A 67,172-nucleotide genomic window follows, 5' to 3' on the forward strand; every position below is an offset into this window, starting at 1 on the left:
CTGAGCGTGAGGGGGGTGTATTGAGTCCCACATCGGTTACATATAGTATCCTTGGGCAGTATATATGTGATTGGGCAATCTTCCACTCTTGAGCTAGTTTTTGGGTGTGAATTAGGCCCATCACTAATAGGAGAAGTCCCCATTCCCGGAGAGAAGAAAATGATATAAAGTCCGAATCCAAGAAGAGCAAACCAACCAAAGTTACTAGGACATCCTTTGGTGTAGCAAAACCTGTTTTGGTTGTGCCATAAATCCTTAAAGAATCATTAGATACCCAACAAGCCCCAGAATATTCCTGAAATCATCATATAAAAATGGCTAATGTTTTTGAGTAAAAACGTTTACATTATTTCCTTCAGTACCTTTCCATTGGAAGATGAGCAAAACCCGCAAGATGGAGAAGAAGATTTCAACAAGTCCACTAGTAGAAAAAAACGCCACAGCCACGTTTTTTTCCGTAGCTATGAACCAAATTTTGTAGCTATATGAAGAGTTAGCCACGAAATGCTACGAATAAAAAATGTGGCTATAGGAGCGTAGCAAATTTGGACCGTGTCAAAATCGTAGCAAACAAGCCACGATTTGGTACGAAACGTTTCGTAGTGCTACGAATCAAACACGTTCACATTCGTATCTATTTGCTACGAAATGAAACATGGCAAATTTGTGGGTATTTAAAAAAAAATTAGAAGAAATAACAGTATAAATTTTTTATTTTAAAATTATTATTTAATATATTATACAAAATACACATATATACATAAATATAAAGATAAATGCATATATACACACAAATACATCGTATCTATACGGGTATAGGGTTCTTCCGGAGACGTCACCGTCGGCTTCAGCACCTCCACAGCCGCAGCTTCCGCGCTTCACCATCAACTCCGTTGTGTTTCCTTCTTCGCACCACCAGCTCCGGCGTGTCTGCTCCGTCCCAATACCACCTCCGGCGCGTCTTCTCTTTCACACCATCACCTCCGGCGCTCTTTCAGTCACACCATCACCTCCGACGCGTTTCCTCCGTCGCACTACGACCTCCGGCGTATCTTCTCCTTCTCCTTCCCGTTTCATCTCTTTTCCTTCTCAGATCTGTAAACAAAACAAAAAAAAATTTAGAAATAGCTTAAGGAGATGCAGAGAAAGAGATTAGGAAGAGGATGAAACACTTGCTTCTTCACAAAAGATGAAGAAAGATGATGAAACACAGAGTCATGGGATCGTCTTGGTCTCCACCTCCACGACAATGGCGACTGATGCTAACGACGGCAGGCTTGGATAGAGGCTGAGCAGGGATAGGCATGAAGATAAATGGAGATTGAGCAAGGCAGGGAGATGGCCGGAGGAGATAAATTGAGATTGAGAATAAGAAAAAAGAGAGAAGTTTGGCTTTCAAGATCTGTTTCTCGGTTTCTCCGAGGAAAGAAGAAGACGAAAGAGAGAAGTTGAGATTGATTTCCCACCATTAGATTTAACTTTAATCAATGGCTGTAATTGATCTGACCAAATCCTTGCCATTAGCTATCACCCAATGAAAAAACAGTTTTATTCTTTTTAAAATTTGCTTGTTATTTGGTATTGTATTTTGCTTTTGATTCTTATGTTTGAACGTAAAGTTTAAGGATAAAACTTTATAGTATATAGTTTTGAATTATGAAGTATTTTGACATATAGTTGAATAAAGTTTGTGGTTAAGTTTGTTTTGTAAAATAATTATTTTAATTGTATATGTAAAATTTTAGTGTTTGGATTTTTGTCTTTGAAGTTAAGGGATTAAATTTTAAGATTATAATTAATGTTTGAGATTTAAGCTTAACTAGATCTTGACCCGCGCTTTGGAAGCGCGGAATATTTTACGATGAAAAATTTCACTAATAACTTAACAAATATTTTGGTAATTTTTAAAAATGTATATTTAAAATATTTTTGCATTTAAATCAGTGTTTTTAAATTCAACCCGATTGTGATTATATCGGTTAATTCGGAGATCTGACAATTCAATTTAGGTTTTTAAAATATTCATATTAAAAAAATTACTAAAACCCAAGATTAACCGATTGAAGTGTTGGATGACCGATATGTAATCTAATTTGATTTAAATTGTAACAATTTCATAATTTGTAATCTTATACTCCAAATTTTAAAGTTTATTATTTTAAAATTTATGAAATTATGATGTTTCTACAAAATTTTAAAAAGAAAATGATAGATATAACATAACTAAGATTAATTATTGTATTGTTTGGAAACATTGATAGTAGTATAAAAAATATATTGTTTGGAAACATTGATAGTAGTATATAGAAATAAATATATTGTTTGAAAACATAGATAGTAATATAAAGAAAGAAACATTAATGATTTAATGTAAGTTTAACTATAAAGTATAAAGGTGTATTTAATTTAAAAACTTACAAAATAAATATTAGGTCCAATAGAATGTTTCTATTTTAATAAGATAGATAAGTATAGATTTATGATTTATGTTTAGATTTAAGCTTAATAAGCTAGAATTTAGGTATAGTGTTGAGTTATGTTTAGATTTATGATTTGAGGTTGATGTTTAGAGTGTAGGGTTTGGAGTATATAGTGTTGAGTTTAATTAAAAGTTAAATTTGAAGATTAGGTTTAAGATTGATGGTTAAGTGATAAAAATAGATATAGAGTTTATAAGAGTTTTGAATGTATAGTTGTGTTTGATGTTAGGGTATAGTGTAGAGTTTGATTGAAGTTTAAAGTTAGTGTTGTGGGAGTTATATTTTAAAAGATAAAAAATTAATAAAAATTGAAAATACAAGGTTATAATATGAAGATATTGTAATTTTAAAGGTTGTATTTAAAGTTTAGGGTTTAAAAATATGTTTAGGGTTTAGGGTTTCACATAGCCACGAAAAAATCGTGGCAAAATTGTGGATATTTTGCATTAGCTACGTTTATAACTACGTTTTATTTCGTAGCAAGCCTGCCACGAGATATTCGTAGCAAAATCCTAGTTTTTTTTGCTACGCTTTATTTCGTGACAATTTCGTAGCATGTTTTGCTACGATTTAGTCACAAAAAGCTACGTTTTGTATTTCGTGGCTTTTTGTAGCATTTTCGTGGCATTTTAAAAATTGCCACGAAATTTTCGTAGCAATTTCGTGACTATGAGCAAAATTTCTACTAGTGGTCGTACAATCCGAGCTTTGGTTCCTATAGCTGAGTTATAGGAACCAAAATACCATACTCGATACAGTAATAAAAGTATATGCTGATTGTTATATATGTCATGCTTACGGTCTAGTTATGGAAGAAACCGGGTGAAGTTGAAAAATAGGCCGATGGCTAGATTACAAGGTTTGCAGTTTTTACACATTTAATGTTATTTCATTTTCAGAATTATAAATTATGGGCAAGAGACCCTCCAAATTTATTTATGTTTAAGTAGTTTGGTGGTTTCTGCAAAACCTTTGTCTTGATAACTGGATTAGGAAACAAATTAACGGGGAAAAACTTTTAAAACTTTATTTTCTTTTGGCGGTGGATTGTGCCGTGCCTCTGACGGCAAACATGAGAAAGGTCTGTCAGTAGCAGTGATGGATTTTGGCCTTCATTGCCGTATTGAGTACGTATCCAACTACATATATACTAATTAGGGTGAAGCATGGATTACCAAGATCAAGTTAAGCTCAGGCTCAAGCATTTATCAGATAAATATGGCGTGGTCCTTAGATATTCATGGTGTTACACATGGCATATAAGTGACCACCCTATTGGATTTCCTATTTGTACCTCTTCCAGGATCTAAGTCGATTTTGTACTTAAAACGTAGATATGTGGATCCGTATATATGTTGACAAAAAGGAAAACAAAAAAAAAAGCATATGGATCTATAATGTGTATATGTAAATCAGATTTTGTATGAATCTGGTAATAATATGCATCACACGATTGGCTTAGTCGTAAGGGGGCAACGTGGTCCCAAATTAATACTCTCTCTGTTTTATAATAAGTGTCATTCTGACCTCATTTTCTTGTTATACAAAGAGTGTCACTTTACAATTCCAATGTAAATTATACTAACTTTCAGCTGAAAATTAATTGCAAACTGCATTGATTTTATAAATAATTTTATTTATCTAAAATACTATTGGTCAAAAAGATATAATTAATTACAACTTACATTTATTTCAACAACTTTCTTAATCTGTGTGAAAAATGTCATAACGATACTCTTTAAGAAACGGAGGGAGTACGAAATTGCTTTGACTTCAGGCACTGATTCTTAAATGTCATCCCAACTTAACTGGTTATACATTGTCAGTGTCCATGCATTAGGATTTCACAAAGTTTTTTTAAAAGGTTCATTTTCTGTTTACTTACTTTGTAATTTTTTATATCTTTTACCTTTTGCTAGTTCGATCGATCATATTGTTCACGTAGTTTTTCACTCCCTTTCCCTTGCAAGGATATAAAAATAAGAGACAGTGGGGTACGATTTTGTGGAAAATGAGCATCTATTCTATTAATTTTGCAGTGTGACCCATTGATATCAGTTGTGTCCAACAATTATTTTTCCACGATACCCAACTTTTTATATGATAACTACCTAATAATCACCCCCATCAGTTGTAGCCTAATAAGCATCCATAACTGCATCAATATAACTTATCACAATTCTTATGAATACATATTCGAAAAACATTCGAACACGGGTGTGAAGGGCGATTACTAGGCGGAGCGCTGGGCAGAGGCCAAGCATGGCGACGGGTGAAGAAATCGGTTTTGCCAACTATCCATTTTTGGAGTTTAAATGGTTGGAATCGAGTATTAGATGTGAGATTTACAGATTTAATATAAAACCTATAAGAAAACACACAAGATTTTGTCGAATCATGACATATCTCTGATAACTGTAATGGTGAAAATTGCAGAAACCCTTATCTACACCTAATTGAAGAAGATGGTATATTTACGGTTTTGCCATTTATTAAAAATATTAAAAAAGAAAAGAAAATGTTGCACGTGCTGGAACGATATGTGAAAATAGGTGATCTACCGGTGGGATACATTTGATATTTTTACATAAAATAACTAATATAATTTTATAAATAAAAATGAAGAAAGAAACACACTAAAATTATTTCGAGATTTTTTTTTGAGCAACAACTATTTCCAGATTAATCCTAGACTAATCTTCATTTTTTTGTTCACCAGGCCAACATATCGACTAAATGGAATAATATTATTATTGTTGATCTAAATGGATAGTCCTATTAAATCTTAAAAAGAAATGAATTTATATATACTTTGATCGGCTATATAGATGGGTTTAGATACCTAACATCTTTAAGAATATAATAACCTATATGTGGTATTATTTATTCAAATTAAAAAATATATTGGTTGACAAATAATTACAGTTTTTAGCAATTATTACGTAGTGAATTAATTGAGATGGAGCATGAGTATTTGGATATCCGTTTGAATAATGGTTAGTTCTTTCAAATACCACTTTTTATAAAAAAAAGAACATATTAATGTATTATAAAATATATTTGTAGTATTATTTATTCAAATTAAAATATGTATTGGTTGACAAATAATTACAATTTCTATTAAGTAGTGAATTAATTGAGATTAAGCATGGGTGTTTGGATATCCACTCGAATAAAGGTTAATTCTTTCGAATATCACTTTTTTTTAAAGAACACACTAATGTATTATTAAAAAAATGGACGTGTTCGAGTTGGATCATCATACATATGAGTAGGTATGGTTCTCATATAAAATACATTACTTTTTATAGATATTCGTTATATCAGATTCTGGTTTGGCTATTTTTAAGCGAAACTATCTGTTTCAGTTATATATTTTATATCCAATTTTCTAAACTTATCCAAAATAATATCTAACACACACACACACACACACACATATATATATACACGAAATCTCTATATATACTCATTTGGTTTTTGGTGTTGAATTGATCGGAGTTTATTTTCGGTTTTTCGAATATAGCAATCATACATATATATACTGGGTCCAATCAAGGTTTGGGATAATGATTTTTGAACAGTGGAGGATTTAGAAATGTTAGTAACGCAAAAATTATATTCAAATTTGATTATACTTTTTAAATCTATTGCCTATTTGCATATAGGTATTCTAAAACCTGATTATGTATTCTATAATCAAAATTATTTCGATTAGAACATTAAACATATAGTAATTTTCACACTTATAATGTTATTTTTAACACTTAAATGTAGATATGCAGTTAAAAATACAAATTTATATCAAAGAAATTTAATATTTTTCAGAAATAAAATAAATAATATACCCGCCCTCTTGAGGGCGGGTCAATCTCTAGTCTATTCTATTAATTCTGCAGTTTGTCATATTGATAAAGGTTGTGTCCATCTTTTAAATTTTATAATTCTCTTTTAATACACTTTATTTAATTGCTTATAAGTTATAACCGTCCGTTCCATTAATCAAAACAATAACTGCCCTTACACCTCGAATATTAAGGGCCTGACTGGTGTAACCGCAGCGGTTGCGGTTGCGGTTGCGGGAGTTTGCGGGTGCGGGTGGTTGCGGTTTTAAGCGTTTTTTAGAGATTTGTACGACTGGTATAGCTGTTAGAAATTGTTGCGTTTGCGGGACTCTTATGACTGGTAAACTACAAAACGCAACATCTGTTAAATAATAATTTAACAATATTTATATTTTATGTAATTATAAAAATATTAAAAATCATAATAATATGATAAATATAAAATTTATATTTATAAAATCATATTATTCAATTTTAAAAATTTATAGAAAATATTTTAGTTTTGAATTTTATAATATAAATTGAAATATAATATGAATACATTTTACAATTTCTATTATTTCAATTGAAAAATTTTATTGGATATTTTTAGTATTATTTTTATTTATTCTGTTTTTAAAGAAAAAAAATTTACCCTCCCGCAACCGCCCGCAACCGCAAACGCTAGCTGGAACCAGCTTTTGATTTTAAGAGGTTCGGAGCGGTTTGAAGCGATTTGTAGTGTTTTCTGTGATTGTTTCGAAACGCCAACAACCGCTATAAATCGCAAAAGCTGCGTTTGCGGGTGGTAGCGGGAAAACCAGTCGGCACCTAACTCGAATATTAACTGACCTTACACTTTATATCTCGGCCCAATTGATATCTATTAAATCAGACCCATTACTAATCACCCTATCCAGTATCCACATATTCCCGCCCCACCCAATTTATTTCCCAATAATCAACCTTTTTGGCGGGCATATAAAAACAAAATTAAAAATATCAAAATAATCAAATAAAAAGAACTGCAACAAATAAGAATTTGAATTACCTACGATTTACTATAGTAACATGTCCTGGATATTATATTATTTGTCGGAGTAGTATACTATTTTGTACATATCTTAAAATTATCATTAAAATAACTTTTAATCTAAGATAAATCAAAATATAAACTTATAATCTATACTATTAAAAAGTATATAATATTGTTTATATGTCCATATAAATATAACTTTTTAACTTTTAATTTTATTTTTAAAAAAAACACGCCAACAACTAATTGGTCGAAAAACTACTATTTTTAAGAATACGCAAATAAGAAAAAACAGTTACACAACTTTTTTCAAAAGAATTCAAACTAACACATGCCAGTTTGTTGAATAGACGACAATTTGTTGTTTCTTGCTGGTTACAGCTTGAATTTTATAAATATTATATTTTTTAAAAATATTAAAATAAAAAAATATATCCGTCTTTTTAAGGACGGATCATAAGTTTGGTCCAATTATTTGAAAAATCGAATTGTGGGTGTGGGTTATGAGTATTTTATGCGGGTGAGTGTGGGTTGGTGGATTTTGGATTGCGGCTACCCGTCGATCTTTAAAGTATTTAAAAATAAATATTAAAAAGTAAACATTTTTAAAAATATAGGAATTTAAAAATAATAATTTAAAATTTAAATAATGTATAATTTTTTCATTATAAATAATTTTTTCATAATAATTAAATTAAAGAATGATTAAAAAATATATATATATAACCCGCAGATAACCACAAAATTAAACGGAGCGGGTGCGGGTACAAAATTATTTGTTTGTTGATTGTGCGGATCATATTATTTTAACCAAAACAAAATTGAAAACCCGCAGGTTGACGTGTCAGCGGGGTGAATTTGACCAGGATCAACTTTTAAATTGCTATTATTTAATAAAGATATTTTGATTAAAATTTATACACATGTATGATTACAAAAATAAAATAAAAATATAATCAGAAAGAAAAAAATAAATATCAAAAATCAAATTTAGAACAAAAAAATAAATCCGCCCTTTTAAGGGCGGGTCAAAATCTAGTTTAGTTTAATATATAAGCGATAACACCTCTTCGATAACTCTTTTTCCCCCTAGACAAACCATATATATATACGTTTCCTCCTAAACATTAACTTCTTGTTAATTTTTTCTATGACTTGCTAACACACTTGTAAATGTAAAAAAAAAAACCATCCAGCATGATTTCAGTTTAAAAGGTCAATATACAAAACTTCTAAAACAATTTATTACACACATAGATATTACTGGTAAAACGGATTTATCAACAAAAGTGAATTATGTAATCTTATCAATGATAAAAAATGGAACCAGATTTTAAATGATTTTTTGGTAATATTAAAAGAAAATGTCATTCCCACCTCAATACATTTTATAAATGGAGAGTAATATTTTACGGAGTTCAGAAAAAACAACAACCCCATTTTTGTTTGCATTTAGAAATGTTCAGCCATTATAGATTATTAATAGCTTAGTTGCTATGATATTTTCATCTTAAGAAAACAAAATAAACGAAGACATTTCTTATCTTAATATAATGTCTTAATGATTCGCCAGTTAAAGCCAATAATCGCAGATCACGTTATCCTTTTCTTATATACTCCCTAATACGTGTTAAAATCTCAAGTGAACACGTTATTGTTAATAGTTCTAAGTTCTAACTCCTTTTAAAAATTCGATGCGAATAAATAATAAAAGCATCTGGAATTATCTGTTGTCCGAAGAGTATCCACCATAGAAAATAATTGTGAAACCATCAATGAATTTTTCTTTTATTTTACAACGTCAGTACAACAATACGAGAGGACATATTGTCATCACTATAAAATCCATCTTAAACTCGGTCCATCTATATCCTCTCATCCTTATCCAAATCCCTGGACTTTCAAGATTATTATGGCGACCTCACGACTGGCGAGATTTATAACCGAGGTTGCGCCACCTCAAGTTGTCACGGTGATGCGGCGAAGAACGGCGAAAGTGCTCGACACGATCAAGGAGGAAGAAAGAGAGGTTGGGACTGATCATTCCATGTTTTCATCTTCTCTGACTTCCAAAGTCTCACCGTTTACTTCTCCTTGTTCTGCTTCTTCCTCCTCTGCTTCATTCAGTTCTGGTCGGACATATTTCCCGGTTACAGAGAACCGGAGCTCTTTTCCGGTTTTCAAAAACTGAAACCAACTTCACCGTCTCCTGCCGAAAATAATTGTTTTCAGATGTAGTTATGTACATGTTTGCGTTGTTACGGGTAGTATGTGTGTGCGTAAATCTTGATGTGCCGATGAGCTCCGGCGATTCGGTCGATCAAAACCGGATCAGCATCGGGAAGCCTAAACCGGGTTGACTCTAATGTATGTATATCAGTCAGTATTTGGAAGGGACTATGTTCGTTTTTAATGTATTTTTGAATGAAATGAGCCCAAAATCAATAATTTTTGTAATCTATCAATACTATTAAAACATTGGGATTTTTTCGAGGCCACCTTCAAATTTTGAAATATATATCATTCTCTGCCCGTCCGTGGATAATTCTAATCTATGTTTTTAACTAAATGTATTTTTTTTAGGAAATCTCAAATAATAATTTTTTAATTCTGTATAATATTTTTCACATTTTTACTTAATTTAACATGTGTAAATATATTTTAAATTTATATTTTTTGGCCATATGAGTTAATATATATCTTGGCAACATATAATACACTATATATCGAACAAATTATCTATTTACCATATATTGCAATATTTTTTACGCATTTTAATTATCTAATTAAAATTATATTTTAACATTTAAACTTTTCAATTCAGAACAAATGAACAAAATTATTTATACAGAATGAACAAATTATATCTATAATTTATTCTAAATTAAAATTTTGTATAGATAATTGATTATTGTTCTACTACTACAAGTTTCACAATTTTAAACATAACTGATTATTTATTTAAGTTTTGAAATCTCAAGATATTTTTAAAAATATATTGTTTGCTATATTATAATAATAAGTAAACAAATCTTTCAAAAGTTTTCAATACGCAACCCATAATATTACGTCAATACTATAAAAACACAAAGGATTTTTTTTGGGTCACCTTGAAATTTTTGAAGTATTTACTATTTTCTTCTACTGGATAATTTTAACCTATAATTAGATTTCTACCGCACGGTTGTACGGATGTTGATTTACCTTTTATATACATAGATATTTAAATTTATGGTAAAGTAAAAAAAAATCAAATGTTCAGAACTAAAATAATAGGATTACATTTAGTAAGGAATCAAATAACAATAAGGAATTAAATATCGGTTTGTTAACCAATCGATTTTTAAAGGAGTTGATGGTTATATTAGGAGTGATATATTATTAAGCCATATTATTAATAATAAGTGAGTGATAATTGATTTGTAGTGAGAGTACATTTTTTTTTTTACAGAGTTGAGGCCCATTAGTTTCTGCAATGTGGGCTATAAGATTATATCAAAAGTGTTATGTGAGAGGTTGAAAGTGTGCCTACCGAAATTGATATCGGAAACACAATCGACTTTTGTACCAGGGAGGTTAATTTCAGATAATATTCTGATTGCACAAGAGATGTTTCATGGTTTAAGGACGAATAAGTCTTGTCAAAACAAGTACATGGCGATAAAAACGAATATGAGTAAAGCATATGATAGGGTGGAGTGGGATTTTATCCAAGCATTACTAAACAAACTAGGATTTGACCCACATTGGACGAAACTAATGATGGGTTGTATATCCTCAGTTCAGTATCGAGTACTGCTTAATGGGCAACCAAAGGGACTTATAATACCACACAGGGGACTTAGGCATGGGGATCCACTATCTCCATATCTGTTTATTTTGTGTACGGAGGCGCTGATTGCAAATATTAAGAAAGCGGAACAAGAGAAACAACTGACAGGAATGAAAGTAGCGAGAGTTTGTCCATCAATATCTCATCTACTATTTGCGGGCGACAGTCTTTTCTTTTGTAAAGCACAAAAGGATGAATGTGAAACTATTCTCAGGATTTTAAAGGAATATGAAGCAGTATCGGGTCAATTAATAAATTTTCAAAAATCATCAATTCAATTTGGACATAAAATTGAGGAACCCAAGAGACAGGAAATGCTAGGAATACAAAATATTGGAGGTATGGGATCTTACTTGGAATTGTCGGAAAACATAAGGGGCTCTAAGGTTCAAGTATTTAGTTTTGTACAGGACCGGATAAATACTAGGATCAATGGGTGGACCTTTAGATATTTTACTAAAGGAGGCAAAGAAGTTGTTATTAAGTCAGTGGTCACAGCTCTACCAAATCATGTAATGTCATGTTATAGACTACCACAGACAACTATTAAAAAGCTAACGAGTGCGGTAGCAAAATTTTGGTGGAGTCATTGAGGAAGTACTAAAGGTATACATTGGAAATCATGGGACAAAGTGTGTCTTCCTAAAAAAGATGGTGGGTTGGGCTTCAAAGATATTATGAATTTTAATACGGCAATGCTTGGTAAGCAACTTTGGCGGCTAATAAATAAGCCGAATACTCTTTTTTCAAGAGTTTTTAAGGGTCGGTATTACAGGAACGCTTTACCTCTGGAACCGATCCGCTTTTACTCCCCTTCATATGGTTGGCGGAGTATAATATCAGCTAGATCTCTGGTTAGCAAAGGACTAATTAAACGGGTGGGAACAGGGTCATCCATTTCAGTATGGAATGATCCCTGACTCCCAACTACTCGTCCGAGACCAGCAAATAAAAATCAAAATAATCTGTTTCCGGAACTTACGGTGGATTCTCTTATCATTCCCGGTTCTAGGACTTGGAATTCACAAGCCATTCGAGCTTTGGTGGACCCGCAGGATGTGAAAATTATTGAAAGCATACCACTTAGCAAAAATAATATGGATGACAAGGATGGTTGGCATTTCACTAAAAATGGAAGATATACAGTTAAATCATGTTACGAGGTGGAAAGAGTCTACCCAGATAAAGGAAATCCACCAATTATATTTGGTCCGACAGTAAATGATTTGAAAGCTAGATGCTGGCAGGTGAAGTGCCCCCCAAAAATGAAGCACTTTCTCTGGCAGATTGTAACAGGGTGTATGTCGGTCAGAAAGAATCTTCAAGCAAGAGGGATGAAAGGGGATATTGGGTGTGATAGATGTGGACATGCTGAGGAATCTCTAAATCATGTTTTCTTTGAGTGCTCTCCAGCCCGCCAGGTATGGGCATTATCAAAGATACCAACAAATCCACATGTCTTCCCTTCAGAAGCACTGTTTACTAATATGGATCATTTATTCTGGCGAGTCCTATTAAAGATGGATGATCATCACTTTGCATGGATTCTATGGTATATTTGGAAGGCAAGGAACAACAAAGTGTTTAGTAACCTGGATGTGGATCCAATGGACACTTTAAAATTGGCAGAAACGGAATCTAGTATGTGGGCAGCGGCACAAGAACTGGATGTAAGAAGAACTCTACCGCCACAAGCTATTCGACAAAACACAATTCCAGGGAGATGGTGTTTTACAGATGGATCGTGGAAGGACAAAGACGTTTTCTCGGGACAAGGCTGGTATAGCACCTTGGAAGGTTTTGAGGGACTAATGGGCGCGCGAAATGTTCGAGCCAGTATATCACCCCTACACTCGGAGGTAGAGGTTTAATTTGGGCAATGGAGTGTATGAAAAACCTACGACAGCTTCAGGTTACGTTTGCAACGGATTGTTCTCAGTTGGTGAAGATGGTTTCGGAACCAGAGGAGTGGCCAGCGTTCGCAAGTTATCTGGAGGATATAAAGAGTCTACAAAGCAGTTTCCATAGCTCACAGCTCATTCATGTACCACGAACGGAGAATTTAAGGGCGGATCGTTTAGCACGCAGTGCGAGACAACAATCGTCTTTTGTCGTTCACATGGATGCAGAGCTACCAGTTTGGTATGCAGAGTCTATATGAGTCTGTGTATTTGATGACAAAAAAAAAGTGAGAGTACATTTTTAAAATAATCACACGTGAATAATTTATTAAGGATTAAAATATGTGTTTCTTAACCAAGCCTGATTTATAGAGTTAATTCATATATTAGAGTGATATATATTATTAAGGATCCATTTCTAGTAAGAGTCCACTTTTTAAAAAAATCATACATGAATTAAGGTTGTGACTTCTCTTTTAATATAATAGATGTATTTGTTTTTTAGGAAATCTCAAATAACCATCTTTTAATTTTGTGTAGTCTTTTTCTGCTTATTTAATTAATTTAACATTTTAAATATACTTTAAATTTATACTTCCTGGCTATATGAATTAATATATATCTTGGCAACATATAATAGGCAACATATCAAACAGATTATCTATTTGCCCCATATTGCAATCTATTTTTAAGCATTTCAACTATCTAGGTAAATTATATTTTAAAATTTTAATTTTTCAATTCAGAACAAATTTCATCTATAATTTATTCTAAATTAAAATTTTGTATAAATAATTGATTTTTGTTCTATTACAAGAAAAAGACGCTTAAAAGTACGCAAGAAACAGACGTTTAAAGGCATAAGCTGAACTGACTGTAGGCATGTATCTACTTAAACAATAGTACAATGATGATTGGCGAACCGGTTATGACAACTACGAAGTAGAGAAGAAAGATCGAAAAAAGTAAAAATAAGAGAACAGATGATACAAAAAAAAACAAAAAATATTAGAGAGAAAAAGCTATGACAACGAATTAGTCTTTACGATGACGAGCTTACATTTTATTAAACGAAACCTTTAACTTCTGAATCTCGTTTACTATCTAATTATTGTGTTCTAAACCTTAATTACCGGCTTTAAGATTCAACAAAAAGTAACTTCTACTTTTGACGGATTCAAAAAGAGATGTGAAGAACACATAACTGCCACATTCACAATTTACCAAAAAATATGTCACACGCTCACATTAACATCAAATTTATCAAAGAGGTATAGTACCTTTGGTAGGATATACCTAAAGTATGATTTAAGATGCTTATTTTGTGGTTTTCTTGGGTTAATAAATGATCTAAGAAAACAATCTATGTGCTAAGTCGTCATTGGTTCCAACATACACTCAAACATATTCCATTCGTTTTATGTTAAGTGATATTGTAGAAAACAAATTTCGTTGTAAAATAAATATCATTTTAGTATTTCTATGCAAAATTTATTAATTATATTCTCTACCGTATTTTTTTATTGGTTGATATATATATATGTCTGTGGATAATGATGTTTTTATATAGAAGATATATAAAATTAAATGATTTCTTAGTCTATGTATACAAAGTAATATAAAACTAGAGGAGTGTTGTTTATGATTGACTTATGAGTTTTCCGTTAATTTAGTTTTCTTATTGCAATCACTGTAATTCAAAAGATGGATTCGTGGGTCAGTATGTTTTTGATTTTGAAATCAAATTTATTAATTACTGGCAGGTAATCTACGTTTTCTTAATAACAAAGTCATTTTCCAAACACAAATTATGCTTTTCAATAAAGGAAAAAGTGTTTTATCATAGCAATTAGCAAGCTCCACTCGAATAATTTGTTCCTCTCATATAAATTCCTGTAGTAAAATAAAGATAATGTAAGATTATAAATTTTCAAAGCTAACACCCTTGAAAGCGTGGCAAATTCTTGGTTTTACATTTGCCTCTGGATGATTTTATGTTCTTTACATAACGAAAAATGGGAAGGGGCAGGAGTAAAGTACAGTTTTTTTTACATCAAAATATTTTTTCATTACTCAAATAAGAAGTGGTATAATGAATCAGACCAGAATATAACAACTAACATATAACAATTTTTATGATTTCTTTCTCAATTTTTTTTAAAAAAAAACTTTTTATGATTTTTTTTTGTAGAATGTAAATAAAAAGTTGGCAATCACATTTTAAGCTCAAGTTATATAGACTATTTTGAGCTATTAAAAAAAACTATTTTGAAGAATTTAATTTTCTTTGTAGAAATGCTATCTCGTTATGTTCTGTATAGAAATTTGGTCATGAAATTTTAAAGCATTGTGATTAAATCTTTACAATTCATTTCAAAAATTTGGCAGATAAAGAGACTAAACATTAAAACAATGCTTTTTTAAACATTTTGTATTGGGATCAAAAAGTTTTTTAATGGAAATAAACTTTTAGTTTTAGTGAGATCAATATAAACTTTTTAAAGTAAAAATAAATAATTTTTATAAAATAGGGTCAGCTGACACCACACCTTACTGTTTGCCTCGGCTGCTGGTAATAGTTATATGCTTTCGATGTCCATTTTATTTGTTGGAAACTGTAAAACTATTACTGTATTGTTTTGAAAATTTTTAATTAAGTGTTATTATACTTTACAAATGTTTTAGTATATTCAATTTTTGGTCTAAAGGCCGAACGAAGAACTATTTGTTTGCTTTTGAATTCATTTCTATTGATTGTGATGTGTGCTTTTTAACAATTTGTACTTCTTACTTCTTACACATTTATTCTGGTTAGTCAGATAATGTGATTTTGAGAAAAACCTACAAAATAATTAAATTAAATCAAGATTTAATTTAATTTAATCGGATAATTTTAGTTTTACAAATTAAATGGCCTTTTAATTTTTGATTGGTTTAATTATTTGATTTTAAGAATATCTCGGATAAACCAATTAGAAAGAATAAAATTAAAAAATATATATGTTTGGATGAATCGAACCAAATTGTAATTTATTTGATCATTATATTATATATACTCATCAACAACAAAAAGTTATTTGATTAGACTAGATTCTATTCATAAGCTTTGTTCTGGGTCCAAATTCCATGCCTAATAATTTTATTGACTAGTGTGAATTGCTTTCACCTTCTTCTTTGCTTTTGTGTAATTGACGTATTTGAGACAAAGTCTTTTGGATAGTTACACACCCAAGACTTCGTCGAATTTTGTCATTGTCAAAAGTCAAGAGAACGTATTAATTTATGGTTAACTTGGTCCGTGCTCCAAGCAAATTTAAAGACAAAAATAGACATAGCTACTATTGACCGTTTGCCGTTGGATGTTACTCTTAAAACGGACACTAAAAATGTATTGGGTATTGATCAAGGAGGAAAAGGATCTTATTTAGGTTTATCTGAATGTTTTAATGGTTCTAAGATCAAACTACTCAGCTTTATAAAGGAAAATCTTTAGGGGAGACTAAACGAATGGTTCACGAAGGCACTATCTCAAAGAGGCAAGGAGATTCTCTTAAAGTCAGTGACTTTGGCTTTGCTTATATATGCTATGTCATGCTTCAAGTTGCTGAAAGATGTTTGTTCCAAGTTCACTAGTGCCATGGTGGTGTTCTGGTGGAACTCGGGTACAAATAGGAAAAGAAATTCCTTGGATATCTTAGCAGGAGCTATGTAAAGATAAAGAGTTTGGAGAAATGGGATTTCGGGTGGTGGAAAAATTTAATCAGGTTTTGTTAGCAAAACAAGCATGGAGAATCTGGTCGAACCCCAACTCCTTCGTCTCTCGGATCCTATAACATTGCTACTTTAAGCGCTTTTCTTTCCTGAAATGCAGCATAGGCTCTCGCCCTTCGTATGCGTGGCGAAGCATAATGCATGACATAGACCTTCTCTCTCAAGGCTTGTTACAGAAGATTGGTAATGGTGCGTCTTCCAGGGTTTGGATCGATATCTGGATCCTTGATAACGTCTCTCGAACACCCCAATACCGTCAAGACACTATGGTAGACACTACGGTAGATCTTTTCAGACTTTAGCAATACATTAACGTTGCTAAAGTCCGAGAAGTAATAAGTTCAGAAGATGTTGAGCGTGTGCTGAGGACAAAAATAGACATAGCTACTATGGATCGTTTGGAATGGGGGTTTTCTAAGAATGGCACCTACAACGTTAAGAGAGGTTACGTCTTAACAGAAACAGTGCAAATGCTCAGTTCTTCTCCTAGTCCAGGATTACCTCCTATTTAAAGGAAGTTATGGAAAGACCTATGGAAAACAAAAACTACACCAAAGATCAGGCATTTCATGTGGAAGGCTCTGTCTGGAGCTCTGGCGGTGAAACAAGGGCTTCGTTCACGGGGTATTTTGCTTGATACAACCTGCTCGAGATGCAGCAGTGCAACAGAAACTATATGTCATGTCTTGTTTCACAGCGATATCGCGAAGGAGGTATGAGCTCTGTTTGGTATTCCGCTACCCCCTTAAGGTTTCTCTGTTAGCTCAGTGTGGCTTAATTTTTTAGCACCTCTTAGCTCTGAGCAAGAAACTTCATTCGGAAGGATCAGCACATATGTCATTTCCTTAGCTATTGTGGCACATTTGGCAAAGCCGTAATGCTTTCTGTTATAAAAATTTTCAGTATGATAGTTCTTCTACTTTCTCCAAAGCTATTGAGGAGGCTTCTACTTGGCTCGACCTACAGCTCCTCCCTCCAGAGGTCACTTTTCTGAGGGTCAATGCACCTCTCCAATGGCGCAAATCTCCGGTTGGTGTTATGAAGTGTAACTTGGCATCTTTTTGGATGGACTCTTCTCAGAAGCATGGCTCTTCTTGGATTGCGCGTGATTCTCTTGGCATCCCAATCTTCCACAGTAGAAGGCAGTAGAAGGGCCTTCGCTCCAATAAACTCCAAGTTGATGGAAGAGTTAAGTACATTCAAGTGGGCTGCAGAAGCGTTACATAATTTGAGACAGCGGCGGAGCCAAAAAAATTTTTACTAGGATGAATTTAAAAAAAAATAATAATACAAAATATATTTTATATTTATTCATATTTATATTTAGATATTTTAATTATAATTTTAATTTAATTAATTAAATAAATGATAAAGTTAAAATATTTTTCAGAAATTGAGGTATTATCATATAAAATTGAAAATTAAATTATAAATATAAACGATAACTTTATCTATGGATTTTTATTTTATTTTTATGTACTTTATTATATGATTTGTAGAGATTAAGGTATATTGGAGAAAAAAATTTAGTTTTATTAAACACTAAAACATGAGAGCAAGATAACACTAACAACAAGGAAAAAATTAATAATAATTAATGAAAATTCATAAATGAACTATTCTCTTATTTTTATGAATATATTGTATGGTCGAAGCCCATCTCGTCCAAGGTGTGATCCAGCCCATCAGACTGATCCAGCCCATATCCATTGGCGCTCCATTTTTTATTTATATTAGTAATAGTTATGGTACATTTATGTATTGGTTCAATCTTATGACGGTCTAACCTACTTGTATATATACAAGTCTCTGCATCAATAATAATAAGATTTACCTTTACAACACGTTATCAGCACGAGACTCTGAAATCCCGAGCTACCTCAAAAACCCTAATTGATGGCGCCACTTCAAACAGCTCGTTCTCTCCAACCGTAAGGATCCAGACGACGAGCCACATACCAAATTGAAGCGCTTGACGAGAAGAATCCAACTCCGTCGGGCTCGCCTCTATCTGACTTCGGACGCGCCTTCACGCTCTATTCTAAGACGCGCCGTCAAGTGACCTAAAACCCTGAAATTCTAAAACTCATCCGACGACTTCAAGCCGCCGTTTCTCTCAAACCGTACGGACTCAGACGATGATCAACATATCAATTTAAAGCTCTCGACGAGAAGAATCCAGCGCCGCAAACCTCACACCAATCCAATCTCAGACGCACCTCACCTTCCGTTCTAATCCGCCCCGTCAGCTGCCCTAAAACCAGTAGCAGTTCATCCGCAAGCTCTCTGTCCTTAGGTGGTCCGTTTCAGAACTCCAAAACTAAAGGTAAATAAATCTAAAACTCACATAGAACCCACTGAATCGAATTTGGTTTGTTGTTAAAGGATATGACATCTTAAAATTTGCAAACCCCCTTAACAACCATAGATTAATAAGTCATAAACCCCATCTATGAATAAATCAAAGCTCTTTCACCAAAGTTTGATTCAGAGATTGTCTTACAATTAAAATCACAGTCTCAATGGCTTGTTGAATATCTAAGACCTTGCTGAATCTCTAAAACCTTGCTGATCTAAAGATCAGAATCGAAACCAAAACCTGAAATCGATCATCCCCTCAAAATATTAATTATGATCGATCTTCTAAAAAAAAGAGGGAAATTATCCAAATTTATATTTATCTGATTAAATTAAATAAAGTTTCTTAATATATTAAATATATTTTCGAAAAAAGGATTTTGGAAAAATTATTTTATGTAAATCAGATATTTTTCTATTTCTAATTGGTTTTGGTTTTTGCGATTTTAATTAATTACTTGATTAAAATAAAAGTGGTATTTATCTATATATTATAAATATATAATCTAAATCCTAATTAGATTTTATCTAAACTTTAAAATCGGATTAAATCTAAAGTTAATATCCGACCCCTTTAAAATTGGACCTTAACCTTATCCGGGTTCGACCTTTACCCTTTTACATGGGTCGAACCTTAACCCGGGCCGCCCCTCACACGGGCTTACCCTTTCGATGGGCTTACCCTTGCCCGGGTTTATCTGTATCCCGTATCAACCCGAACCTGGTTCGACCTCGACCTTGGTTCGACCCCGAACCTGGTTCGACCTCGAACTTGGTTCGACCTCGACCCATGCGAACCTAAAAACCCGTATGTACCTAAATCACCCGGTTTTTGCAACCTTTTGTTATTTTGTGTTTCTTGTTCCCACCCTGGTCGTAGTAGTTGATTAATTTGCTTGATCTGAATCAATCTGAATTTGTGATTGATTTGTATTCTTGATTCAAGCACACTGGTCGTATAAAATATTCTATTATGCATTTATAGAAAGTTTCCATTTATAGAAAGTTTCCATTTCTAGAAAGTCTTGTTTTCTTGAATTTTCCATCTGGAAATTGTTGCATGATTTCATGATCTTGATGCATCATATAGATTGTTCATATGACTGAAATTGCATTATAACTCTGATCATATAGCGTGCATTATATACTTGTTAGAAATTTTTGTTAGTAGTCCGTGTGATATATATAGAGTATTAAAATTTCTAAAAGTATATATATATATACATACTAGATTTCGAAAAATATATATGATTTCTAAATGGTTTAATACATTATTTCAGATGTCAGACTTGGATTATAATACCCTAGATATCTATGGAGAGAATTATCTAGAATGGGCAATGAATATCTCGGTTATACTAATGAGACAAGGTCTCAGTGATTGTATCATCAAGAATGATCATGGAACCGAGAATGAAAAGTATATGGAATTATCAGTAATGCATCATCACCTCACTGATGAACTGAGAAATCAGTACCGAGAGATTAAAGATCCTCGATGCCTTTGGACAGAATTAAAGTCCAGATACACTAAAGTGTTATTACCAAAGGCAAGACATGAGTGGATGAGCCTCAGATTCCAGGATTTTGAGTCCGTGGAAGAATATAATTATGCTCTATCCAAAATAGCTCATACATTGATGCTATGTGGTGAAAAGTTAACAGAAGAGATGTTACTGGAAAAGACATTCTCCACAGCAGATCCAAGAGATCTATTTTTGCAATATACCTTAAGAGAAAAAGTTTTCACCACCTAAAGTGAGCTGCATTCATACCTATTAAACAATGAGATAGGGATGAAGGAGATGATTATGAATCCAAGGGAGCCACGTCCAAAGTGACAAAAGGAGTGGCCTTGACCATTGTCTAAAAGCGTTTGACATTCTGTTTTTCTGATTTTATGTGTTTCATGTTTTGATTTTGATTTGCTTGTCATTTATAAATTTCTACAGTAATAATAAAAGTTGGTTTTAACTTTATATTATATTGACTGAATTGCTTGATGTTTTTTATTGCTAAATGACAAATGAGAACTTGATAAAAGTATAGTCATACCACGGCCAAGGCATTTTGCCTAAAGGGGCACGATTATATAAACCCAAAATTTATGACTCATTGACTTATAATGATCAATAAGAAAACATCACGTCCAATCAATCTGGCAATGGCCGTGGGAAGTGACATGGACGTGGCATGGCACCAGTAAGACATAAGGCCAATGACAGGCCATGGTCGACCCATTTTAGCCGCGGCACAGGCTGTGGTCGACCCAGTCATAGCCGCGGTACATGCCGTGGTCAATGTGTGTTTTCCAAACCACAATACAAACCTAATGCGTGCCATAGATGATCATCTTGACAATCTCTACAAAGAGAGTCAGAACATAAGAATGGTTTCCAAAATAGAAACAATGGGTAAAAGAAGGAAACAAAAGTTCCTACAGATTTTGAAAAAAAAATCGCCTAAGGCATAAGAGAAAGAGGTTATGGCTATATACTACTGATCTAGACTATGCCAAGGATCAGTATGAGTGATAAAGGCACAAGGCCTAGGTAACCAGCATGGTTGACCACGAAATTATATACTTAATGGCATGACCTGATTAGCCATCCTGATACAAAACATGATGCAGAATTGATATTTGAAAAGGCACAAAGAGTTATCCCATAAGAATCTCACGTGTGTAGTATGAACACAAAAGGAAAACTCCTTTCAGGCTATGATGTCCCAAGCATTTTCAAATATTATAGTATGTCCATGAGGGGGCAGTGAGGACAAATCCGCACATGTCCATACTATAGATCTACTCGGATTAAATTCTTAATGAATCTAGATGAGCCATTGGCCATAGATCCGAACCATTGGCCAAAGACCTGGGGACACAACGGATATCCGAAATATTTGTCCAAGACTTGGGGACACAAACGGATTGACATACATATTAAAGTATAAGCATCAGGCCATTAAAGTAAAGCATAGATATTTCCATCTCAATGTGATTACGGGTCATTAATCCAGACGCCATATTTGAGATATTTGGATAAATCCACCACAAATTTATGTGCCATATGAAATGGATCCTTAGAAGAGGATGAGGATGAGAATATATGTTGGATAGAAATGTTTTCTCCTACGATTTTAAAAGAATCTTGAGCCTAACATGGGTGATCTAATTAGTGGCCAAGAACACAGATTGCAAGAGATATGTAAATCTGATTTTTTTTCGAATTGATTATAGAACAGTTTAATATTTATGTGATCTGATTATCCAAAATTTAAAGGAGAAAGTTATAAGCTGGTTAAAGAATTAAAGTGTATAAGAGAAATGGAATGGTATTTACCACCATAGTCTTGGCAAGATCCTCGGACAAGTTAACATGATCTAAGACGTCCAAAGAAAGAAAGAGTTTATTCAAAGCTAGCTAATTGAATGCCAGACAGATTAGACTCGAAAAGAAAAGAAAAGAATGACTAAGTCATGAAACCAGCTTGCACCAACGATTTTGATGTCCTAGAGAGACACAATCAAGTTGCTACAGAGTCTATACAAGATAGACCAATAAGTTCCAAATGATATAGAATCATCGGATAAGAAAGGTGCATAGAATGATCCGAGTTTTGAGGAAACCATCCAAACATAAACAATGGCCGGCCAAGGTACCAGTAAATGGGTTTGGGACGCCAAACTCAGTACTAATGTTCATGAAAGCTATAAGGTTGCAACCGATTATGTTATGTCTGGAAGTGTATGGAACATATAAATGTCGACATATAAGATGATATAAGAAAGCGCGTAAAAGGTAGCACTTGCACTTGAACATATGAATATATGTGAGGATCATGAACCCACGATAATATAAGTGTGTACACTCGTAGGTTAGAATGGACCAAAGTGAAACGTGGGATATATATATATATATATATAAGTTAAGAAATGGAGGCGTGAATGGCCATAAGATAAAGAAGCTCCATTATTAAAGCCAGTGAATGGATCCTGTGAGGAATAGAAGTCGTGAGATATAATCATGTTATTGCACAAGGAACCTCACAGTGATCATGGATATATTATGAGAAATATAATCCAATGTGGTGAACACTACTGCAGATTTTCGGAATTTATAAGTCTGGATACAAAAGATGTAGTAAGCAGTAGAAGATTCACTGGATATAAAGAGATAGGAGTATCAGAGGTTATTGAGCTCAAAGGATCAAAGAATCAAAGATCGAAGATCAAAGATGAGATTAATTCTCGAGAACAAGAGTGTTCTAAGTTGATGATCTAGGAACCTCTGGATACATGTCCCAAACAGTTGAAAATCTTAAAGAAAGATTTGAGGCCAAGGCAAAGGATATAATTCTGTTTTGGGTTTACAGCTTGAGTACATTAATACTTGTGCATCAAATGGCATATACAGAAAGTACTCAAGAGATTTAATATAGATCAGTATCATCACATTGTCGTGAGAAATGTGGAACCAGAAAGAGATTTAGACAAATCTCGGATTTGATATAAGACTGTATGATCCAAGGAAAGAACATAGAAGTTCTCAGTCCCGAAATGCCATATCTCAGTGCCATCAAAGCCTTAATGTATTTGGCAACACATACGATCTATAATATATGTTTGACAGGAACATATTGTCCGGTTTTAGTTCTTGATCGACCAAAAGGGGCACTGGGACGGGATATGACATGTCCCAAGATATTTAAGGAACAAAAGGGATATGGAATTATTTTATACTAACCATAACAAAGTTGGTTTAGTTAATTTTGTTGATGCAGGTTATATGTATGATAAACATCATGTCCGACCTAAGACTGATCATGTCTTACCCATGGTGGTACAGTCATTACCTGGTGGTCCATGAAGCAGTCCACGACAGCCACCTCATCCAACCACGCAGGAGTTTTTAGACATGATCCAGCTTGTTCGTTTGGTTCGTGTGACAGCCAAAGATGAAGAATCCATCGACCATCCTGTTCGAGGAAGAACACAACTTGCATTACGGAAGCTCAAGGATAGCTACATCAAAGGAGACAGTACAAAGCACTTCCTTTACCAAGTTATTACCAGCCGCCATTCTCAAGGAGTTATACAGCAGATCAGAATGCATCATCTACAGGACATTCAGTGAGGCATTCATCAGGAGGAGTAATATGGTTGTACTATTTTTCCTTATCCATGGTTTTGTCCCACTGGGTTTTCCTGGAAAAGTTTTAACGAGGCAACATTAACATATTACGAACCTAGATGAGATGTCTCGACCAAGGGGGAGTGTTATGAATATATTGTATGGTCGAAGCCCATCTCGTCCAAGGTGTGATCCAGCCCATCAGACTGATCCAGCCCATATCCATTGGCGCCCCATCTTCTTATTTATATTAGTAATAATTATGGCTCATTTATATAGTGGCTCAATCTTATGAAGGTCTAATCTACTTGTATATATAGAAGTCTCTGCATATCAATAATAATAAGATTTACTCTTACAACACGTTATCAGCACGAGATTCTGAAATCCCGAGCTACCTCAAAAACCCTAATTGACGGCGCCACTTCAAACAGCTCGTTCTCTCCAACCGTAAGGATCCAGACGACGAGACACATACCAAATTAAATTATAAATATAAATGATAACTTTATCTATGGATTTTTATTTTGTTTTTATGTACTTTATTATATGATCTGTAGAGATTAAGGTATATTGGAGAAAAAAATTTAGTTTTATTAAACACTAAAACATGAAAGCAAGATAACACTGACAACAAGGAAAACAACGTTAGTTAATAATAATTAATGAAAATTCATAAATGAACTATTCTCTTATTTAATTAAGTTGGTTAAGTTAAAATTGAGCCCAATATTATTATTTAGGCTAAAACTGAACCCAAAATGATGATAATGTTTTAATTATGTTTGTGTTTACCTTTTTTTTTCTTTGTGGGGTCATTTGATTTTTTTAATGGGGTCACAGAAATTATTTAATAAGATAACACACATAATTTTTTAAAATAGGTCGGGTTAGCTGACTCCACTCTTTCTATACTGATTCCACTCCTGATCTGAGAGTCAAAAGTGTATGCTTTGAAATTTCTTCTCAAGATTTATGGAAGGTTCTCTCTTCACCTTGGCTCTTCCCCAGCTTATGGTTTGACATCTCTGTAATCTTAAGGGTGGTGCATAATTTTGAATACTCCCAATTACTGGTGGTTTCCGAAAAGACTAACCACATCTCTACTGAGATCGCTAGGAGCGTCACTAAGGATCACAGGTACCACTCCTATGTTGCTAATGGTGGCCCTCGTTGGCTTTCATCTAGGATTCATTCCGATGCTGCTGGCGCTTTGCAAGCATAATCTGTTATCCTACTCCCAAAACACGGGTGTGTTAGGAGTTCTTGAAGAACCTTCTCTATTCCTTTTTTTTGAGGGTTCTGTTGGTAGGCATCTACTGATGTCGTTTTACTTGTTTTTGATGTTCTTTCTTATTTTTAAACTCTGTTTTGTTCTCGTTTCAGACCTGTTGGTCTGATATTTTATAATGAATCATTTACCGATAAAAAAAGAAGAGAGTTGAAACTTTGAAAGATGTTTTATCAAAAAAAAACTTTGAAAGATGAATAATAATGACAAAAGATTAGTGTCGGAATTGACTTGAAATTGTATATTGATTTTGAAAAAAAAAGCCTTAAACATGTTCAATTTATATTTGTGACCAGAGACGAAAGTAGAGAGTAGCTTGTGGGGTCAGCTGACCTCACTAAAATTGGGAAATCATTTTTAGTATACTTTAAAAAAAGAGATATTATATTATTTTGTTAGAATTTAGCATTTGACCCCACTAATTTTAAGTATAAATCTTTAGATGTTTCCACTAGTTTTGTAAAAAAATATTTCTATAATAATAATAATATATACTTATATATTATGACCTTAGTAAAAAAATATTTATGGCTCCGCACTGCTTGTGACCGGTGTTTTTAAAACCGGACCGGCGACCGAATCGGAAATATTTTGGATCATGGGTCGACCTGGTTCGACCTGGTTCGATTTGGTTCGACCGGATTTAATGTATTAAACTGAATTTAATAATATTTTGTATATAATATGCATATTTTAGAAAATAGCAAACTGAAATGCAATAACAAAAATAAAAAATCTAATAGTTCAAATCTAAATCAATAGAAAAACACATTTAAAGTTTACTCTCTAGGTCACTATAAATTTTTATCATCTTTAAAAGAAATTATACACATTAGTGCAACGTTGCGACGGTTGTTGATTTTCATTGTGACAGTTGTTGATTTTCTGTGTTTGAATTTGGTGGAAATCAAATTTATTAATCATTTTCTTCTATTGCTTAGTACATCACAAAAGTTTTGCAAAGACATCAAAACACAAAAGTATAAAATACCTTGTGAATTGCATTCTTGCAGAAACGTCACAGACCAGTTGTTAAAACCGGACCGGCAAACGAACCGGATTTTTTTTGGGTCATGGGTCAATGTGGTTCGACCAGGTTCGATCCGGTTCGATCCGGGTTTTATTAGACTAAACTAAATTTAATGATATTTTAAATATGTATATTCTTACAAAGATAAAGATCATATCAAATAAAATATTTCAATAACCATAATGTTTAGAAATTTTTAAAAAGTAACAAACTAAAAATGTAATAAAAATAATAGAACAATGTAATAGTCAAAATCTCAAATCAATAGAAAAAACATATTTAATTTTTATTCTCCGTGTTTTTGTCACTCCAAATCTTCATCACCTTTACAAAATTTATAGACACATTAGTTAAAAATTTATACTATGAAATAAAATTAAAAATTATACCATGATTGAGTTCTTCAAATCTAAGTTTTCAATTCTTAAAATCTTCGAAACAAAAACAATACTTTGAGAAGTAGATACTTTGTGAGTTGCAGTCTTGCATAGACGTCAAAGACTCAAGAGAAAAATATGAGATGGCTTTACCTTATTAATCTGAATCCTATTTTTATTTTAAAAAGAAATTTTAATTGTTTTATTAATAAATTTTTGATTTAATATAAGAACCAGGGTTTAGCCGGTTCGTTGGGTCGCCGGTTCACGGGTTTTTAACGGTTCGATAGGGGTTTTTAACCGGTTCAATTATAGTTGGGTTTTGGCATTAACCCAACCCGCATTTGTGTCCGGTTCATGGTTGAACCTGGTCCGACCGTCGGTTCGGTCCGGGTTTAATAACACTGTCACGGACTCAGAAAGAAAAAAAACGTCAAAAATGACAATACTTTGTGAATTACAGTTTGTCACAAACTCCATTTTTATTTCACTTTTAAAACTAATTATTTTATTAATATTTTTTTTGTTTTCTGTACGAACCAGGGTTTTGCCGGTTCATTGGGTCGTCGGTTCCCGGTTTTTAACGGTTCAATATGGGTTTTTAACCGGTTCAATTTTAGTTGGGTTTTAGTATTAACCCAATCCGGCTTGGTGTCCGGTTCACGGTTGAACCCGGTCCAACCGCCGGTTCGGTCGGGGTTTAACAACACTGCTTGTGACCTAATAATAACTTGCATCGACACTGTCACGTTCACCTAGATTTAAATCTAATAAAATACATTTTAATAAATCAACAAGCATCAATTGAACATGTTTAAGGCCTTTTTTCTAACATCCTTATGAGTTTTAATGGACGTCTAGTAAACTAGTCATAATGATGTTAGAAAATATGCTTTACTAAATTTTTCCCGAAACAAATTATACAAGATTTAATATAAGATTTTCTGACATCATTATGAGTTTAAATATGCTGGGAATCTCCGAGTACAATAAAAGGATAAATTTTTTTTTTTTTAAATCTATCTTAAATTTTAAGGATTGGTACCTTGAGTATATTCTGATATCCATAATCAAAGATTAAGAATAAATTAAAAAAATAGAAAACAATATTTAATGACGAAAGGTTGAGGTTCAAATACCGGACTAAGGGTATCTCCAACTCAATTCCATTTTTTCTTTAATATAGAGTAAAAGTGAGTTTGGAATAGAAAATGCTTCAACCCCACTCTATTTCTCACTTCATAATAGAATTTATTCCATAAATGGAGTAATCTATTTTTTTTGTTCATCATTCCATTATAGAATGAGAATGGAATGAGATTAGAATATTTTTACTCCATAATCACTTTAACTCTATTTTGGAGGAAAAAATGGTGTTTTACGTTGGAGATGCTCTAATGCACAATAATACACACTAGGTGGTATCCGCGCCCTGCGCGGAGTGAATGACTAAATAAAAATTAAAGCTTTTAAACTATAGATATTAGAAAGATAAAAATTATAGTTACAAATATTACATGTTTATAATGAAATATCGAAGAACATTATCCATGTTTATATAAGGTAAGCTTTGATTTTTTAAAAAACTTGTGTGATTGCTTAGCCGTAATTGAAGTAAATTTTAAGGAAGTAAATCTATAAGAGTAATTTATAACTTGTGTAATTGGTTAGATTTTTTTTATTTTAAAAAAAACTTTTTTAATAATGAATTTTGTGTGTGATTTTTAATTAGTTATGAGAATTTAAATAAATTTATAGTAACTTTTCTATATTAAACAAAACCAAAATTCATTATGATGATTGCATATCTATCTTATTAAAACAGAAACATTCTATTGGACCTAACATTTATTATGTAAGTTTTTAAATTAAATACACCTTTATACTTTATAGTTAAACTTACATTAAATCATTAATGTTTCTTTCTTTATACTACTACTATCTATGTTTCCAAACAATATATTTATTTCTTTATACTACTATCAATGTTTCCAAACAATATATTTTTTATACTACTATCAATATTTCCAAACAATACAATAATTAATCTTAGTTATGTTATATCTATCATTTTCTTTTTAAAATTTTGTAAAAACGTCATAATTTCATAAATTGTAAAATAATGAACTTTAAAATTTGGAGTATAAGATTACAAATTATGAAATTATTACAATTTAAATCAAATTAGATTACATATCGGTCATCCAACAGTTCAATCGGTTAATCTCGGGTTTTAGTAATTTTTTTAATATGAATATTTTAAAAACCTAAATTGAATTGTCAGATCTCCGAATTAACCGGTATAATCACAATCGGGTTGAATTTAAAAATGCTGATTTAAATGCAAAAAAAAAATTAAATACACACTTTTAAAAATTACCAAAATATTTGTTAAGTTATTAGTGAAATTTTTCATCGTAAAATATTCCGCGCTTCCAAAGCGCGGGTCAAGATCTAGTTTGAATTAGTAAAAGGAATCAATTATCAAAATTCATTATGATGATTTTTAATTGGTATTGCATAAATTACGATCAAATTTGAATTAGTAAAAGGAATCAATTAAATTTACAGCGGTGATGACTATTATCATAATGACATGATTATGATTTGTAATATATTATAGGAAACAACAACCTTTTTTATTTTAGTCAAACATATCGAATTGCATACCAAATTTAGTTAGAAAGAGATTGAGATGAAGTAAAAATACGTAAAACACGTACTATAAAAGTCTTTAACTTTTGAATATAACATATAGATTAATATACACGTAACTAATGACTTTTATAAAGAACAAAATTTTACAAATATAACAAACGATATAAAACCAAATCTCTGTTGAATCAATTCATGGCCTCTTAAGATTCCTACTAAACTTCCTTTTTAATATGTTTTTTAACATATAGGTACTTACTGTGCCTTGAATTCCTCAACCTCTGCCATGTTGGGATTTATCTGCACATAGGACATGTCGAGTGTGTTCGACAAAGAACGATCTTCTACGAAAGGTTGACACAATAATATTAATGTTTATAAATTCGAATAAAAATAAAGTGTATAATCTACATATAGTCTGATGTATCTCCACTCATATTTTCATGTACCTTTAACCACTTTAATAGCCATTGACTTCATGACCAAGATAATAGGACGACCAAGACGTAGCTGGATAGCACTGTTGAGATCAGTGGCGACATTTCCCCACAGTACAACTGGAAGACGGACATCACTGAGAGACCATTGAAAATTAAAAAATTAATAATCTATAATAGAGCAAGTGTATCCAATTACTTTTTTGTAAAATATCAACTATGTGACAAAAATTTGAATATGGTTTTTAAACGGAACTTACTCTGCATCACGTATTAGCAATAAAATCTTCGGGATAACTTTTCCATTAACAGAAAACATCTGAATGCGACCCGCTTGCACAACATGTCCGATGACATCTATGATAACCAAAATGGATTAGTACGACAACTATATAAAAATACGCTGCTAGTAAAACAATATTTGATACTTCATGAACATAAAAAATTGAATTACCAATCAGAATATGAGGATTACGCGATCCATCTAGAATATTTTTGAAAGGCACAAAACAGAAGACAGCCATTTTTATTGGGTATGAACGAAATGTGAGAAAGAGTGTTTATAAGAAAACAGAAGACATAATTTACTCACCTGCTTTTCCTTTTATAACAAATTTGACAAAGAATTTTTTTAATTATGGTAACATCAAATAATTGTTAATGACGAAATGATGGATGTTCAATTTTTTTTTTATAAATATGGTAACCTCAAAAATTAAACATTAAAAGAAATATCGTTAATCATATCAATATGTTCTTTGCGAGATTTCATATTCAGGAAAATCAAGAAACATAAATCAATAATAATGTACGATCTGATTACGGACTTAACATAAACCAATCATAACCGAGATTTCATATCCAAAAATGACATTTATTGTATCATTTAATACCTCTAAATTATGCCTTCATTGTATTATAACAAAATACAAAAGTAAAAAAAATAATTTTCACGAAATGATGGATGAGTATGAAAATATGAGAATTATATTAACAATATATATATTCTAGGATCAAAAAAAAAATATATATATATATATATATATATATATATATGTATGTAATATAAATATATATGTTCTAGGATCAAATGTATATATATATATGTACATAAAAATGACGGATGTTACATTATTTTTATAAATATGGTAACCTCAAATTTGAAACATTAAAATTTAAATCCGTAATCATATCAATCATGCTTTATCATATCAATCAAGAAACATAAATCAATAATAATGTACGATCTGATTACGGACTTAACATAAATCAATCATAACCGAAACGTTCATATTCAATAATGACATTTATTGTGTCATTTAATCCCTCTACATTATGCCTTCATTGTATTATAACAATACAAAAGTATAAAAATTAGTTTTTTCACGAAATGATGGATGTGTAATAAAATATGAGCATTATATTATATATATATATATATATGTTCTTGGATCAAAAAATATAAATATATATGTTCTAGGATCAAATATATATATATATATATGTTATTGGATCAAATATTTTATAAACATACAAAAGTTTAATATATATATGTTCTTGGATAGAAGTTATAATGCTGATACTAACATAAAATTTATATATATACATAAAAAGCATTGGGTATAATATATATATACATAAAAAAGTATTGGGTATAATATAAAAGTTATAATACGTTGAACATTTCCTGCGAGGAAGAATTTATAAACATAAAAAGTTTAATAGAAGAGAAAATCTGTTCAACATTAACTATATATCATTGGACATTAACTATATGCACATCACGTATAACACATCAAAAGCATTGATTATAACATATGTGCACTACAATGGCATGAGATGTAAATGTTCTAGGTAAGGATGGACTTTTGAAAAATTGGTGTGAGATGAAATGTGGAGATGCCACATAAGAAATGGCACACATGTAATAAACACATGGGCAAAAGGTTATTTTCATAAGTGGTCTCCTCAAATAATAGTAAGGGGATTAAAGTGCAATTTGAACTTAAAATTTATACTTGAGAGTCTTTCTTTGAGCAAACATATATATTTGAGAGTTAGAATTATCATTTTGAAGTTTGAACGATGGTATTTAGAACAATTTACATTACATGATAAAAAAATATTCAAACCTAAATTTTAAAAATTTAATTGAATTTAGATTTATTGAACTTGTTATTTTTAATTTATTGTTATTGAACTATTTTAAGTATTCAATTTTAGAATATTTTTTGTGACTTTAAAATATTGTTGTGGATTTTACTACAATATATATATACTGAATTCTATAGTTTTAAATAAAACAATAGAAATTTTAGTTAAAATCATAACAAGTCATCATAATTCATAAAGAAATCATATTAATTAATTTATTAAAAATGGAGTTCTTTCAAAAACGATAAATGCTATTATAGTGAATAAATTACTTTAAACATCAGTTAAGTGTTTTAGATGGTATCGATCGGCTCATGAATGTTTAAAGAATCTTTGGACAACCACAAAGCTTAAACAAGAAAAAAAGTTAGAGAAAGAATTTTTGGACATTACCCACCCTCACCTAATTTTTGTATATACATGTTTTGAGTCAACTCAACTATCGTTATACTAATAAATACTAGTAATATTTCAAAATGGTAGCTATTGCCGACGTATAGGATGAGAGAGAGATACAACCTTCCTCGTATAACCCCTAAACAGAATTAAACTAAACATTTTTTTTGCTAAAACATTAATTAATCAAAAGCAATAAAAGATTGTGGAAGCCCCCTTAGTCCAATGGTTTAACTAAGGATTCATGTAATGTTTCTACACCCGGAGTTCTGGGGTTCAAACCCCAGAAAATAACAAATTATGCAGCTTTGGAGAAACGGATTACAGGAGATCTTCAGTTTGGTGCAGGGCGTACCATCGAACATGGATCTCATAGGACGGCTCGGAGATGTGCAGTCAGGCGTCGGCTGTATAATCGTTTTTGTAATATTCTCATCATTGTAATAGCATAATGTAATATTCTCATCATTGTAATAGCATAATTAATTCATAATAATCGATCCAGACGTTCAAAAAAAAAAAAATAAAAGATTCCTAGTAATTAGTTAACTTTAAATACCCACCACCTCCCTCGAATCAGGTAGTAAGTTCTCCCTGCCTCTCTCTCTCTCTCTATCGCGCTTGCTTTTTCATTACAATCGGCTTCGATTTTTCTTACAGCCGATCGAGTTTGTCAGAACTTTTTTTTTTCTATTTTCCTGATTTTTATTTTCGGTTAATTTTGAAAGTTGGCCTTGATGGGTCGTTCGAATTGAATAATCTCCGCCCACGTGAATTGAAATTTGGTGTCAGGGGAGTCTCACCGGTCTTAAGATATTTTTTCCTTGGAACAGATCTAAAAGGGATGAGCGTTGGGAAATCTCAGGTATGGCAGCCATGCAAGAAGAAGCGGTCCTTAAGCCAAACCCAATAGCGTTTTGTTGTACCTAGTAAAATAAATATTAGTGCCAGAGAGAGAGAGAGAGAGAGAGAGATGGCTTCTCGATCAACACCTTCTCGATCGACACCTTCTTCAGGTAGTAGTAGTAGTAGTAGTAGTAATACGATTAGTAGGATACGAGTGGGTAAGTACGAGCTTGGGAGAACACTTGGGGAAGGAACCTTCGCTAAGGTGAAGTTCGCTAGGAACGTTGACAAGGGAGAGAGTGTGGCCATTAAGGTTATTGATAAAGACAAGGTCTCCAAGAACAAGATGATCGCTCAGGTTATTTATTAATTATTATATATCATCATCTTCTTTTATTTTCATTAAAAAGTGTTTTTTTAACTTTCGATTTGGGTTTTGTTAGATCAAGCGTGAGATCTCCACAATGAAACTCATCAAGCACCCCAATGTCATCCGCATGATTGAGGTTTTGGTCTCAATCTCTTATCAAAGCTATGATGAGATATGTTTATGTATTAAAAGAAAAAAAAAGATCATTCTTTTATGTATCTCTCTTGCTTGCTTCAGGTTATGGCTAGTAAGACTAAGATCTACTTTGTGTTGGAACTTGTTACCGGTGGAGAGCTTTTTGATAAAATTGTAAGCTTTCTCGATTCATGGTCTTTTTTTTTTCCTTGTTGGGACTTGATTCTCTGAATATTTTATTAGTCAAGCAATGGGAGATTGAAGGAAGATGAGGCGAGGAAGTACTTTCAGCAGCTTATTAATGCAGTCGACTATTGCCATAGCAGAGGAGTTTATCATAGAGACCTTAAGGTTAGGCCTATTTATATTATATTATTTCTCTCTCAAAATGAATCTGGTCTCTGAGTTATGCATCTTCTCGGTTACAGCCAGAGAATTTGCTTTTGGATGCAAACGGCACTCTGAAAGTTTCTGATTTTGGATTGAGTGCACTTCCTCAGCAAGTCCGAGTAAGCCTTTCAATTTTTACTCTCATGTTTCTAAAGTTTCCCATGAGTCATCATCAAAAGCTGACTCTTCTTTGTTTAGGAGGATGGGTTACTTCACACAACATGTGGTACTCCCAATTATGTTGCTCCCGAGGTATTTTATCTACTTTAAAAAAAAAATGATTGTTTAAAAAAGCTTCAACTCCTATTCTCTTTTTCTAATCACAGTAATCTTCTTTTCTTTTGTTCTCTAAAAGGTAATCAACAACAAAGGTTACGATGGAGCTAAGGCTGATCTGTGGTCTTGTGGTGTGATTCTTTTCGTCTTAATGGCTGGTTACTTACCTTTCGAAGATTCTAATCTCACCTCACTGTATAAAAAGGTGTGTTTTGCTTTTATTCTTCTTCTTTTACTTTTGCATGCTATGTGAAAAGAGTTCAATTGCTTTTTTAGTACACATAAATGTTTCCCACCTGAGTCTTTTTATTTTTATGATAAACAGATATTTAAAGCTGAATTTACCTGCCCGCCTTGGTTCTCAGCAAGTGCTAAGAAGTTAATTAAAAGGATTCTCGATCCTAATCCTGCAACGGTATATTTTTTTTCTTAACCGTCTTCTTTGTACTATGGCATGAGAAGAGGCAAAAGCTTCTACTGTAATGTCTTGATCTGTAGTTTGACACACAGTTTTTTGTTTTTCTTGTTTTTAATGTTGATACATACAGAGGATAACATTTGCTGAGGTCATTGAAAATGAGTGGTTTAAGAAAGGGTATAAGGCACCTAAATATGAGAATGCTGATGTCAGCCTTGATGACGTTGATGCAATCTTTGATGAATCAGGGGTGAGTAGAGCCTGATGTTTTTTTTAGTTTATCACTTTCTCAAGAAGGTTGGTCTTGGATGATTGCTTATTTTATTTGGTTTATAGGAGTCTAAGAACCTTGTTGTGGAGAGGAAAGAAGAAGGACCTAAAAACCCAGTAACTATGAATGCTTTTGAGCTCATCTCTACCTCCCAGGGTCTCAATCTCGGCTCCCTTTTTGAAAAACAAATGGTACAAAGCTCTGATAATTAATGCTGGTCCTTAGATTACAAGGCTCTTGTTTTGATGACAAAGTTAATCTTCTTTCTTTTTTGGGTTTGGTCAGACCTAATGATAAGTATATGCATCTTTGTTCAGGGTCTTGTGAAACGAAAAACTCGGTTTACTTCGAAATGTTCAGCTAATGATATAGTCACAAAAATTGAGGCTGCAGCAGGGCCTTTGGGGTTTGATGTCAAGAAAAATAACTACAAGGTTGGAAGACTGTTTTCATATTCGCTTATTCTATAAAATTGCTACATATCCATCTGTTTTCTTCTGATTAGACCAGACCCTTTACCATTTTCATAAAAATCATGTAGATGAAGCTGCTAGGAGAGAAATCAGGGCGCAAGGGTCAGTTAGCCGTTGCAACTGAGGTTAGCTAATATCCCATTGACCAGTGATCACCATCCCTTTTCCGATGTCTCTTGATGCTGGATGAGCCGTGATTTTAAATATCATCTACTTTCAGGTTTTTCAAGTAGCTCCATCACTTTACATGGTTGAAATGCGAAAATCAGGGGGTGACACCTTGGAATTCCACAAGGTATGCTTTCACTTGTAACCTTACTGTTCTTGTCAAATGGGTGTTTCCGGTAAATTATCTTTGACCCTTTTTTTCTGCCTCCTTTCTTTGTATTCTTTTAGTTTTACAAAAACCTTACCACGGGTCTTAAGGACATTGTTTGGAAAACAATCGACGAAGAGAAAGAAGAGGAAGGAACTCAAGGTAAAGTTCTCTTCATTGAATAATAATCTGATAGATAAAACTATAAACGAGAGAAAAATAAACACACAAATCCTGTTTTGTTTTCTTCAAGTTTCAGGTGGTACTACTAATGGTACCGTGGCTGCTTCTTGATACAAAGGCGATAAACAGTCTACGTATGATGTATTTTTTTTTTTTAAATATAGATTTTGATCGTTTTATGTTACTTTAAGTACTGGGTGGTTTTGAAGTTATACAAAAGGAAGCGTTCAAGAAGTTGAGTAGTGGGGCGAGTCTTTTTTTAATACTAAATCTTGTTTGATTGATTGATCCATGGAATGTTGTTAATAGCATATGCGTGTGCATGTGTATATTAGCTTAAATCCGATAAACCAGAAAGTAAAGGTTGATACAGATTTGGTTGGTTTCTACAACATCGGTTTTCACTTTTGACAGTGAGATTCAATAGACATTGCAAAACAAAACAAAAAAGAATACAAATTTAACCAACAAATCGATAAGGAACTACGAAACAGACAGTGCCGGCTAATTAGGAGGACAAACGGTGTGACCGTTGGATCCAAGCGAGTCGCCTCATATATTAACAATTAAGGAGTCCAATTTTTTTATAAATACATGTTTTTACATAGATTTTTTTTTTTAAAAAGGCTTACAAATACAATTAAAAAGGGATCCAAAATATTTTTATCTGTATATATTTTTGTTTTCATCACAAAATAAACAAAATATTACAGCCTAAATTTTAAAAACAAAAAGAAATATTTAAAATATTAAATAAACACAAATTTTAGAGGGTGGATTTTTTTTTTTGCCCTAGCCTAACCATGTTAAGCCAGCCCTGGAAACAGAGACTGTGCGTAAACCAACCAGACACTAGATAGTCAATGTCAATGGACATATATAAGTGCAGAGTCCTTTAGTTAGGGTTGAGGAAAGAATTTCCATTTATAAAGGATCTATCTGTCATATGGGCTGTCTTCCTCCTTTTGTCGAGGTTCAAATGACATTTCTCCTATTTTGTAGTTTTGGCCAAAAAATTCTTATCATGAGAACATTTGATTCTGCAATTTTAGGAAGAATGAGTGCATTACCTAGGACACATTGTTCTTTTTTTTTTAACATAATCAGGCACTTGATACTGGTCAGACACATATTTGATGTGCTGTCTTTATTTGTGACATTAATGTCCTTCATTTGTGGATCATCAAAGGAGCATGAGTGTGTCGTGTGTAAAGGAGAGTGGGGGGACCAAATTTTATCTCAAGTTAGTCTATTAATGTCAAGTTTTAATTAACTTTTATCTCAAATTTTATAATACATAAAATAAAAATAATTATCACACTGGATTATATATAAAATTATCTATCTTTTAACATCCATATTGTTGGTTTGAGGTTTTTGATTACACATAGATCTATTTTGAGCATTTCTTGTGTATAGCTCATAGCTTATAGTTTATAGCTCCTTTTTCTGTAAATGTTTATTCTTTTACCATGATCAATAAATTTCACATTTCATCAAAAAAAAAATGTCAACTTTTACAAAAATAAATATTAAAACTTTTTAAACTAAACTCTATGTAATCTAGTCAAAAAATTAGAGTTGGCTCCATACATGTCTTAGAAATCTAGTAATCATAGACATTATTGTTATTTGAAAGTCATCCAAATATTTAAAAGAGGGTTATTGGTTCTTGGATTTTAATGAATTTAGAAATCTATTTTTATAGCATTATTAGTGATTTTTTTTTTCACAATCGTTTGCTATTTATTTAGTGACTTTTAAATACTAGTAGGACTATGATGTTATCGATCATATAAATTTTTAAATCTAAAAACTGTTATAGTGTTAGTGATTTTAAATTTTGGTCAAAATCATTTGTTACTTATTTAGTGATTTTTTACAAACTAGTGGACTATTATGTTAACAATCATATAAAATAAATTATGAAATAATTTTTTATTTTATTTTAGAAAGCTTTATATGTTAAAATATAAAGACATAAATCTAAAGAAAAGCGTACAAATTTTCAAATCTTTATTAAAATATATTTTCTTAAACACTAGATAATTAAATATACAAATATCAACTTGTTTTTGACAAAAAACTATCAACTGTTTTTAAAACTAAAGTCTATGAAATCTAGTGCAGCAATTAGAGATGTCTCCTTACATATCATAGAAACCTAGTCATAGATATATATTGTTATTTAAAAGTAATCCAAATATTTAAAAGAGGGTTATTGATTCTATTTTATTTTGTAAAAATCATTTTCTATTTATTTATTGATTTAAAAATAATATTTGGCATGATGTTATCAATCAGATAAATCAAATGAAAAAAATATTTAAGATTTTGGTACATGTAGAAAGATTTATATGTTAAAAATAAAAATACAGAAGTCCGAAGAAAAAACATACAAATTTGAAAACATTTCTTAATTTTGTTTTGGAACACTATATAATTAAACTCATTATAAGATAGAAATAACAATTTATTTTTTGACAAAAACTATCAACTATTTTCAAACTAATCTATGAAATCTAGTGCAACAACTAGAGATGTCTCCTTCTATATCTTAGCAATCTAGTAATGATAGATATTTACTGTATTTTGGAAGTCATCAAAATATTTAATCCAAACATTTAAAAGAGGGTTTTTGGTTCTTGGATTTTAATGAATTTGCAGATATAAATTGTTACAGTATTAGTGATTTTATTTTATTTTTAAAATAATTTGTTATTTATTTAGTGATTTTGAATAATGGTTGAATTACAAGATATCAATCATATGTTAGCCGGGAGCCTTGTAGTGCAATGGTCTTCATACCATGCAATTCTCCCTAGCACCTCGGGTTTGATCCCGCCTCGTACGGTGAGGCTAGTGAGGCAACTGGCAGTGCAACTGACGATCTTTTATGGTTTAGTAAGTCGATAAAAAAAAAGAAAAAGAAAGATTTATATGTTAAAAATACAAAGACATAAATCTAAAGAAAAGCGAGAAAATTTATAAATTATTTATTAAATTTCTTCTATTAGATTTGAAATCATTAAACTTTAGTGAACATTTGGAAACCCTATATACATTTGAAAATTAATAAAAATAAATAAATACATAACAACTTTTAAATGTAAGAACATAACATCTTTTAGGTATGGCTGCTTCAACTAAAATAAGCTATGTATGACATTAGGCTGGGAGAGTGATATAAAGATTACAACGTAACCTAACTAATGTTCTTTATAGCTTTCTACAGAAAAAAAATATATTGTGAATTCTATCCTGGCACTCTTACACGACATCAAACGACAGAGAGAAAAAAAAACAAGAAGAATCTAATGTATATTGAAGAAAGAAACACAAGTTTTTTATATATTTTATAATGTTCTTTAAATATAAATATTGATATATATGACAATGTATCTATTATTTTCTTATCCATGTTCTCCTCGTTTCAAGCATTAGTTTGTTTTAAAAAGTAGTTTTATAACATTGTGTTGATTTCTGTATACAAAAACATTCACAATGCAACACATGCAAATGTTCATATGCCTTTTACAATTCAAGAAAACAAAACTCTGCTGCTTTTCCCTTTTCTTATTCTTCTTACATCATAAACCGATTCTACAGACCTCCGTTTTAATTCAAACCAGAAAATGATTTGCAGGCTTTTGTTTAGCTTGAGAGTCCTTCACTTCTTACATACACAGCCCAAGCTTCCTAAAATTGCAAGAAGCCAGCTTAGAGTTAGTGAAAAGAACAAGAACCAAACCTTTTAGGCAAACCGATCTCGGTTATTATTTGGTTTATTATCAAAACCGGTTTACATACCTGAAGAATGGAGAATACTCTGCTGGCGACAGACTTCTGAAGCGGTGAAGTTCCTCCCCTCTGTTGGAGTTTATCCGGATGTAAACAAAGGCGAGCTTTTTGGTAAGCTTTCTTCACTTGTGACCCATCTCGAAGATTTGCCAAAGGAATCGCATGCCAATTACTATTTGACCATAGAACCTGAATTAAAATACCGGTTTGGTCATAATCAATAACCGGTTTACTTGATCTGAGACAAAATGAACATATTGGAGATTATTGACTTACGTGATGTAAAGTTGAGAGTAGTAGTCTAATGTTGGTCTCTTTTCCGGTTAACCAAATTTTTATTTCTTCATCTTTAATCTCCATCTCCGTCTGCAATTAGTTCAAGAGAAAAAAATGATAAGTTATCTAAACAATATTAATGTATGTCTATATATCTAACATGAGGACATGTATCAATTTAATGGAAACTAACCTCTTCTTCTGATTTGGCTTCTTCTTCCTCGCTTCTTCTTGAATCCATTAAATCCTGTTCTGTTGGCTTTGCTTCTGGTCGTTGAGATCTTTCTTTAGCCCAAGCTATTGCTTCATCCATGTCATTCGAGTCCGAGTTTCCTCCTCCTCCTCCTCCGTCTCTGTAACAACGATCAAACCGATTTGAGTTTATTTCGATCACGTAAGAGCTCATCTCTTCTTCTTCTTCTTCTTCCTCGATATCAAAATCTCCGGTCATTCTTTGTTTTGCATCACTTCCGCAGATGAAAGAAGAAACAGGGGAAGATGCAGGAGAGCTCGGTCCGAAATCATCCATTCTCCTGAAGGAAAATGGATCCAAGCTCATGGTTTCCGGCGAGGATCTTCTTGATCCGCCCAAGTTTGTTTTTCTGTAGTAAAAATCTGATTTTTCGGGTGTGTTGGCATGGCCGGGAAATGAATCATCGGATGTTGGAAACGCCGGGAAACTCTGTTTCTTCGATTCCCGCTTATGACGGACGTTTAACGGTCTACAGAAAAAAAAAAACAGAGCATACTAAATTACAGAATTGTCCTCAGGAAAACTGTATTAACACCTTTTAGCGAGGTTAAATTCGTAAATTTCACCTGAGCCTAGAAGTAAAAGAAGAAAACACGGCTTCATCCCCGGAAGTTGCCGCCGCCGCCGCCGACTGATAATGAGGACTGGCCTCCTCGGACGAGGATTTAGATTGTGCAACTGGGCTCTGCTTCTTGGAACCCTCTCCGAACACGCCGGCGTAAAACCCCTCTCCGCCGAACGGGATCCTGAACGCCGGCAAGTTTCTGCCGTGAGATTTAGAAGACGGAAGAGCACCGCCGGATGAAAACCCCGGTGGCCTGAAAATCTCGTCGTAGAAACAGTCGGAACGGGAGAAGTCGCCGGAGAATTTCCGAGTGAGGGCGCTTCGTGGCGGACCGCCGAACACGTCGGAGAAGTCTTCCGCGTCGGTGCGAGCGTCCATGGATTTTCGAGCGATGGAGAAGAAAGGATCGAGGTTCAAACCCATCTTCTTGCGCCACGATTCGTCCATTAAAATGGTTATAGAAGAATGAAGTAAAGGGAATGTACACTCACGTACACTTTATATAGTGGCCAACTAAAAAGAAAAAAATAGGATTATGCTTTTAATTATTATTTTCTAAATTTAATTTAGGGCTTATTTGCTGAATAACCTAAAACATGAATGAAATTAAGTGCAGAGCACTGATTTTGACATAATTCATTATCTAACATTTGTGACACAATCTATCCGGTTCTATCCTTCTTCTTTATAGGTAACAAGTCAATGAGAGAGAATAAGCAAGGTGGCAGATAAAACAAAAGATAAAAAATATTTGTAAAATATTGCACATAAAACAAAAAGCATCCACGTAAACATTTACTCTGCACACATATATATGCATTGGTTATTCAATTCCTTATTGTCGAAATAGTATAGGATTATAATCCCACATACAACCCCAAAATACTAAACATACCCTAGATCTTAATTACTAAACCCTAAACCCAAGTATAAACCATAAACCTAAATAGAATGGAACAAACTAAACCTAAATCTCAATTCCACCATCCAAATATTAAACCCTAAATCTTAATCACTAAACTATAAACTCAAATATAAACTTTAAACTCAAATAGAATGGAACAAACTAAACCCAAATCTCAACCCCCACCTTCCAAATACTAAACCCTAAATCTTAATCACTAAACCATAAACCCAAGTATAAACCCTAAACCCAAATAGAATGGAATAAACTAAACCCAAATTTCAACCCCACCTTCCAAATACTAAACCCTAAATCTTTATCACTAAATTTGATTATCATTAAACCCAAATTTTAAATACCAAACCATAAATGGTTATCACTAAACCCTAACTCGGAAATGTCAACCCACGTCCGAGATATAAACAGTTTCCCCCGTTTTCAAATAATGACATTCACGAGGTTCATAATACTATACTATATGGTGGATATAGTATAGCACTTTTAGAGTGTACAGAGAACTAAACCTTAGTTCTTGTTCAATAATTCAGGGGAGTTTAGTAGCTGTTATAAATATTGTAGTGATGTCCATATGGAAAGTCCTAGATATACTTGTTCCCCACTCCAAGTTAAGCTTTGTCTCCAAGCTATTGTATCCTATATAAGGAGATCATTATTCATGGAATAAGACACACCAATTCCTCTCTTCTCTTCTCTTCTCTACTTTATTTACAACACGTTATCAGCACGAGACTCTAAACCCTAGCTAAAATCCAGCGAGCACAAAATCCCTAATTTCAGCCGCAACTTTAAACCGTCATATCTCCCTAACCGTAAGGATCCAGACGGCGAGTAATATATCAAATTGAAGCTCTTGACGAGACGAATCCAGCGCCGCAGACCACGCATCAATCCGACTCCAGACGCGCCGTCACCTCCCAGTGCAAGCCGCGCCGTCAAAGATCATCCAAAACCCTAATAGCCGCCAACTCCTTATCTCTCTTAATTTCGATTTCTATTGTTCTTAGATCTCATACTAATCCAACTTTGAAACTTTCATTGTTGATTATTTAAGGTTTCTAAAAGAGGAACCAAGGAGAAAAGATCGGCAAAGATTAAGGTAAGATCTCAAGAACCCTAATCTTTACTTGTGGTTCAAGCAATTCGGATTTCAAACTTCTCTTCATCTTAAATCCGATTTAAAAATTTTGCGATTTGATTTGGTTGATTTTAGTTCTGTTTATTTTAAAATCAAAACCCTAAACCCTTAATAGTTTTACATGACTTTAGTTTTATATGGACAACAAGTGATACCCCTTTAAGGATGACACGCTATATGTCCAAACAAAATTTAAAGTCAATGTTTAACCTAATCCTAAAATCAGATTTGAATTTTAAACCCTAATCCTTAAAGTTTAAGTCCGATTTTAAGAAACCCTAAACCCTAAAATATAAAGCATGTGATTACATGACTTTCGTTTTGTATGGACAACAAGTGATACCCCTTTAAGGATGACACGCTATATGTCCAAACAAAACATAAGGTTAATGTTTTCCACATCTTTTGGTCGATGATGCACACCATAGTGTGGCTAGACCATGATTTTCTTTTAAGTCAATGATGCATACCAATAGGTATGACTAGACCATATGAAGTAAAGGTCGATGATACGTACTCTTAAGTACGATTAGACCATAAAATAAAATCAATGGTCGATGATGTTCACCCTCAGGTGCAACTAGATTTTTCACCCGTGATTCACGGTGATCATCCACGATGATCCGCGTTGATCTATGATTCATGATGATCCGCGATGATCTACGATGATCAGTGATCCAAGGTGATCCACGGTGATCCTCGATGATCCACGGTGATCCACAATCACCGGTGATGGATGATGCGCACCACAGTGCAGCTAAATCACGATCCGTTTTATTTGGTCGAGGATGTGTACCGAATGGTACTACTAGACCATTAAATCGCATGGGTCGATGTAGCATACCATATGGTATGGCTAAACCATGCACTCTTCCATCCCACTATTTTCAAGGGATTTATAAATCAAATAAGTTGATTAAGTGATGGATGAGTTATGAGAAAGTAAATTTCTAAAGAGAATGCAAACTGGCCGTATGGCCCTCTTATTTGTTTGCTGGCAATGTGATTTAATTGTGTAATAGCCGAATGACATTGGTCACACAAGCCATATGGCTTTATTGTTTACATACTGGCCGAGTGCCTTTTATTTCTTGGATAGCCAATGGCATCAGAAATTGTGTGTACTAACACAAATCATTTTGATATGATTCAGATGTCGAGACTCCATCACTCGGATTACCCAGCCCTTGATCTCAATGGAGACAATTACCTTGATTGGGCGATGAACACTTCAGCCGATTTAAAGTCTAAAGGACTTGGGAAGTGTACCAAATACGGCAATGATATCCTTGCATATGAAAGGCGTAGAGCTGTTTTGATAATGAGAAAGCATCTCGTGAAGGATCTGTATGATGAGTGCAGTTACATCAACGATCCTTACGATCTCTGGTCGAGATTGAACACCATGTTCTTCGAGCCATTACTAGATGAGTCCATGAAAGAATGGAAGGCTCTGAGGTTCCAGGATTATGAATCCGTGGATGACTATCACTTTGATCTTATGAGAATCACCTATAGTCTTAAACTATGTGGTGAAGTGATAACAAACTATGACTTGTTAAGCAAGACTCGTGACACGATCCATTCAAAGGAAGTGTTGTTATCACAGAAGGCTAAAGGTTTCACAACCTATTACGACCTTCTCTCATACCTTTCAGCTCTTGAGGAAAAGAAGCAGAAAAGGAAAGTCAACCTCGACAAACTCGACTATGTTATGGAGATAAGTGCCGAGTATCAATGTGAGATGATATACGGTGATGCTGAAGAAGCTAAGAAAAGAAAATTCGGGTGGACTCATATAGATGATGAGATTGGTTTATTCATTGAATAGAGAACCAAATGTGAGCCACGTCCAAGATGTTATTATGGACTGGCCAGCTATTGTTTAAGCCTTTTGACATTCTGATTTCATACTTATGATTTGGTGTTTTCTTTTAAATATAATTTGTCATTCAAATTTCATAGCATTAATAAAAGTTTTTCTTTTATCTTGATTGATTTGCTTGAAAAATATTTTTGATTGACAAATGAGAATGAAAACTCGAGAAGAGTATGTCTAGACCACCACGCCTAAGGCATGGCCTTAAGAGGCACGAAATTTATCACCTAAGACCCATTGAGAGAGACCAAAAAAAATCTCCACTGGCCGTGGACAAGGATACCACAATAACCGTGGTTGTAGATCCAATCATGGTCGAGGAGGGAGTAAAGGTCGAAATGGCATTACAAGCCACATCAAAATGGTTTCAATAATAAACCAATGGGCAAAGTAAAGCAAAAGGAAATGTCCCTTTAGCTTATGAAAATCGCCAAAGGCATATATATAAGAGAGGTCGAGACTACATTCTCCCTACTGATCTAATACTATGCTAAGGATCAGTGTGATAAGGCATAAAAGCCTAGGTAACCAGTAAGGTTCACCAACGAATTTATACACTTTATGGCATGACCGGATTAGCCATCCTGGTCCGAACTTGATGCAAAGTTTAAAATTACTAAGGCACAAAGAGTTATCCCATAAGATCTCACGTTGTGAAACATGTACACAAGGGAAACTCAGTAGGCTTCATTGTTCCAAGCAACACGAAAGTATAATCTGATCATAAGGGTAGTGAGAACAAAACCCGTGATCATGACCAGACCACAAATTCGTGTATCATGGTCTAAAACCATGCTGGCCATCCAAGCATTACGTTTAAGTGAGGACAAACAAACGTATTTTATAGCATGTTCATGAGGGGAAGAATAAACACTCGGTGTGGTCCATGACCATACTATAAAACCCGAACATGATAAGCCTGGCCGAAGGCCATAAGGCATTATAGCTTGGCCGTATAAGGCATAACCTATAAGATTGAGACTTCAAAAGTCTATAAGCTTGGGTAAACCACAAGAATACATGTATGAAAGATAAGATACATCAGGCCATATAAAGTGAGCATAGATATTCCCGTCTAAAGATGAAAAAGGGTCATAATCCAGATATAGACCATCCTAAGAGTTTATGAATAAACCACCACATACCCATGTGCCATCTAGGATGGAATACCTCATCTAAGAATGAGATGAAAATCGGGAATATATGTTGGATAAGAAAACATGATCTTTCTCCCACGAATTCAATGAGACCATGAGCCAAACAAAGGTAATCATATTGTGGCCAAGGTACACGGATTACATACAAGATGAATCCGACTATCCAACATCATGGAGAAAGCTATAAGCTGGTAAATAGAAAGTGAAAGTGGAATGGTTTTAACCATCCAAGTCTTGGCTAAGATCCTCGGACCAGATATACATGTACTGGACGTCCATAAACAAAGAAAGAATGATAGCCAGACAGACCCGAAAGAATGACTAAGTCATACCAGCTTAGCACCACTATATAAATGTCCTAGTAGAGACATAATCAAGTTGCTGTAAAAGTCTATACAAGATAGACCAGAATGTTCCATATATAATGAACCACGGATAGAAAAGTTAAGGTGCTCATAATGATAGATCCGGGTTCATGAAAGAGAAACCATACTAGACAATGAGATAAGACCGGCCGGTCCTAAGGTACAGGTATCATACAATGTAGCCTTGCAAACTACAAAGTATTCAATGATCCTGATAAGAATAAAATCTCAATCGATTGTATCATGTCTAGAACGCGATAGAACGCGATGGAACATTATATAAGGTGTCGACACATACACACACTCATAAATGATAAAGAGAAAGCACTTGAGCATAAGAGATATGCAAGGATCACTAACCCACGTAAGAGTACTCATAGAATGAGACGTGGAGTTAAACCCAAAGAATGTATGAGATGGGCGTATTGGCCAAATACATAAGTGAGACGCCATCTAACCAGTGAACAGATGAGTCTTGTGAGGAAAAGAAAATCGTGAGCAGTAGAACATGAAAGTACAGACAAGTGGTCGTACATGTTGCTACATAAAGCATTCAATGGAATGGCTTGATCACACAAGGATACTCACAGGGACTAAGGAACAAGGAAATAAATTCCTAATGTGGTGAATGCTACTACCCAATATCGAAATCTGGACATCTAAGAAAGATGTAGTAGATATTGGATATCTCACTGGATATAAGGGTAATATAAGATACCTTGAAAGATGAGAAAAAAGTTCTCATAGAACAACATCGTTCCTGCGTTGTTCATGGACTGAAATGCAGCTGCATACACACGATATGATAAGACTAAGTGATGCTTAGTAGAAAGTTCTATAAGAACGTTTCAAATCAGTCCATATAGTAGTCAATATACTCCTTGTGTTTATATTTAAAAAAAAAAGGATGATTAAGATGATTGATTCTTGGAAAGGCCATAGAGATCATTAGCCGTATATGAATGTTGGGATCTATGATCCAACATACCAAGAATAGATAGATCAAATGGTCCGAGAATCCATCAGATTCACGACCAAAGGGAACCATACCGACTAGGATCATGTCCGACCTAGTTCAACCTTAATCATCATTGGTCCCTACCAATCCATCCCGTCCAGCTTGTTCCGACCAGTTCCTCTAGGTCTTAAATCCGACCTAAACCATCCAAGTGAGAGGAACGTCCTATTGACCAAAAGGTGGTTTAGTTTTGATTAAGCTTCAAACTATAACACAATAGTCACTTCATGAACAGACCATGGACATATACTAAAAGTTCATAAAGAGTTTTGGTCAAAGGATATGAATAAGATATATAGTGGACAAGAACATAATCCGGATGGATTATGGATGATGTCATGATCCGGACAGATCATGGACATACAAAGACATTCATGGTCGAATTTATCTAAGAGAGATAAACCATATGATCCGAATGGACCATGAATATCATGAAAGCATTTTGTTGATGCAGGTTACCAGTCCGATCCACACAGTGCTAAGTCCCAAACCGGCTATGTTTTCACATATGGAGGCACGACCATTTCATGGAGATCAGTCAAGCAGATTATATCAGCCACATCATCCAATCACTCGGATATATTGGCGATCCATGAAGTAAGCAAAGAGTGTGTCTGGTTGAGACTCATGACACACCATATTCGGACATCATGTGGGATCACGGATGGTAAAGACGAGCCGACCGTTCTTTACGAAGACAATGCGGCCTGCATAGCTCAGCTCAAAGATGGTTACATCAAGGGTGACAAGACTAAGCATGTTCTCCCCAAGTTCTTCTTCACCCACGATCTTCAGAAAGAAGGAGAGGTCAAGGTACTCTAAGTCAGATCCAGCGAGAACTCAGCCGACCTCTTCACTTAGGCATTACCAACATGCACGCTCAGGAAGCTTATGCAGCAGATTGGTATGCGATCACTGAGAAGCCTTCAGTGATGTTCACTTCAGGGGAAGTAATGCGGCTGTACTCTTTTTCCTATCCATGGCTTCCCGTTTTTACCACATTGGGTTTTTGGGTTTACCATGGAAAGGTTTTAACGAGGCAGTATTCCAAACGCATTACAAACTCTAGACGGTTATGGCATTACAATCTCGGTTTTTAACGAGGCAGCATCTACGGCGTTTTGAAAGCACTTCGACATATTGGACATCAAGGGGAAGTGTTATAAATATTGTAGTGATGTCCATATGGAAAGTCCTAGATATACTTGTTCCCCACTCCAAGTTAAGCTTTGTCTCCAAGCTATTGTATCCTATATAAGGAGATCATTATTCATGGAATAAGACACACCAATTCCTCTCTTCTCTTCTCTTCTCTTCTTTATTTACAACAGTAGCAAAGTTATATGGATGTGTTGTACTACTATATTATTGAATATAATAGACTGGCATTACGACATAGATGAGGTCATATCACTAATACAAGTAACAGAGTAACCAGAATGAGTTAGTGAAACTCAACCCATATGACAAAAATATACCCTAACCCGGAAATGTAGAACCCACATCCGAGATATAAACAGTTTTCCCCTCTTCAAATATTGACAGTCACCAGATTATTACAATTTTAAGAAATAGTATAGAAATATGTCTCAAATAGTATGGTAACCTTAAATAAATAGCTTCACCAAAGAATAATGGAACAACAATAGTTTGATGATAACACTAAACCCTAACCCGGAAATGTCAATCCACATCCGAGATATAAATAGTTTCCCCCGTTTTCAAATAATGATATTCACCAGGTTCGTAATACTATACTACATGGTGGATATATTATAGTACTTTTAGTTCACCGATTATAGTATAGACGGCGAGTTCATCTTCTTCAATTCTTCTTTTTCAAACGTGCTGAAACACCTTCATTTCATTCAGAGTCGTTATTCTTCACCACCATATAAAGATCATCTTTATCTCCTTTTTTTCGACACAACGACGCCTCTATCAGTTCGCCGTTGTTATTTTTTACCATTGGATCACTAAAATAAAAGATGAACAGAGTATAAAAACAAAAACAGAAACAGAATATAAAAATAGAAACAATGTATGAAAACAAAAACAAAAACAACAACAGAGTATAAAAGCGTGATGTCACCTCATTTTTTACGGTGTCATCTTTTCTTCCAAACTCAATTTTGAAAGCCAATAATTTTTGTTTCTTCCTTGCTTTGAGATGTGGTGGTGTGTTTGACAAAAAAAAAACAGATGTGGTGGTTTATTTTTGTACGTAGGAAAAAAACAGAGATATGGTAAAAGAGGAAGAAGAAGAAGAGAAGATATGTGCAGCAATGGTAACCACAATTTACTTTTCAATATTATTATTATTAATCTTTTTTTTCCTTGCAGGTTTTACAGGTTGCATGTGAGGGTAATATGGCAATATTATGTATAAGAAGCAAGTTGTATAGGTGAGATTTTTTTTTAGATATTGAGTAAATTATCTTTTGTTTGATGGTTATACAGCCCAATTCCCCTTTAATTTAAGGATAACATTTGTACAGGACACTGGTGAATGGTGATTGTACACAATTGTGTTTTATTTACGTATGTTAGGAAATCACTGTCTTCTCTTTGTCGTTCGAGAATCTAATTTGTTTTTCGACGAATTTTTTTTTTTTTAAACTTTTCTCAGCTATAACACTGTTTTGAATCGTACATCGTAACACTGTTTTCCCAGTAACAAGGACGAATGTTTTGTCATGTTTTATATCTAAACGGATGAGTTAATGCATACATAGTATACACTTGCAAAACAAACGATTTTAAGCGTTACTTACTGGACCATTTTCAGAAATTTTGTTAATGATCGGAATAATTTGAATTTGTGAATCTCGTAGTTGTTAATATAATAAATGTAATACGATATTAATAGATTATAATTTATAAATAGGAGCACATATGAAAATCATTTTGATTTTTGTTTTGTTTTGTTTTGATTTGGCATAAATTAACATAGGCTTGCCACTTGGATGGAGTCCCTACTCTGAAAGACATGATTTAATTGTTTCCCTTTTGTGATAGCTGTATAAGCATTTCTCTCTATTTATCCTTCATAATATATAATCCATAAATTATTTTTTTAGTTATTTTTGGGTGATAGTGGTCCTAGTGGAGTGTAAAACCAAAAAAAAAAAAAATCTCAGCTGTTAAGCTTTTTTTTTAAAGTTCACATTATTCAATATTAGTTCAAAAAGGTTACATTATATATTCAATATTAATTTGGTCCCTACCTTCTATAATATTTAACTATGATATTTATAAATCCGATATCTTTTGTTTCGTATGTTGCATTGCCAAACTAGCTAGTCAGCAGTTTAGAGTTAGGTACATTGACGTTCAATGTTTATATATTGCTAATTAAAATATATTATGTACTATATTTTCATACAGTAATGATCTGGTGTCAAGGTAAAGCAATGATCTGCTGAAGTTTAATGGCTGCTCTTGGAGTCTTATTGGAGCCAAGCTTTAATTATAGTCAATAGATTGCGATCAAACTTTTTTTGTATTAGAGAGCCTTTTTAGCTTTTTTTTTGGGGGGAGGGAGGGGGGAGAGCTCTCTGACTCTGAGACACCACTGCTTTGATTAGCTAATTAGATTGCATAGGATTTGATTTCATCAAAACACATTGTATCTCCTCGTGTCATTACATGGTTAATGAAAATTCACATTCTTATCAAAAAATTTTTTTTTTCATACAGATGTACAATAACGAAAGGACATATTTCTACGTTTCTCATTTACATATGTTATACAATACAGGTTTCTTTTAAAACCCTAGAATATCATGTTTCTAACTTTCTATTTAGATAATCATTATATATATATATATATATGTCAACATACAATTTAACACAATAATTTCTTTTATTAAATGATTTCAAGTTCGATAAAAAGTCACAATCCAATTCTTTATATAATATTTTGGACAGTTTGGCAATGTCTAGTAACTCATCTGGTTGCCTATAAAAACTTTATTGAAAATATTGTTAAACACTTAAGTTTGATGACTGTAAATTATGTAATCACATTTTTTTACATGTAAAGATAGTAATGGAACCGAGCATTTTTCAAAATATAATCGTTCTAATAGATACCACTTCTTATGTACATACATATATATGTTAAAGAAATGATTATTGGTATTTTACATAAAATGATTATTGATAAAATATATTTATCATGATGTTGAAGATAAGTGGGTGTAGGAATGACATATACTCTTTGGAGGGGACAATGCATGCTATAATTTGATGTCAATTAACTTTCTTCCCTACCAAAAAGCCATACCCTTCTTTTCTTTACAACACATGCTTGTCATTATTAACAATTAATTATAAAGAAACCATTGTTAATATCTTTTCATTTATACGATCTCCTCGAATGACAGATCATTAAATTATCGGTTTAGAGTAGTGGTGCCCAGTTTTATTTAATTGGTGAACAATTGTTTTCGCATCTGGGGCGTATGACTAGGCTATTCCATGAAATTTACAATCATCGCCTAAGATAATTTACTAAGCATAGGTTAAGCTCAGTCTACAGGCTTCAGTAGTGACACTAATTGTTAGGTTAAGCTCAGTCTATCCAGACTTCAGTAGATAGATTATAATTATTTGGTGAGTTTATTTGTTTTCAGAAAATAATAAGTAGGTAAAGAACAAAAAAGAAAGAAAGTTGGAACAAGCCTTGATTTAGTTTAGAACATGTATCAGATTCAGACCATGGTATAGGGAGATTACACGTACAAATTACAGATCGGGTGGTCTTGAGAGGGGACAACTGTATCTTATTTTAAATTTTTTGAATATAATATAGTAAAGTCAGATACAAAAACAATCGTTGTTATAAGATTTGCTCCCTTAAGATTCGAGCTTATAAAAATTATAAAACAAACTTAAAGAGATAAACTAAAGAATGTCAGTGGTCTTAAAAAGAATTTGTTAAAAAACCATTAATCTTTAGCTGTTCCAAGCGTGTGTCTGTGTATGAGCTATAATGCTATGTTAAATATCAAATATTTATTTTGATAGGGTCAGATCAACAAGGAACATCAGTAGAGAAAAAAAAACGCAGAGCGAGAGAAAAAAAAAGGGTTCGTCGTCTCTCACCTTCTCTGGTCGGCGACATTTGTGTCGTTTGTACTGTGAGAAAATGAGCTTCTTTTTGTCATGGTTTAGTGTTATCTTCTTCTCTAAGTGCTCTCAGATCTGGTCTTTAGCTTCAGTTTTATGGATTGAGCGGAAAAGATGAAATCGGAGTCCACCGACACCGAGAAGGTGGGTTTTTTTTCGTCTTTGTTGTTCACACGAATATAGAAATCTCGGCATAGTTTTCAGAGTCTAGATAAGTCTGTTTAAATTGATGAGAAAAAAACAAAATTGTACTACATTGGTAGAAGAAGAGAAATCTTCTCATATATATATATATGAAAATTTTGCAAACTACACACGTCACTGGACTTAGGTAAAGACATGCACTAAAATGAAAACAAAAGTTATTTCAGCAAAGATCTTTACATCTTCTTCTTAACATAAGTCAGTATTATTATAATAAATTTTGTGGGTTCTGTTTCGAGTATGGCAAAACAGTCTTATCCCAGTTGTCTCTTAGAATTTAAAAATCACATAAATGATAAATCTAGACTCCACAAATTTATCTATATCTTTACGATTTCTTTAAATATTTTATAAGTCCAAATCATCATTTTCAACTGCTTTTATTTTGTGATTTTTAATCAGTCCTACAAAGTAGATTGAAGATATCTGTTGGCATCCATAACCACAAGTAACTTTTTCGCCCTAGAACTCCAGTATCATTTACTCCTAAGAGCATCCGCATCAAGGGGTTTACGGTGGGGTTCGTGCGATTTTCAAGAAAAAAAAATAATATAATACTGCTATTTTGATGAACTCGTATCACAAAGGTTCGTGGTTATGAACCCGTATCACATGTATTGTTCGTGGTTATGAACCCGTAGTATCACATGTATTGTTCGTTGATTTATTTATTTAGAAAAGTAAATAAAAAATTATAAAACTTACCTTGGGAATCGAAAATGGAGAGTTCACCAATATGGATGCTCTAAGTGCAACCCCATCAGGGATTGATAAAATACCGTTTCATAGGATTGATATTTCAAAAGAAACAAAAATAAAATACTATATATCAGGATTAATATTTCATTTTATTAATAATATTTTGGGTTCTTAAATCCAAGGTAGAATTATGTAGACAAGTCCTCCACTAAAAGACAAGAACAAATATCATCACTTTTCATACATGCGGAGATACCATTTGAAGAACTACAAACAAAACAACATATCACGTCACCAAAATATCTTCCAAAAAGCCTTTTTTCACAAGATATTCTTGAAAGTAACACTTTTCTTTTTAGCATGATTGTGTATGGGATTATATGGTAACAGATAATGCAGCGGAAGAACCGAGCTTCGTAAGAGTTCTCTCAGCCTTTACATGGAAAAACAAACAGCAACATGCCGAAACTGGACAAGCAAAGCAGACATATGGTCTTTTGTTTGCAGAATAAAAGAATCCTATGATAAACTAAAAAGCAGTTTACTACTAGTAGCTGAGGAAGGTGCCGGGTGACCTCTTTACTTTTACTATCTCTCAGCAACAGTTTCAAACTTTGGCTTAATATGACAAGATGCAGACATTATCTTGGTCAAACCAGTCTCTACACGCCAAGATTATGTCAGAAGAAATCCATCAACCTAATGGAGTGAAACCACTGTTGCTTCGCTTGGGATTTAGAAGTTTGTTATTAACTAACGACAAAATACAAAAACATGTAGCATTTCATCAAAATCTCTTTTCTTGAAGTCTCAAAAATGTAGAAAGAAGTTCGGGGTAACAAAAACCAATGAATAATACCAAACATAAAATCATCAAAGACAGTCTAGTTCAAGCAACTAAAAAGACGAAAATGCTTATTTCAACATGAACTTTATCATCGTGCATATTCATTTCCAAACTTTGTAGTATTGCATATTTCATATTGAACTACATAAAAAATCAGAAATACTACATGAACTTTAAGCATTGTGCATTTTTCTTCCCGAACTTTATATTAGTGCATATTTCATATTGAACTAAACAAAAATTTAAAAATACTACATGAACTCTCAAAATTATGTTTATATATATTGGGCACTAAAAGTGTTTTTGATAAATTTGTTAAAATCTTGTAAAATCTAAAATTTAAAAATACTACATAAACTCTCAAAATCATTTATACATATATTGACCATTAAATATTAAAGTATCCTTTAACTTAATGAAAATAATGTCATTTTAGATAAATTATACAAAATTAAAAAACAAATTTGGAAGGTTCGAACTCTCGTACTGGTAGACAACTAAGAACATATTAAATTATAAACCAAAATAACTTTCTTGTATAAATTTGTAAACATTAATTGATATTTAAGTTTTAGTTTAGTCAAATGAATGTTATCAAATTTTATTATTTCAGTTTTATCAAATAAATATATAATTATTTATGTTTTAAATTTAACTTTGAAAATCATTATTTATAAATTTAAACTAATTAGTAATAATTTAAATAATTACTTAATAGTATTACTAAAAATTGAAATATATTGTAAAATTTAGAATTTTTTGTTGAATTGCCTTTATGAGACGCAAACACAGTTTTTGATAAATCTGTAAAATTTAAAATACTACATGAACTCTCAAAATCATGTTTATATATATATATATATATATATATATATATCGATTGTCAAAGATATTAGTCATCCGTTAGTTTATCAAAATGACGTCATTTTGGATAAATTCTGTAAAATCTAAAATTAATCTATAAACACGATTTTGAGAGTTTATGTAGTATTTTCGAATTTTAATTTTTACAGAATTTATCAAAACCCATGTCGTTTGACAATATTAATGGTTGATAACACTTTTAAAGGTCAATATATATAACCATTTTAAGAGTTTATGTAGTAATTTTGAACTTTTTTTAGTTCAATATGAAACATGTACTAGCATAAAGTTCGGAAAAAAATACATAAAACTTAAAGAAGTTGATGTAGTATTTTTGAGTTTTTATGTCGTTCGGTATAGAGCACGCACTACTCCAAAGAGCTGAAGAAACATTTTTCCTAAAAAAATGAACAGTTAAAAAAAACTGAACAGTTTTCGCTTTGTCGGTACTTTTAAGTAACCTCTTAGCACCTGAAGCTACAGTACTTTTTACTGCCAAATCCAATATCATAAATCCCAAGGGAGAAACCAGTAGAAAAGTCCTACACATAAAGACAACAACAGTTATAATCGTTGTCACAAACTGGGACATACCATTTAAGCACTACCAACAAAACAACAAATCACATCACCAAAAGTTAACCTTCTATCACTACCACAAACACCTTTCACATGAGATTCTTGAAAGTAACATTTTATTTTTAATTAGCAGGATTTTTGTAGAAATGGTGTGGTAACAGAGAATGCAGAAAACAGAATAAAATCACTAAATGGACAAACAGAGCAGACAGACATGAACAGTATATACAACAAAAGCAGTAAAATACAAGAAGAATGCCCTCTTTTATTTCACCGTCCCAGCAACAGTTCATTTCTATCCGTGGCTTACTATCAGAATCAGCCGATGCATGCATTATCACGAAAATAAGGTCTCATATGTACTTTCAGCATCACCATGGTTCGTACCATTGACAACTTCGTCAAAACATCAAACCAAAATCAACAAACATACACAAACAGAGCTATTGAGGTAATTTGGTCAAATCCATCAGACTTGTTTATCGACTGTGCCGATTTGTACAAGTCACGCGCATACAACCTATGGACCTAATCATCGAACTCCATTAGGTTAATTGCTGATACAAAAAAATGAGAAATCACAACATAGATCTCTAAGTTAAGTCTCTGGAAGGCAGGAGCTTCAGGCATCCATATAATGCTTCCATGGTGTTTCTTAGAGAGATAGAGTAAACTAGAGATAAATGATATTCTATGTTTACCTCTTAGCCATGTAATCTCTTGTAATCTCTTTATACTCTCTAGGGTTTGTATACCTAGGAACAGAGAGAGAGTGTATGATCTTGTAAACCACATTGGAAGTGTTTTCCAATACTTCATAGTGGATGTTGTGGATCCTGGTTCCACCCCAGATGTAGCGGTGCGTCCGTGAACTGGGTGAAAAATTCTTGAGTCATGAATAAGAATTGAATCAATGGGAAGATCAAGAGACCAGAGGATGCTATGAATTCCCCAACAGTCTTGTTAGAATTATGATTGACTCAACAAGTGGTATCAGAACTATAAATTCTGCAACAAGTTATATCATAGCACATGCTCATTGATTCATGGAGTCCATGTATCGAGGAGGAGAGACATATGAAGATGGTGGTCACGTGGTTTTACCCTAATCAGAGTAAAAAATCAGAGGATACACCGAGATCAAGATCAGGTGAAAAAGATTTCGGTTTACAAGAGAAAAAGGAAAACTGTTGGACGTTCTTAGCTGCAGCTGCACAAGTTTACGGAGGAAGGATTCACAAGTCAGTTGAATCGGTTGAGGTGATTTCTAGGTTATGAAATCAGGGTTTCTCTACAGTTCTCCAAGGGTGCAAGAATCTACTACTATGTGAGAAGGGTTTTAAGTTACTCACAAGATAAGATGGTGGCAGGCTGCTAGCATAAGAAACAAAGGTTACAGATCTGTCCTCGATCTGCAGTCACAAGGTGTGTGTGACACTAAGCATTGGAGTCTTGGATTTCGTCATATTCTGCAAGTTATTGGAACTGAAAGCATAGTGGAGCACATGGGGGTTCCGCACTCCGCACTGGTTTTCTATGGGATTGTCTGAGGATTTAGTGAGGGTTTTCACGGTGTTCTTGGGAGTAATTTTTATGGTATATCAGTCGCAGGTGGTGTTTTAATTTATGTGGTTATTTCAGCTCGGTATCTCATGGAATTCTTGAAACTAGGGGATGCCTTTAAACATTGAATGATATGAGTGTTTCATGGATGCTCAGATGGTATTCTTTAGTCAGCGTGAAGGGTATTGCATAAGGGTTGAAGGAGATCGAATCAGGCGGGTTCGTCCATGTGTGATTATGAGAGTCTACAGTTGGGTATAGGTTCAGAGAATAAGATACGACAAGGCTGATATTTTCATAGAAATACAGTGTGGTTTTTTAAATACAGTGTAGTTTTCTAAGCATATATGTGTTTGGCGTATCACATAGTTTTATTATGGGATGGATCTGCGAGAACGAGGAGTTACTTGTTCAAGGCAGAGTTCGGCGGAACAGGTGACAATGTCAAATCGAGATTGATTCAGGATGGACACATGTATGTTTCAGGTATTCTGCATGGGATTGAGTGGTAGTTTGTTTTGGATTCTCAGGGTATATGAGGGGGAAAAATGGGTCTACATGATATCACCGCTGCAGAGGTAATGATTTGTTTGAGCAGAGGCTAAGCATAGATTCTTTGCGTCGAAAGTCTTCTTAGCAAGTTGTGTTAAGCGGCGTGATCTGTTGGCAACAACAACGGTTCAGAGTGATGTTCAAGATAAGGTGCTCATTCAAGTTATTACAAAGAAAATTCTCAGAATGGGGAGTTTGGTGTCTACAGGCTGTTGAGGTTGGTTAGGATTGAGTCAAAGAGCTTCTGGTTTGAGGCAATGGTGATTCAGGTTCTGCAAGAGCTTCAAGTTAGCATCAACATCAGCTGGAAATTCTGGAGAAGAAGAATCAATAGATTTGTAGTCACGATCACATGATTATTTCAGGTGTGACGAACCAGGGATGATGCTGAAGGATATGCAGTGTCAGAGAATGAAGCATTTGACATTAGTTTATGGTTGACAATGATAACATCAGAGACAGAGGAAGAAACGTTGACAGAGGGCTATCTCAATGCACGTGATGGTTTTAGGTTTGGGAAATCATGATGAGAGACTTACAAGGGATGCAGCGGTATCTGCAAGAAAGGGAAGACACGCGTAAGCAGCAGCAAGAACAACTGCACAGGTGGGTGTGTTCGTGATCAGTAGTGTTGGAGATTGATTTGAGTCGTACGGGATAGAGGATATCTCAAGGTAAAGACAAATTCACATTAAGTTAAAGCTAGGCTTAAAGAAGAAAAAATCAAAGGTAATCAATCTCACAGGGACTGAAAGTTTTCAGAGTTCACAACAAATGCATGTTATCTTTGCGAAAGATGATCAATGAGTTTTGCAGCTGCACAGGTTGGTTGTCGTGTGACAACAATATGACGAAACAGAGGTGGTTTGTTTTGGGTCAGTTTAAGTCAGTCTCTTGGCTGTATGAGAATAAAGGTTTTTGGCTAGTAGATGAAAGCCAGAGGATTCACCAAGTTATTGTGGCTGATATAGGTTGTACCTCCACGAAGAAGTAACTAGAGCAAGAGAAAAGCGTGTGAAAGCCTACACAAGTGTATGTTGGAGAAAATGGCTATTTGTGGTAACAACATGCAGCAGCTTTAGTCTGGTCGTGTGAGTGACGGGAAAAACCTAAAGGAAAAAGACGATTCAAGGTTATACTTAACTTGAAGATTCTGGTCAAAGATAGAGGAAAATGAGCCGGCATAATCGGGTTGAACAGGTTGTTACGACTGGTTCTAGTCATGAGGATAAAGGGTATGAGACAACAATCATCAACACTTGTTCAAGAAGCAGAAAATTGCTACCACAGCTAGCAGAAGCGTGTGTGAGTTATACCTTAGAGGAATCTTCAAAAATAAATACATTGCATTACAATTTCCAATTTAATAATTTAAATGAAGCAGACGATTTATAAATTACACTAAAAATGGTTCAGTCAAATATTTAATTCATATAAATAATTCGGTTAACATATAGGGAAAACTGCCAAATATGACTTACAACTTGATTTCAAATGCAAAAGTATTCCCAAACTTTAATGAAATGCAAAATTAACCCAAAAGGTTATTGAAACTACAATCAGTCATTTGTGACTTAACAAAAAAAAACTGAATTTGTTTTTACGTTTATAACCCCAGTAGTCGTCTGGTATAGTTGATCTTAAAAATAATTTATAAATTTTGTAAAAAAATATTTTGATAAGTGAAAATTTTAAATCATGTAATTAACATATGTTATAAGTGATATAAATTAAGATATAATAAAAGTGAATTATTTTCAACATAGATGAGTGAAAGTAGTTGATCATGATATTCTTTGGTTTTAGGGTTTGACAACATATGTGATAGTATTGTATGTATTCTCAGGGTAAATTTTGGAAAACTTAAATATTTTTTTTGTAAAAATAAAAGTTTTACCTATATGTGTTTATTTATGTGTATAGTAAACACTTTTTAAGTTTAATTTGATTTTATGAAGTGTTTAATTAGTTAATTAAGTTTATGGGTTATATTTAGGGTCTAGACGACTAACTTGTAAGTCGTCTGGTGAATAATTTAAATCAGAAGACTTACATATAAATCGTCCAAATATTCCCACCTAAAATATTTTAAAATTTCATTTTCCCGCTTAAATATTATTTTATTAAGGAAAAAAGAAAAATAAAATTTTACACAATAATAATTGTTTACTAAACTAAAACTGAAAATATAAAATGTTTTTTTTTGAAAAATTAAATTTTTACCTATATATGTTTATTTATGTGTATAGTAAACACTTATTAAATTAAATATATGTTAAATTTTATTTTATTATTTATTAATTGTTTAATGACAGTTTTAAACATATAATTTTTTTTGTTCATTTTTTGGTTTCTACCCATTGGAACCGAACTCATCTAGACCTACAAAAACCAGACTCGGACTCAATCCTAAAATTTATAAAATCTGAACGGAGTCTAATTTAAAAACTCATAAAAACTTGATATCTTATTAAACCAATCCGTACCTGAACATATACGTGAATATACATACCCAAATATCATATAAACAAATAAAATGTTCTTCATTCAAACACTTGCAGTTATTATGGTTATATGTGACTGACCTTTGGAAATGTACTTAGCTTGATCGTTCTTATATGTGTTGTCGATGCATGCGTAGGGGTGTCAAAATAGGTCATGAACCATGGATTGATCCAACCCAAATTGATCCATTAACCCAAATGAATTGTTTATTTTTGATCCAATGGGTTAATGGATTTACAAATTAATGGGTTAACAGGTTAATGGGTCAACAAGTTAATGGGTTAAAGTTAAATAGGTCTATTGGGTTGGGTTAACTCTAACTCATTTAGTTTTTAATTAAAAAATGGTCAAAATCACAAAAATACATTTTCCCACAAAAACCGGAAAAATATAATTTTCCCACAAAAACCGAAAAATATAATTTTCCGCCAAAACCAAAAATGCAATTTTCCACCAAAATCGTAAAAAAAAAAAATTCCCGCCAAAACCGGAAAACGTAATTTCCCGTCAAATTTGGAAAATTTCCCGCCAAAACCTGAAAAACGCAATTTTCCGCAAAAATTAGAAAAACAAAATTTTCGCCAAATACGAAATTTTCCGCAAAAACTGGAAAACACAGTTTACCGTAAATATCGGAAAACACAATTTCCCGTAAAAACCAGAAAACGCAATTTCTCGGAAAACTAGAAAACCACAATTTCCCGTCAAAACCAGAAAAAACAATTTCACGTCAAAACCGGAAAACGTAATTTCCCTTTAAAACCGGAAAAACGCAATTTCCCGCCAAAACTGGAAAACGCAATTTCCCGTCAAAATCGCAAAAACGCAATTTCCCGCCAAAACCGGAAAATGCAATTTCCAGTCAAAATCGGAAAAACGCTATTTTCCGCCAAAACCGAAAAACGCAATTTTCCACCAAAACAGGAAAAACGCAATTTCCAGCCAAAACCGGAAAAAAGCAATTTCCCCCAAAATCGGAAAACACACAATTTCCCGCCAAAAACGGAAAATGCAATTTCCTGCAAAACCGGGAAAACGCAATATTCTGCAAAAATCGGAAAAATGCAATTTCCCTCCAAAACCAGAAAACATAATTTTTTTGCCAAAATTCGGAAAACGTAATTTTTTGCCGAAACCGGAAAACGCAATTTTCCGCAAAAACCGGAAAAATAAAATTTTCAATTCGATCGACTTGGTCTTAACTTAACTTATATCTCAATTTGATCAACTTGGTCTTATCTGAAAAATAGTTCATTATAAAGATGTTGGGTTCATGGGTCAACCATTAATCCATCTGACCCATTTAATTTAATGAGTCATGGATCAACCCAACCCATTTATTAAATGGGTTGAGTTGATCTATGACCCTTTAATAGTCAACCCATTTGAGTTATGGATTGGATTGACCTATTTGACCCATTTTAATAGTCATGCGTACACTTTTTGTTGAGAAATTGCCAAAAATACCATTTTCATAGTACCACTTTTCATGTTTACACTAACCACTTTTACCACTACTTTTAATGAAGGGTCTAGATTTAAAGGTTTAGGATTTAGGGTTTAGATTTGATGTTTTAGGGTTTAAGGTATATAGTTTAGGGTTTAGAGTTTAAGATTTAGGGTTTAGAGTTAAAGATTTAGGGTTTATAGTTTAGACTTTAGGGTTTAGGGTTTAGGATATTGAATTTAGGGTATATAGTTTAGGGTTTAGGGTTTAGAGTTGAAGATTTTGGGTTTAGGGTTTAGAATTGGAGGTTTAGGAATTAGAATTTGGGATTAGAATTTTGAAAAACATATAAAAACAAAGATATAAGAGTCTTTACCATTTTAATAAATAAGGTATTATTGAAAATGTGTCTTTAGCGGTGGTAAAGATGAATAATTGTACCTTAAAAGTGGTATTTTTGAAAATTCCCCCTTTTTGTTTGTAATTTGATCACATTTTTCAATGCTTTTAGTTTATCAAGTTTTTATATTTGAGATTTGTTAACGTTTTTGCTGTGTAAAGTTTCTAAACATTAAAATGCCAAAATATTATTATTTGAAGTACAATTTATAGTTTTATCAAATATAAAAATTGTTATTTTCACTTGAAATATTTGTATAAAGTATAAATTTGGTTTTCTGATTATTCTAAACAAAAACATGTTTTGTTAGGTTATATTATCCCCTTTCTATTATTTGAGGAGACCATTTTAAAAGAAAATTTTAGTTCATGTGTTTATTACAAATGTACTATTTCCTACGTGCAACTCCACACTTAGTTTTAGAGCATTTTTCAAAAATCCATCCTTACTTAGAATATTTACCTTTTATGTCACTCTAATGGACATATATTATATGCTTACATCGTCATTAATGTAAATCTATTCTATTATGATATTAAATAATATAATAATAAAAATAACATAATATTCTATAAATTTCGAAATAATTTATTTCTATATCTATACTATTATTTGCGAAGTAAAATTTTGGATTTGAGCTCTCACGTTAAAAGTTAGAGTGGTTAATATCGTTTATACCCTTAATGAATAAAATATATAAACTAACTCCAAAATAAAAATGAATTTAAAAGATTAAAAATAATAATAACAATAATAAGAAGAATAATATATACTAAAAATAATAAAATATGATATAAACACATATATATTGTGTTGTTATCTGAAATTATTATTGCGAAGTAAAATTTTGGATTTGAGCTCTCACGTTAAAAGTTAGAGTGGTTAATATCGTTTATACCTTTAATGAATAAAATATATAAATTAACTCCAAAATAAAAATGAATTTAAATGATTAAAAATAATAATAACAATAATAAGAAGAATAATAATATATACTAAAAATAATAAAATATGATATAAACACATATATATTGTGTTGTTATCTGAAATTATCTTTTAATAATAAATTAAACTAAAATAAAACAGAAAACACATAACTAAAGATTAATCAAGAAAAATTATCCTTAATACATAATTAGATTAGATTTTTTAATATAGAATTACTCACAAATTTAAAACGAATTTCATTAATTTGATTCTCATCATTATCTACAAAATTATATATTATGTGATCCAATAATATTTACATCAAAATATTTTTAAAATAAATAAAAATCCATGTATATAGTTTTATGAATATATGAATATTTTCAAATTGTTTACATAATAAATATTTTTTATTAAAATAAACTTTATTGTATATAAAATTAATTTTTAATTAATTATTAAATATATTAAAGACATGAAAATAATTTATTTTAATGGTTCTCGAATTGATAATATATTTATTTAGTAATTTGTAAAATTATTAAGCCCGCAACTGCGGGCAAAACACCTAGTTTAATAATTATTTAATTTTATTACTAAAATATTTTCAATTTATCAAAAAATATAATTCTTTAATCGTAATATTATTAATTTCTTTATAATATACAAATTTTAGAAATATTGTTTAGTTGTATTTTTGATAATTGAACAACTTGTATTTCAATTTTATTTATTAATTTTATACAAGTTTATTTAATATATTTTATCCAAAAGAAATAGATAACAAATCTATCTAAATTATAATTTTAAATATCTACATATGTATTCTTAAATATAATTTAAAATAAAACAAAATTATTTTTTATTCTAATCTTATGTTCATTTAAATTAAATATTAAATTTATATTAAAATATTGATGAAAAATAACAAAATCTAAAACAATAATAAAAAATTTAATAAATATAATTTAAATTTAAAAATTTTATTACTGCACATGGTGCAGAAAAACACCTAGTTATTAGTGACTTTTGGCAAGAAATGTCTCAAATTAAAAATTAAAGCTGTTAATGTCGATTATGCCCTTAATAAAAGATATAATATAATATTAACCAAAAATAAAAACAAATTTAAAATCTTTTGAGTAGATAAGTTATTAAAACTAATAATAATCAGAATTATCCAAAATCTAAAATATATATTTTAAAATCAAAAGATAACTTTTATATATTGTGTTGTTATCCAGAAAATTTTATTTTAATAAAAATATTTAAAAGAACAGAAAACACATAACTAAATACTAATAAATTAAAAAAATTAATTTTATGTAATTAAAAAATAATGGGTGATTTTCAATATTAATTTATTAAATAATGAATATAGAAGACAAAGAAATTTCAAAACTAATTAATACTAATCAGATTAAATTCTATTAAAAATAAGATAATTCTTATATATTGTGTTGTTATCTTAAAATAATTATTTCTATTATGAAAGTTAAAATAGGATATATAACAATTTATCTATATTTATACTATTATTTTTGAATTCATTATATAGTTAAAAAATTATATTAATAATATTAATTATTTTAAGATAAGATAATTCTTATATATTGTGTTGTTATCTTAAAATAATTATTTCTATTATAAAATTTATAAACTAAGATATAAAACAATCTATCTATCTATCTATCTATACTATTATTTGAGAAGTGAATTTACTTATTTGTCATGCTCTCTATAATTATAGCTTTAGTCATATCTTGAAAATAATTAAGCATTGGAGTCTTGGATTTCGTCATATTCTGAAAGTTATTGGAACTGAAAGCATAGTGGAGCACATGGGGGTTCCGCACTCCGCACTGGTTTTCTATGGGATTGTCTGAGGATTTAGTGAGGGTTTTCACGGTGTTCTTGGGAGCAATTTTTATGGTATATCAGTCGCAGGTGGTGTTTTAATTTATGTGGTTATTTCAGCTCGGTATCTCATGGAATTCTTGAAACGAGGGGATGCCTTTAAACATTGAATGATATGAGTGTTTCATGGATGCTCAGATGGTATTCTTTAGTCAGCGTGAAGGGTGTTGCATAAGGGTTGAAGGAGATCGAATCAGGCGGGTTCGTCCATGTGTGATTATGAGAGTCTACAGTTGGGTATAGGTTCAGAGAATAAGATACAACAAGGCTGATATTTTCATAGAAATACAGTGTGGTTTTCTAAATACAGTGTAGTTTTCTAATCATATATGTGTTTGGCGTATCACATAGTTTTATTATGGGATGGATCTGCGAGAACGAGGAGTTACTTGTTCAAGGCAGAGTGAATTTACTTATTTGTCATGCTCTCTATAATTATAGCTTTAGTCATATCTTGAAAATAATTAATAAATATTGTTTTTGATTTAACTGATAATTTACCATTATCTTGAAAATAACTAAAATATGCTAAAGACAATATCATTGCCAAATATATACACTATAATTTAGTAATATTAGAGTATTACATATATGTTTATATTATATTTTGGTTTAGTAATATTAAACCAAAAGTATTTGAATATATACAGATATAAAATATAAGATAGAATAATAATTTATCTTTTACGATAAAAGTTTTTAGTACAATCAACAAATGATAATTTCTGAAAAAGTTGGTAGAAGATACAAAATTGTTTATAATATTATTTGCAAAATATTTTTTTCTTTTTCACGTTTAAATTTAGAGCGTTGAAAGTCTTTATTATTCTTAATAAATAATTAGGTTATATTTTTAATCTATAATTACTTATAAATTAAGAACAAAATTCCTTAGTTCAGTATTCATCATTATCTAAAGGATTCTATATTATATTATCTAAAACTATTTTACATAATAAGATTTTAAAATAAATATAATTCATGTATATCTGAATATTTTAAGTTTATTTTACATAACAAAAATATTTTATTAAAATAAAAGATATTGAATATTAAAACTAATCTTTACTTAATTATTAAATATTTCAAAACATGAGAATAATTTTATCCTAAGGTTTTTGAATTTATAATATATCTGTTTATAATTTTGTTTTAAACTATTAAACCCGCAAATACGAGTAAAACACCTAGTTAGTAGTAATACATATAGTATTGCATCAATATTATAATCTATGTGAATTATATATATATATATATATTATCAGGTTCCATATGATAGGTAATGTACCTATGTGTACAGGGGCAGAGGTAGAGTGTAGCATGTGGGGTCAGGTGATCCTACTAAAATTGGAGAAAAGTTATTTTTAGTATATTATTTTCTAATATTATTATAATATTTTGTTAAAATTTAGCATTTGATCCCACTAATTTATGTATAAATCTTCAAATGTCCCCAATAAATTTTTTTAATTCTATAATAATAATAATATATACATATTAAATTTATATATTAAATTATAAATTATGAACCCAATCAAAAATATTTCTGGTTCCGCCACTTTATGTGTACATTGTGTAAATATTACATATATGGTTTTAGTTGTAATATATGATATTAGGTCGGCACATAAAACTTGTAAATCATCTCAATGGGCTTCCATGATATATTTATAATGCAGCCGAAATCAATGAGGTATAGATAGAGTGACACAAGACTTTTTAATTATTACTAAGAAGATGGTGTTTAACCGGTTGCATTCTATTGTAATTTTTTTTCAAAAATCCAGGGTATTTTTCTATTTGTACTTC

The 67,172-nt window shown here is 32.3% G+C and overlaps 3 protein-coding genes and 1 long non-coding RNA gene across 5 annotated transcripts; 2 read left to right on the top strand and 2 right to left on the bottom strand.

Annotated features, from left to right (window-relative positions):
- Positions 1–697: 697 nt before the first annotated feature.
- Positions 698–1,458, bottom strand: LOC130512654 (uncharacterized). Its single transcript, XR_008946227.1, has 2 exons — positions 1,240–1,458; positions 698–1,095 (listed from the first exon to the last, which is right to left on the bottom strand). It is a non-coding gene; the product is annotated as an uncharacterized LOC130512654 (long non-coding RNA).
- Positions 1,459–9,151: 7,693 nt separating this feature from the next.
- Positions 9,152–9,826, top strand: LOC108860358 (uncharacterized). The gene has a single exon (XM_018634246.2). The coding sequence runs from the start codon at positions 9,253–9,255 to the stop codon at positions 9,529–9,531; it is 279 nt and encodes a 92-aa protein (XP_018489748.1). The 5' UTR covers positions 9,152–9,252; the 3' UTR covers positions 9,532–9,826.
- A 23,425-nt stretch (positions 9,827–33,251) lies between these two features.
- LOC108856654 (CBL-interacting serine/threonine-protein kinase 23) lies at positions 33,252–36,586 on the top strand. Of its 2 annotated transcripts, none has more exons than XM_018630507.2 (15): positions 33,252–33,878; positions 33,964–34,026; positions 34,128–34,199; positions 34,269–34,376; positions 34,454–34,534; positions 34,614–34,667; positions 34,771–34,896; positions 35,017–35,106; positions 35,240–35,359; positions 35,446–35,571; positions 35,698–35,814; positions 35,922–35,978; positions 36,074–36,148; positions 36,250–36,331; positions 36,423–36,586. In XM_018630507.2, the coding sequence occupies exons 1-15, from the start codon at positions 33,648–33,650 to the stop codon at positions 36,461–36,463; spliced, it is 1,443 nt and encodes a 480-aa protein (XP_018486009.1). In that variant the 5' UTR covers positions 33,252–33,647; the 3' UTR covers positions 36,464–36,586. The 2 variants fall into 2 exon arrangements, with proteins under 2 accessions (XP_018486009.1, XP_018486010.1); XM_018630508.2 differs by having other exon boundaries at positions 36,429–36,586.
- Positions 36,587–39,796: 3,210 nt separating this feature from the next.
- LOC108859655 (auxilin-related protein 1) lies at positions 39,797–41,790 on the bottom strand. Its single transcript, XM_018633566.2, has 5 exons — positions 41,249–41,790; positions 40,623–41,151; positions 40,430–40,519; positions 40,163–40,342; positions 39,797–40,051 (listed from the first exon to the last, which is right to left on the bottom strand). The coding sequence occupies exons 1-5, from the start codon at positions 41,692–41,694 to the stop codon at positions 40,007–40,009; spliced, it is 1,290 nt and encodes a 429-aa protein (XP_018489068.1). The 5' UTR covers positions 41,695–41,790; the 3' UTR covers positions 39,797–40,006.
- Between the last annotated feature and the right edge of the window lie 25,382 nt (positions 41,791–67,172).

The sequence above is a fragment of the Raphanus sativus genome, chromosome 5 (genome assembly GCF_000801105.2).
Source record: "Raphanus sativus cultivar WK10039 chromosome 5, ASM80110v3, whole genome shotgun sequence".
Lineage (NCBI taxonomy): Eukaryota > Viridiplantae > Streptophyta > Magnoliopsida > Brassicales > Brassicaceae > Raphanus > Raphanus sativus.

What these genes read in the sequence shown, in the direction of transcription:
- LOC108860358 (XM_018634246.2), top strand. Translation starts at nt 9,253, where the DNA reads ATGGCGACCTCACGACTGGCGAGATTTATAACCGAGGTTGCGCCACCT.
- LOC108856654 (XM_018630507.2), top strand. Translation starts at nt 33,648, where the DNA reads ATGGCTTCTCGATCAACACCTTCTCGATCGACACCTTCTTCAGGTAGT. An exon ending in AGAACAAGATGATCGCTCAG is followed by an intron (nt 33,879 to 33,963) that starts GTTATTTATTAA and finishes GGGTTTTGTTAG; the next exon opens with ATCAAGCGTGAGATCTCCAC. An exon ending in CCAATTATGTTGCTCCCGAG is followed by an intron (nt 34,668 to 34,770) that starts GTATTTTATCTA and finishes GTTCTCTAAAAG; the next exon opens with GTAATCAACAACAAAGGTTA.
- LOC108859655 (XM_018633566.2), bottom strand. Translation starts at nt 41,694, where the DNA reads ATGGACGAATCGTGGCGCAAGAAGATGGGTTTGAACCTCGATCCTTTC. An exon ending in TCTTTTACTTCTAGGCTCAG is followed by an intron (nt 41,152 to 41,248) that starts GTGAAATTTACG and finishes TTTTTTCTGTAG; the next exon opens with ACCGTTAAACGTCCGTCATA. An exon ending in TACTCTCAACTTTACATCAC is followed by an intron (nt 40,343 to 40,429) that starts GTAAGTCAATAA and finishes ATTTTAATTCAG; the next exon opens with GTTCTATGGTCAAATAGTAA.